This window comes from Scomber japonicus, chromosome 18 (assembly GCF_027409825.1).
Source record: "Scomber japonicus isolate fScoJap1 chromosome 18, fScoJap1.pri, whole genome shotgun sequence".
Lineage (NCBI taxonomy): Eukaryota > Metazoa > Chordata > Actinopteri > Scombriformes > Scombridae > Scomber > Scomber japonicus.
The window spans coordinates 19,876,546-19,937,493 of NC_070595.1; the positions used below are offsets into that span (position 1 = coordinate 19,876,546).

General features: G+C 40.8%; 3 protein-coding genes across 7 annotated transcripts; 2 read left to right on the forward strand and 1 right to left on the reverse strand.

Moving 5' to 3' along the window:
* Window positions 1-12,420: 12,420 nt before the first annotated feature.
* wnt9b (wingless-type MMTV integration site family, member 9B) lies at window positions 12,421-17,303 on the forward strand. Its single transcript, XM_053338657.1, has 4 exons — window positions 12,421-12,506; window positions 13,142-13,395; window positions 15,164-15,429; window positions 16,842-17,303. Exons 1-4 carry the CDS (start codon window positions 12,421-12,423, stop codon window positions 17,301-17,303), a joined length of 1,068 nt encoding a protein of 355 aa, XP_053194632.1.
* Window positions 17,304-27,585: 10,282 nt separating this feature from the next.
* On the forward strand, window positions 27,586-31,465 carry gosr2 (golgi SNAP receptor complex member 2). Its single transcript, XM_053338193.1, has 6 exons — window positions 27,586-27,746; window positions 27,917-27,981; window positions 28,902-29,010; window positions 29,476-29,608; window positions 29,850-29,990; window positions 30,502-31,465. Exons 1-6 carry the CDS (start codon window positions 27,718-27,720, stop codon window positions 30,661-30,663), a joined length of 639 nt encoding a protein of 212 aa, XP_053194168.1. The 5' UTR covers window positions 27,586-27,717; the 3' UTR covers window positions 30,664-31,465.
* A 315-nt stretch (window positions 31,466-31,780) lies between these two features.
* On the reverse strand, window positions 31,781-60,554 carry gpatch8 (G patch domain containing 8). 5 transcript variants are annotated; one of them, XM_053339111.1, is made up of 11 exons: window positions 60,420-60,457; window positions 54,954-55,031; window positions 53,991-54,026; window positions 50,336-50,354; window positions 46,952-47,024; window positions 41,714-41,755; window positions 39,177-39,244; window positions 37,843-37,929; window positions 37,564-37,707; window positions 37,328-37,458; window positions 31,781-36,860 (listed from the first exon to the last, which is right to left on the reverse strand). In XM_053339111.1, the coding sequence occupies exons 7-11, from the start codon at window positions 39,201-39,203 to the stop codon at window positions 33,017-33,019; spliced, it is 4,233 nt and encodes a 1,410-aa protein (XP_053195086.1). In that variant the 5' UTR covers window positions 39,204-39,244; window positions 41,714-41,755; window positions 46,952-47,024; window positions 50,336-50,354; window positions 53,991-54,026; window positions 54,954-55,031; window positions 60,420-60,457; the 3' UTR covers window positions 31,781-33,016. The 5 variants fall into 5 exon arrangements, with proteins under 5 accessions (XP_053195086.1, XP_053195084.1, XP_053195082.1 ...); XM_053339109.1 differs by lacking the exon at window positions 41,714-41,755 and having other exon boundaries at window positions 60,420-60,458; XM_053339107.1 differs by lacking the exons at window positions 41,714-41,755; window positions 50,336-50,354; window positions 53,991-54,026 and having other exon boundaries at window positions 60,420-60,554.
* Window positions 60,555-60,948: the final 394 nt, after the last annotated feature.

A 60,948-nucleotide genomic window follows, 5' to 3' on the forward strand; every position in this document is an offset into this window, starting at 1 on the left:
CGGCATGAATAAATATGTTTAAGGGTTGGTGTTTAAAACATTCAGAAGGACTTGTGGCTACCTCCCAACCTCCGACCCGTCCCGTAGGCGGAACAGCGTGTTTTAAGTGTCTGCAGTTCCGATCCTCATCCCCATGTTGGCTGACACAGACAAGTCACCCTCAAACATGCTGAAAACCATATTGATGTTTGGTTTGCAGTTAGTCATCCCTAATGTTTATGTGGCTTTGAGGATGTTCCTCACGTTGCCGGTGACAAACTGCGAGGACACAGCTTAAACTTCACATTAATCCAAATAATTATTGTTACCCACGCCTTAGATTATTGTTATCATGATTATTAATGATACAAACAACAACAACGACGACAGTAATAAGCTGCCGGAACTATGTAGCCGTCAGTTGTTTCCACTCTCGTTAGTGGTCTCCCCGTGTTAGCCGAAGCTAACAATACACCGGCATTCTCCAGTTCAACTTCAAACCTGGGGCTACATCGCCTGACCAAATAACACATTAAAAAGTACATGTAGCGATATTAAACACTAGCATTTTCACTTACTTTCTAGTTCGTTTTCCAATTCGTAGTCCTGTTGTTGTTGTTTCTTCTTCCGGTGTTTCGGCAAAAACAGTCCCCGGTAATCCACTTCCGTTGTGGCTTTTTTTATTTGCATCGGTTTTTTTTAATTATATGCTGCGGTATTTTTTTTGTTTGCTGCGGTGTTTCTTTTATTTGCAGCGGCGTTTGTTTTTATTTGCAGCGGCGTTTGTTTTTATTTGCAGCGGTTTTTTTGTTTGCTGCGGTGTGTCTTTTTATTTGCAGCGTTTCTTTTATTTGCAGCAGCGTTTCTTTTTATTTGCAGCAGCGTTTGTTTTTGTTTGCAGCATTACTTTTATTTGCAGCTATGGCGGGTCTCGGCCACCGTAAGAGACCATGAGGCTGCAGGTTAGACATCCAGGGTACAGGTCCCATATAAAATGTCTTCACGGAAAAAAAAAGTTGAAGTTTACTAAGATTTTTTTTCATGATCTGCTGTTTCCCCCATTACCTTTTTATTATGGATGAAATTAAAGGGAATGTCTGTCGGCAAGAAACACTTTTTAAACACATTCATATTTAACATAATTAAACCTTATTTCCATTCAGTCACATGTGAGGCTGACAATTCCTGAGTGTCAGGTTTGATATATGTTATTACATAACATTTAGCCTAATAACTTGTTTCTAGAGATCAAAAGACACTCTAATCATATGCTGGGTTATTATTCACAATTAGAATATCAATAAATACAGATGCAAATAATGAATAAATAATATAAACACACTCTGTCAGAAATGGTTCATGTGCCCCTGAGCAGGACACAGCACACAGTATACAGAATGCAGGTTTTTATTTATGTGCAGGTGTTTGTCAAACAAGTAACAAGCTACATAGAGAAAACAGCTGCTCTGTCAGTGATAACTGAGCTCCTTTATTAGTATTAGCACAGTGCACATGTGTGCAGACACAGACCATCAAAAGTCGCTACAGCTGTTAAAGCCAACTGACAGCTGATCCAGCTTTGATCAACTGCTGCCATCATCAGAAACGTCACTTCACATGACTCTTTGGAGGAAAGGATGTCTCATTTCTCTAAATACATATTTACTTGTTTCCTCTCTCCTTGCATGGTGTGCTTGCATCTCTCCATTCATCCTCGGTTGGAGGGATTAAGATGCAAGGAAAGGATGCAAGGAAGTGGGTCCTCTTCCACGATGCCTGCCATGTTGCATCATTTCTACAGTAGCCCAGAACAGACAAACCAAACACTGGTAATAGAGAGGGCCTTTTATGTTTTTTGTGAGTTTTTCAGCCGCTGTAGGTTGTCCTACATGCTTGGAAGGGCAGAAGTGACCTGCACAGTTTCCAAAATTCTGAATCATCATCCTAAAATATAATTTGTTCGAAAACCATACCAGTATTGCTCGAAGTCATGTGTCTCATTTAAGATTACAATATCATTTCTAGATGAAATACTGGAGAAGTCACACAGCTCCATATAAAAGATCAAAGTAACCAAATTGTCCACAATTCGTATTGGTGCACATTACTTAACGACTATTTGCACACAAAACATGCATCAGATCGCTACAAAAAGTCATAGCACACTTGGGCAGTCCATGACATACTTTGATTGGTGTAACATGTTGTGTGCTGAACTATTGGTGGAAGAATAAAAATAAAAGGAAGTAGAAAAGAAACCTGTCTGCAGCCTGTAAAACTGCAAATTATGACCACTTCAAGTTACACCCACTTCCTTCTTAAAAGTATGTAAGACCCCCTGAGGGCACCCTGGCTGTCATTTGTTTCTTTCATCTGTTCAAATCTAACTTGATTAACTACTATAAAGACAAAAAGATGATACGTTTTATGAGCATTTAAAATGCAGATGAAGAGTATAACTCATTATTGATAGATCAAAACAACCTGTGATTTTAAAAATTGCAAATAATAGTTTATCACAACATTAAATTGATATATTTCATCTTTTTTTCACTCTGTTTATGTGTATTGGTGGTAATTATTCATTGAGTCATTAAACAAAGGGAAGCAGTTGTGCCCAGATCACCAGCTGCTTAAAAGAGATGTGATGAGTGCATGATTGATCAGTGTAAATCTTGCTGTGCTTTTTTTTTAATCACCTGAAATTCTTCTCAGCAGGTTCAAAAAGAGAAAGGCTATTCAGAGCAGTGTGGATTGAGTTTCCCCACCACAGAAAAACATAATGAATTAATGTACAATTCTGTCATTGTCAATACTGGTAATATTAAAAATGTATGACAACCATGCTCTTCTTGCTATATTATCAAAATTATGCAGACAAGCTCAGTAGAATTAGGTAATGTAATCAACTAGCTTCAGAGAACGCAATAAAAATATTCAGTTTGGACCCATTTTTTAAAATTACTTGACAACCCATCAAAAGTATCAGCTTTATTCTCCTGGAAAGCTTTTCAACTTCTTGAACTGATTTCCCTTTAAATGGAAACTTCAATATTTGTCCCCATTTTCATACCTTTTTAGGCTATACACTTTAAAAACGGGAAAATATTCTTATGATTGTTCCCATACAATCTGCCATCTTGGCGACAGCATCTCGTTTTGACATCTCATGGTTCTGCATGACTTGGACAACTTCAAGTTACGCCCCTTCACTTAATGCCCATCTCTTGCAGTCGGCAGACAAACCTGTCAGGCCGAAAAGCAAAGGCAAAAGTCAAAGCACACCATAAACGGCCACAAAGTGGTGTAGTGCAATCAGTCTCTCATGTTAATATGTAGAGCCGATAGATTGGGGTAGATTGGGGGCACCTGTGTACCAAGTATCAGCACTGTAATGTTAATAGAAATGCTGATTTTACAGGCTCACTCGGGGCCCAGGTGTGGACATGTGATCCAATTTTTGTTGAAATTAGTCTTTGCATAGAGGAGTGAGAGCCTTTCTATTCCCGGAAACCCCACCCACTCCAATTTGGCAACCAATTGTCAGAAAATGGTAAAAGTGATTGAAGAACAAATGTGACTGTTGCACCTTGATAGAATTTCAATACTATTCATATTCCAGCAATGCAATGCAATCAATTTCATTTTTTCTTCAGAAATTCCACTTTCTAGTTAGACATTTCCTTTCCTTTATCAAATGAATAATTCAACCAGTAAACTGCACTTTATTCATTCATACTATTCATACTGTGAATGTGTGTGTGTTTTCATGTTTTAATGACTTTTCTGATGGGCCAAAGACTATTTTCCACTTATGTGGACAAGAAAAGTCTGCTGTATAAATCATAATGTCACTCCCACTGTCCCTATATGTGTGTTTTGTTAACTTGGTTAATTCATTGATTTGTTCATTTGATTCCCCTTGACCTTTTCTGCCACACAGCCCATATGGACTTACAAAACACTAGACAAAAACCAGGATTACCACATGAGAAATCATAATGTACAGTTCCACAAATACAAGAGAGTACATTTCAAAACATTCAGTATATATGACCGACATATCTTGTTATGATAGGTGTAGGTTTTAATGGTTATACTGACTGCATTCATAGGCTTCCGGCTCAATGTCATGCTCAAGGACAAATCCACATGTTGACAAGAGGAGTCGAGGATCAAAACACTAACCTTGTTATTAGAGTAGGGTGGTCTGCTCACCAAAATTGGATCAAAATAATTCTTGTTCAATTCTTGTTCAAACGTCAATGAAAAGATGAAGTGAAGAAGTATCTACAGAATCTAATGAAATAATACAGTGAATAATACGTGCATATGCAAACCACCACCACATTTTTTGGAACTGCCCAAGATTACAACCATAAAAATAAATATCCAGAGAATTATGCAGCATATTCTTGAACAACAGATTCCACGGACATGTAAGACTCTTTATCTCAGTGATCTACCAGAAGGAATAACAGGGAATGATAGATATCTTTTAAAAATACTGACCACAGCAGCAAAAAAAGTAATCACTCGTAAATGGTTACAAACCGACCCACCTATGGTCAACAGTTGGCTAGGGATTGTAAAAGAGATCCATGAGATGGAAAGATTGACTTTTTTACTTAGACTGAGAAAAGACTTGTATAACGCAAGATGGATGAAATGGACAATGTTTTTGTTGGAGTAGGGAAGGTGTTTGGGGATTGCCGGTAAACTATTTAAAAGAGTGTTTAAATATGTAATTTGCTTTTTGCATGATATATGAGCTACAAATTAAATAATACTGTGTTGAAACCCCTGTCCAAAACTCATACATATTGTGAAGATGTAGAGGATGTCAAGTGCCTGGCCATGATGTTTCATTTTATGTACTGTGATGTTTGTTGTTTGTGATTTTCTGTCAAAATCTAATAAAAATTTAAGAAAAGATGAAGTGAAAAATAAAAAGTTAGTACAATTTATTTGACATGCGATACATTTCATGGCACAAACAACCATTACTGCATTTACTACAAGGCTTCACTCATAGTAAATAATCTGGCTTGTTCTTGTTTCATGTACAGCAGCAGACATCTTTCTTCGATTACCAGACTAAAGATTAAGCTCTAATATGGAATCAAAGAGTTCTCAGCCTCAGTCAGCGTTAGTTCAGTACCAATCAACTGGACAAATCGTGTGTTTCCATGGTGATGTGAAAGGCTAGAAATGATTTGTCTTTTATAGAAAGTATAGTGTAGTCATTGGTGAACTCTGTTTCCCTTGGTGAGTGTGGGTGTGTGGACAGGATATAAAATACCAGCCCAGACACAGACACACCGCTGAGCACCTTCTGTGACTTCTGCTCGCCAAGAAATGCAAGTGACCATTAATGTTACACATACATGGTCTGAGCACATAAATATGAAATGGTCTGATGGAAAGAAACATTTACAAGTCAGTGAACTTAATCACCGCAATACACAGTAAAGACAACCTTTTATAGCTTGTTTCTGTTGTTTGCCATTGCTCAACATTCACACCAAGAAAAGGTAAAACTGATATGGAATACTAGATGATGGGTATTTTAATACTCCTTCAATTACTCCCCCTACCCTTTACATTTCACTACCAATACCCTTTGGTTGATTTTCAAAGGTTGAACATTGACACAGCTAGTCGACAACAAACAATGGTGCAGTGCCTCTGCTCCCCTGGGATGGAGATCAGGGGGAATTATTACAAACGGATGCTAAAAAGTCATCATGTTGGGGTGAATGAAGGAGTTAATGTGCTGTGAAACTAATACATCCAGGTGAGGCTTCCAATCATAGGCCAAGTACAGCTCAGAGTGTGATTCTACATATCTTATTCGACTTATTTCAGCCTAATTTGATAGCCTGTGAGACTGAGGTAGAGTATGGCAGGGAAGATGGGATGAACTTGAGGGCAGATAGCAAATGTGTCAAGCCAGTGAAGGTGATCAGATCAAGTCATCAAGCGTCTTGTAATTCCAATATAAAGGGCAACCAGCAGCTACTGCAAGGTGAGGGATGATGCGTCTACAAGGATGTGACCAGACACTAGTTCATTACTTGAGTATTGGCTTTCCAGTGCTAAGCTGCTGGTAGATTAAAGACAGTCTTAGCAAACGAAAAGTATAACCATATTCCCAGATCTCTGCACCTTTCTAACCCAGCGCGTGCACTCCAGGCTAAATGAAAACCTGTATGAGAGTCCATGTCTCCTGTTCTCCCTTCTCCATGTCTACTCAGTTTTGCTCTATAAATACATAAGGTGCTGTTTCCAAGGTAACAACTCTATGGAGAATTGGCCATCTGAAATCTAGATGGAGTGAGAAAGGAGGGTGAACAGTGGCCTGCAGGCTCTCCGATTGTCACGAAAATACCCTCATCTTCAGCACGTCACCATCTGTCCATTTCTGTCCTTCAGTTACACCCCTGGAACCATCAGTCAGCTATACTTGGGGCCTGTGACAGGGAGGCATGTCTACAGATGATGCCCATAAGTGTTAAGATATGTGTTTGGTGTCTGATCCGTAGCTGAGTGAATAATTTGTATATCAGTGTTGTCTTCTAACTCTTGGCCCCAATTACAAGAGGACTCATGTTTAAGTGCTATTGTGTAAAGCACTGGAGATCACTGCAGTGTACTTTGGAGCCATGAAAAAATTACTTATTAGCAGATTTGATCAGACATGTTCCCATACTGCAAATAATCAACTCGTTAGTGTTATTTTATAACATCTGTATTGACATTATGTGTATTTATGAAGAACTATTTAAACAGGTTTGTGGTGTAGAGACAAATGTATCCGCCAAATACGTTTCCACAGGTGTCAAGAACACAAAATACCATACGAACACTTCTAGTGAGCACTTAACCTCAACACGATTAGGATAAGGTTTAGGTATCATGATGGTTTCTTTCTTGTGACATCTTAAAAGTGTTTGTTTAGGTTGTTCCTTCAGTGTTTCACTAGGGCTCCTGGGACTCTGTTATTGACACAAATGACTAAGCTCTTTGACTATGCAATAAGAAATGTAAAGTTAATAGCAGCATCTTTAATCAGAGGCTCTGGTTTAAAGGTCCCCTGAACCCTTGGGCTCTTTATAAGACACGTTTGGTAATCCAACTGACTTTACAAGGAGTAACTTCAATTGAGTGCATTTTAGATTTATGGCTGTTTTCTGCCCTCCAGTGGTCATAGTGAGGAACTGCAACACTTTATTTACCTCCTGACAAACAGGAACAGTGTTATCATTATAATCGTTGTTGAATTGATTCTTAATGTGATTAAAAACAGTAATATCAGCATTGGGTTATTGAATTATAAAATGCTAATACTACCTGTGAGTATGTTCAAAAGAAATAGATCAAATAAATGATATATATTTCTGTACCCTTTTACTTATTTAAATTCTGTTTTCATTTATTCATGATTTTCAAGATTTTACTTCATCATATTTAGTTTTAACTTCAATATATGATTGTTAAGCAAGTATCTTAACACATCTGCTATTTAGGTGTCCAAGCAAAGCAGGTTCACACACTGACCTGTTGGTAACATCAGTGCTCAATGTCCTAATGATCAGATTCTTCATATAGCTTATCAATCCATCCTGCTTTTCCATATTCTACTTCTGTTTTGTTATCTAGTGTATTCTGTACACACATCTATTGGATGTGTGTGTGTACCAAGAGAGGGATCCCTCCTCTGTTGCTCTTCCTGAGCTTTCTTCACTTTTTTTCATCATTAAATGTTGTTTAGTGGGGGGATACTTTTTCCTTAATGAAATCAAGGGACTAAGGATAAACCCTTCTGAGGCAATTATTTTGATTTGCGATATGGAGATATACACATAAAACTGCCTTAAATTCCACATAGAGTCTTTGTCAATGTGTTTGCAGTAGGCCTAAAGGGAGCGTTGGGCAAAAGGGTGTGAAAATATCTACTGATTCAGTCTGTTTTTAGTTCATCACAGTCTTCAGATATGTTGGCATCTTTAAACTATAATACTGCAATTTAAAATCAAAGAAACTAAATCATAATTAGTCCATCAGTCATAATATTTCTTCCATATATCACACTGGAAAAAAAGGAGGAGAGAAATATTAGTAAACTGGCAGATTATTTTTACATAATCATTTAAAAGCATCATGCGATACTACTGCAGCTTTAATAAACATACATGTTGATTGTCAGGGAAGGTTCCCAGATAGTTGTTGGGAACCGTTTTGTTGAACAAACATCATGTGGCTTGTAAATATAACCCCCACAGGACAGATCTGGGTTGTTATCCTGTTGATTGACAGGTTACACATTGAGGACGATGTGACAGATGGGAGTCTGTACATTTTACAGAGCAGGAAAACAAGATCCACAGGGCGACACACATTTTTGACAGCTGTCATGTCTTCTATAACATCAAAAACATAAAAACATATGTGAAGTTTTGACAGAAACTGGCTGATATGATCCACATGGAGAATGTAAACATGCCAATAGGTTAAAAAAATAAATGAATGATTCATATTTTTAATTCAGTACACCAGCACACTAGCCTGGCCAATGCCAAGACTCTACCGCAATGTTGCTGGAAAGAGAGCATGGGTTTACCCAGGCTACCAGCACACTGTGATCAAAGCCTTTTCCTGAATTCATAATGCATACACTTCCATCATTGTCATGTTCTTTATTTGGCTTTTATTTGATATTAAATGTTAATATTACATTTACTAAATAAACCATCTGAATTTCATCAATTATATTTTAATAAAGATGCCAGTAAAGTAGATGTACAATAGAGATCCCTTTATTTATTTATTGGCATCTACAGTGGAAACACCACAAGGCCTGATGTACTGAGGAGGCATCAATAGTGCTGATTCATACAGTAAGCCAGAGCAAACACCTCCAATTCAAACTCTACTGTCCATTCTATTCCTACGCAGACAATTTTATTAACAGCATGTCCTCTGGAAAACCCGGGGGGGGGGGGGGTTAGGGTCACGCTCTGCAGCAGGTGAATCCAAAACTGTACCAAACACACAATGAACCCTTTCTGACTCCAAACAATTGCTCCTGCACACCTGGCAATGTCTGCCCATGCTAAAGTAAACCAGGTCATATGTCAATCAACAGTATCATAAAATAACTTACTAAAATAAAAAAAACCTAACCCTAACCCAGAAAAATAAAAAAAATACACACAAGAGAAAATAAGATAATATAAGAGTGGGCAATTTTTAAAAAACTCATATATCAAAATGCCTCTTCTGCACATCATGATGGATCTTTTAATCCACTAAATGCAAAAACATGAACATACATCATTGTCATAAGAGTGATAATTGCCAGACGTGGGAATGAATATAAACATTTAATGAATAAATTATTCAACAATGTGGTGTCTTTGCTACAGGAACAGATGCTGAATCTGATTACATTTGGATCGTCAACATGACCTACAATGAATCAACTTCTGAGATTAAGAGAACTTTTAAATGTTTTTATAGTTTATGTTGTTTTTCCCCTAAACATGATGCAGGTTACACACACACACACACACACACACACACACACACACACACACACACACATTCATAGAGGCATGCACAAAACACATGACTCAACATCCTGTGTCACTCCTTTTTCTGTGGAAACAAGTGCCTTTTGCCTCATTCAAACACACAATGCAAGGGAGCACTGGCCAAAGGTTCAATGTTTCCAAGGAAGGAAATTGAGACAAGTAGAAGAGAGAGCGAGGCCACAAACAGTGCAGTCTCCTATTACACTGCAGACAGAGATGACAGACATGATGGTCCAGACCCTTATATAGTTGACCTCACCAGTCACACTGATGCACTGATTGCAGGACCAGCTTGTCTGTAACCTCAGCAGCATTCATGGCACCAAGCAGGTCCTGAAAGAATAGAAAAATGAATACATGAAAAAAGGAAAAAGTTACTTGAATTTCACAATCAGCTACTAACATTCCCTCTTAAGCATCACATTGAGGCCATGCTGAGGCACCCTGCAATTACCAAGACAAAGGAAAGGCAGCTGTTAAGAAGAGCTATACCAGCCATTTTTCCACATTTGTCATTCTACGTTTCTTAAACATTATAAATAGCTGATAAGTGATTCACCTGAAATTAATCAGTTTACCAGTTTACTTATGCTAAGAAGAACTCATTATTTAACAGCCAAGCTGACCTGCACTGATTTCAAAGCCCAATGGCTCCTGGTTTTTAAATCTAGATATCTCTAAAAGGAATCCACTGAAAGATCTCAGACTACACTTAGGGTCACATGGGATTAAACATTTATTGATATACTCAGGGGCCAGTCCTATCAAGGCATTAAAGTGGTTAAATCTGAAAATTGATTCTAAAACAAGGTAGCCAGTGTAATGAAGCTAAATTTAGGGTTCTATGTATTCTTTTATTAGAATTAGTGAGGAGTCTGGCAGTGGCGTTTTGAATTAATTAGAGCCTGTAAATATTGTGTTTGCTCAAGCATGAGTAGACTGAGTTACAGGAGTCTAAATGGGATGTAATGAATGCAATTACCAGGTTCTTGGGTGACAGAAAGTACGAGATCTTGGAAATTCTGCATAACTGGATTGGACAATTATTTTAACACGCTGTTTGAAAATGAGATTATTATCAAAAGTGACACCAAGAATTCTGCACCTACAGGTGACACTGGTGGAGAATGAACCAAGTAAGTTGTGATGAGATGTGATAATGTGTGGTGTCTGGGCATATGATAATGACATCAGATGTGTCTGTATTCAGTTGAAGAAAATTATTAAACAGCCAGATATTAACTTAATTTAGATATGCCTGCAGAGTAATAAATTGTTTCTGGTGGGGTCGAAAGAGAAATAAAGCTATGTGTCATCTGCGGCTTATGTGTCCTATTGGTAACATATAAATGGAGAAAAACAGGGGGCCATGGACTGACTCAATTAAAATTGAACAACTTGCATTATCAAAGGCTGTGGTGAGATCTAAAAGGATTAAAATAGCTTAATGGCCAGAGTCAGATGCTAAAAGAAGATCATTGAGCACTTTTAGGAGTGTAGTCTCTTTCGTGTCCTGTTGATGGGCTGATGGCTGCCTTTCTAATCAGTGTGACCAGAGCTTTCTGTATTCCTGCATTGTGCTAGTGCATCACTGTAGTATTATGTCACTCAAGTAAGCAAGCTGTGTCACTAACAATTTTGGATGATCTATTATTAAAACAAAATGTTTGTCCTCATGACGACATACAGATAGATATATTTTTAAAAGTCAATATGCCATTTAATACACTTTCTAATGGAATGTGTTGAAAATACTGACCTGACATCTGTGATTGTTTTGGCAATTGATTTGTAACTGCAGACTTTGACCTGAGGCACACAGCTGCTTTTTTGGCCTCATTTAACTCACACTGACAACTATGGTGTCTAATTCACTTAGCATCCCATTAGCTTTGGCTCACTGGTCTTTGGTAATCAAAGTCATCCAATCATGTTACCATATTGAATCCACTAGATGGGGCTCCATCCATGGTTGTTTTTTTGTCAGAAGGACCTGTGTAGTTTGGAGGAACTTAGACTGTGTAGTTTGATTGGAAGAACAGGCTATGGGACCTTTAATAATATACTGTATGTTTGCATCCTTTAATTTCAGAATTCACGGATCATTTCTTTCTCATCCATTGGGGACTCTTGAATCCTGGCTGCTGTGCTTTAATTAGCTTATATTTGTGGATTTATGGTGGCTAATGGCAATGATTATAATGTAATAACTTATATGTCTAAAGAAAAAAGAAAAAGAAAAAAAAGGAAAATCATCTTTTTGCTTTCTCTTCTCCAGTCAGGGTAATTGGGGGTTTGGGGTAATAGTAATTTATGTGAAAATAAAATATGAGTGGCAAATTTGAAAGGATAGTTAAGTTATTTGGAGTTGAGACAGACTGACCACAAATAAAAACCTTTGACATCAAAGAAACCAATATGTTTAATTCCAAGTGTCCCTGCCCATAAAAAAATGGGCTGGATTTTTGAGGTTTTGATTCCAGTTCATAACTAGGATGACTGGAGAACTGAACTTCCAAGTGGTGGTACTCAGCTGTATTCGAGATTTATATGTTACAGCAGGTAAAGCCCGTCATTTTGCAGCTCTGTCCACCTGGGTGGCGTTTCAGTGGGAGGGAACATACAGTAACAATATTGAGAAAATCCAATGAGGATGCGGCAAGATGATGTGCCCCCCCTCCTCCCCCTCCCCCCAAAAAGCCCTGCCTCTCAGCGGACCATTGAGCCTGGCGCACAGGATAGAAAGTCTGTGTGTGGGGCCCCTTAAAGAGGTGCGCCGACCAGACGGCACAGACTTTCTCCGTTGAAGAATCAGCGAGATGAAGAGCAGCGCCAACCCGGCACCATGCGCTCCAGGCTCCCACGGACCGCCTGCCTATTGCGACTCATTGCACTCTGCATCCTTCTCTCGCACACTGCAGCTTATTTTGGGTCAGACGACTTCCTTTTTACTTCTTCCCCTCTCATTAACTGATTGCTTTTGTTGTTTTAAACGTTAGAAGAGATCATAACAATGACCTTTACATCCTTAGCCAAATTACGCACGCGTAATCATGCACAAACTATTGAGCTAAATTTTTATTGTATTGTTTAAAACCTCTACAGTTTTTATATGTGTGTTTGCTACTTTGTGGGAATAAATCAAAAATAGCATTTTAAGATGCGGCCCAACAAAATTAGTATTAATTATATGGCTACTGTGACGCATTTTCGTGGATTTCTGGAATTACCCTTTATTAATTCCTGTATAAGCATTTCCATTTTTTTTAAACCTACAATAGAACATCAGGAAAACTAAAACAATATTACTTTTTCTATTAAGGTTACCATCTAAGAGATTTCAGTTGGGCAGGACTGCAGCGTAAAGTAACTACAACACGCTAATGAAGTCGCATCTTTTCATTTTGTCTAATAATAATATATTTCTCAAGAGTTGGCAAGATATTTCACCATAATAGTGTAGGTGTATACTGTATTGTTATTTTTTTTTCCAAATTTAGAAAATGCATGACACTTGATAAGACTTGACAATCCCTTATGTGTTTATTGTCTCTTTCCACTTCAAGGCTGACAGGTCGGGAACCCTTGGTGTTCTTACCAGGTCCATTTTCCAATGAAGCTCCTACAGGGAAGGCCCATCTGAAGCAGTGCGAGCAGATGACTCTGACCAGGCGGCAGAAGAGACTATGTCGCAGGGAACCTGGTCTGGCCGAGACGCTGCGTGAATCGGTGCGCCTCAGTCTGCTGGAGTGTCGATATCAGTTCAGGAATGAGCGCTGGAACTGCAGTCTGGATGGCCGCGGAAGCCTCCTGAAAAGAGGTAAACCCGCTATAGATGTAGCCATTAATTGATCCGTCATCAAAAGTGATATTAGTGAACAATCTCGGTGTCTTGCTCAGGAGCATTTCAAGAGGACGCACGGCCACTGGTATTACATTTGAGACTCTCCATTTATGCACAATCTCCTTTCTTCAAGAGAGACAGGTCTAGCCTGATGTTTATACCCCCATCACTTACTAAGTGTTATGCAGTATGTTTTATATAAAAGCATCTGATCTGCTGATACACATCTGCCTGCATGGCACTAATGCTGATGGCAACATCTGTTAATCCGGGTTTTTTTTTAATGTTAGAAATATTGTGAAAGGAGAATAATTGGATGAGCAAACTGTTTATCTAAAGTTGAGTGGTTACAAGAGTTGTGAGCTGAGTAATCAAACATGAAAAGTAAAATATTTATATTGATAGTTCTTATTAATGGTTTGACTCTTAAACCACGTGTAAACATGGTCTCACACAGGAATGTAATGGCATTTGAACATCTAAAGTTATCAGTGTCTATTTACGTGACAATTTTTATATAAAGTAATGTTATAAATTATAGAAAATTGGATCAAATGGATATCAATTGATATATTATGTGAATCTCTAAAAGATCAAAATGTAAATGAAATACTTATCTTTTTAACACATTTTTGTTTGCACTGGTCGTTGCTGCCTTAGAATGATTACAGTCAGGCTCAAATTTGTCCACAATTTTCTTATTGTGTCACTGATCCTACAATATTATAAATGAGCTCCAACTACTCACAAACAGCACTTAACAGTTTCAAGTGTTTAGCCATGCTGCCTTTGGAAAGTTCACTACTTTAAGTCAATTTGTCAAAGTGAGTTCTGTCTTGTATTTTCTTTTAAGTAATTCTCATGTACTTTAGCAATTGTAATAGCAAAGTATTGTCAGGATGACACCAGGTTTTCTGTAACTTAATATGCTCTACACAGTCCCGTGGCTTGATACAACTCTTGAGAAAATTTTCCTCAAGTAGCCTTCATGAATGTTTTTCCACGACCTGATAAAATCATTTATTAGCTACACTTTGGAAAAAAAAGCTGTGCCTACTAAATCACCATATTGCATATAGCTCAAGTCCAGTGCAGGTCTAGCTGTGCACAGAAAATCCTTTAGGATCAACCAAACCTTATGCATATGGATATCAGTGTGTTGGAGAACATGAACAGGTCAGCACAGAGGTAATGAGGGTGTAGAAAGCCAAGAAATGCGGTGCGGTGGAAAGCGCTCAAGCCCTGTGGTTATTTTTATCTCGGGAAAGCGCCCATTCCCAGAGGAAAAGGGTGGCGTGATTACCCACTTTCATCTGGGAAAATCCTTCCTAGTCAAAATAATAATTAATTGGATCAAAATATACCCTGGTGACGGCTCTGGGTAAAGCAAATAACAGTGCGTAACCATAAGGAAGGGTCAGAAGATGATTTATGACATAACAAAACGTGCAGAATAATGCTGAGGTTGTAGTAAACCATGACAACGTGGTGAACTCTTTGTAAACATTTTGGCTTAAAGGTTTACTTAATAGCGCAAAAGACATTTTGATGATTGCAATCTATGAATTAATCCCATGACCTTCACACTGTTCGTACAGTGTAAATGATACCACGATTAGCTTATGGATTCAAAGCTCTATAAATTGAGCTCTTCAAACTTTTCTCAGATAAAATGGACTGACACATTTTAATTTTCTTTTACACAATGTTCTACTTCCTCTGATGTCTTTTACATCTATCCCAGCATTCAAGGAGACCGCCTTCCTACTGGCAGTGTCCTCTGCGGCATTGACTCATGCCCTCGCCAAAGCATGCAGCTCAGGTCGAATGGAGAGATGCACATGTGACGATTCCCCTGGCATCCAGCATCGAGAAGCGTGGCAATGGGGGGTCTGTGGCGACAACCTGAAATATAGCACCAAGTTCCTGAAGAAGTTTCTCGGCCAAAAGAGGGTCAGCAAGGACCTGAGGGCTCAAGTCGACACCCACAACATCAACGTTGGAATTCGGGTGAGTTGCCTTCCCAAGTACATGGCGTCAAAAACTTTGCCTACACCTGAGCCACACTTGGCTCAATTAGTTGGGCTGCAATTTTACATGACAATTATACCTCTGACACGCTCCTGCGCCATCAGAGGATACAGCATTGTAATCTTCACCTGCATATTTTTCACGCTGCCAGCCAGACAAACGCCCCCATATTTGCTGCAGTCGTTGGCCTTGGTGGATAATACAGCAGTGGGTGAGGCAGGGAGACAAGACGGCTGTGGGATCGTTGGAGCCAGGTGTTCTCAGGCATGATAAAGCTTGCTGTGCGGGCCTACAGAAAATTAAAGGTCTCATGTCGGAGAGAACGATTATAACCGTGGCCTCTTTTTAATATACGAGCGAGCATTTTTTTCCACTTACTAAATCACTGTGCTCTTCATAAATCCCCCTAATGTTCATAACCACCACCGTGTAGCTCTGAAATAGCAGGCCCCAGGGTCTTAACCCTGCAGCTCACACCTAAGGAAGGGCCAGAGCTGGTGGAGACTGGGGGAGCAGAAAGAAAGAAAGAAAAAAACACTACAGGAAGAACTTAGGGCAACTGTCTTATCTCATCTTCACTGAGTTAAATGTTTTCCTCACTTTACACTGATGTGGCCGAGAAGAGACCAGGAGCCGTCTTAACAAAAACATGAAGTGGCTGGAGTCACCCCATCTCTCAGTAATAGTACTCTGAAGCCCCGAGGGGTTCATACCTGCAAAGGGAGGAACTGAGCAGAACTTTTCAACCCAGAAGTACCCTCTGGCCCGCCCCTCCCTCTCAGACTAACCCCTGTGCTATCTGACCTGTCTCTGGCCCCCACCAAGACAAAAGCTCTTAGGTTGAGTGATCGTGCTCTCATCGCTGACCATCAACCACAGTGAACTATTAACCTAAATCAGATTCAATATCACAAACTGCTTCTGCATTTTTGGCACTTCTTGCACAGAAATTCTAATCAATGTTTTCCATGAGCAGGCATGTACAAAGAACAGGGTGGAGAGATTCCACTGTCTGCACTGTTTGTCACTTATGCCTCAGGCTTTAGGAAAGAGAGACAGGAGCGAGGCAGACAGAGCTAGTTTCAACACATTGAGACCAAAAAAAAAAAAAAAAAAAGAATCTGCCAGAGCTGTCCAAATGAGCAATGTAAGGTAAATGAAATACGACATGCTGAACGGTTCCCCCTCAATCCATTATGTTAGAATTTTGACTGAGGTGAGCTAAAGGTATATTAACTGCAGACCACCATCCCTAACCCCTACCCACCCTGCAGGAAACTGGCTAACTCTGTACAGATAGACCTCCCAGATAAGAGGCCAGGTAATGAATCAAACTGAGAGAACTGACATCTCCCTTTTTCCCTCCCATGCTTTCTTTTCTCCCATCGCAGGCAGTGAAGAGTGGTCTGAAAACAACCTGCAAGTGCCACGGTGTCTCCGGTTCTTGTGCCGTACGGACTTGCTGGAAACAGCTGTCTCCATTCCATGACACCGGGCGGCTGCTTAAGTTCCGGTATGACACCGCAGTGCGAGTGCTGAGTGTCACAAACACAGCCACCGGAGAGACAGAGCTGGCTGGACCCCGTCGTCATGGCCAGAGCCTTCGTACTACTGACCTGGTCTACCTGGAGGACTCCCCCAGCTTCTGCAGGCCCTCCCGATACTCTCCGGGTACAGGCGGCCGCTCATGTGCCAAAGACACCAGCTGTCAAAGTCTGTGCTGCGGGCGTGGTTACAACACAGCCATGCGCCTCACCAGCCTGTCCTGCCACTGCCAGGTACGCTGGTGTTGCCACGTGGAGTGTCAGACGTGTGTCAGAGAAGAGGAGGTGTACACCTGCAAAAACGCATAAGCAGAGGACAGAAATGATGTAGTGTGTGAAGACTTGCAAAATCATCATGGCTGAACTTTAATCTCCTTATAGACACTGAGACACTGAGGGATCTCACATCAAGTCTTTACAGATTCTGAGTTGCATGTTATTTTTGACAGGAATATAGAATTATAACATTATAATATCGCTGGTTATTTGCTAATCATCACCGATTTGATATGCAGCAGCTTAGGTGAGCTACTATGCTTTTTTTCTCACTGGATGCACTGAAATCCCACTCTTCTGGGAAGGAGGGAAATGAGCTCTTAAAACAGGTACTGGACTGGACATCACCAGCAGTACGACGCCGTCTGCAGGAGTCCTCTGACAGTGACTTTGTTGTATTGTAATTGTGTTTGCCCCTTCCACTTTTTTTTAATTATTTTTACTATTTATTGTATCATTAAATTGTTGTCTGTTGTACTGCTGCTTTTTACTTTAACCCTCCTGTAACCGAGTGGTGCCACTAAGGCTAAAAACAGCCTTAAAAGGAATCAACCTGTCTGTCTTTCTGTCTGCTGTGTTGCATTTTCTGCTGTGGAGAATGTTTTATGAGTAAAAAGCACTTACATTGCTCTTGCTACATAATACATAGTGTGTAATTAATCATAGAAATTAGACAAAAGTGTTCAATGTATATTTAAATGTCTAAATAGAATCACTGGAAGCCTCAAGGGGTGGTTGATGCCACTAATATACAATGTAACTACATGCATTACAGGATAATTGTGTAAAGAAACAAGCTGGGTTTCAGTTGCTCTTATGGAAATGTCTATGGAAATGTCTACATGTAGTCTAATGTGTGCTTAGCAGAACAAAGGGAAACACTCGGGGTAATAGTGGGGGAAACACCAAACACCGTCTGCAAAAAAGAATGAAGAAAACGCTAATTTCTAAACATACCAGCCCCCTTTTTTTTTCTTTTTTTTCTATTTATAGAGGCACACACATACTATGCTACACTTTCAAGTTTAAAATTGCCCTCACTGAATTATTTGGTCTTCAAAGTCTAATTTAGCCACATCTTTGTTCTAAAGGCCTTTGAAGTGGGCTAATCATGTTCCTTATTTTCCCCCAAATTGCTAATCAAAGAAAATCACAGTGTTTACTGCCTTATCCTCATACCCAAGACCACTCTCTGCATCCAAGTGTGCAGGTCAAAAGTGCACACTGGACCTAAAAGCTTTATTTTATTGGCCAGTTTGTGTTTTGTCTGAGTGATTCTGAACTGTATATATGATATGAATATAACTCATGTCAGGGCTCCAGGCGTATGACAATGTGGAATCATAATTTTCTACCTCACTTCATCTTTTGGCAAATAACAGCAAGATTTATGACCTGTGCGGAGTTATTCTCTCTGTAGATACATGTATTTTCCTCTGCATTTGTTTTAAAAACAAGATCATATTTTAGATTTTTGTACAGTCCTTGCGAATTTGGTAATATATCTCTATATCTCAAAAGTAAATTTTTTTTTAAAAGTCTTGCTGCATTATATTCTTATTTAAAACAAATAAGATGAATAAATGGACATACATTTGTAAGAGCTATGTGTTTGTTGTGTCTTGTTCAGTTGCTGCAGGCGGTCGCCCTCAGCCGTGCTTTCGCAATTCACACACACGCACGCACACACTCCGCACGCACACACTCCACACGCAAGAGGAAAGCAAGTGCTGTACACCTGCCTGAAACTCTGCAACCTACACCTATCGAGTTTAAAAAAAAACACTTCCTGATGATACTGCCATGCCCTCTTTTTCATCTGAGAGCATTGTGGTCTCACTGCATCACCCTCAACCGCCCAGTTAAAATGCAGGGGGGGGGGGGGAGACATGCGTACAGGTGTTTTGCCTCTGGCCAGCACACCAGCCACGATGACAATCATAATGATGACGATGACAAAGATGATGACTCAGAAGAATGCTGCCTACAAACATAAACAGAGCGCTTGACCCCCGATTCACCATTAGAAAGTTACACTTAGCTGCCCCAGAATGACGATGAGAGCAGTTTACGTGCCATTATCCATGAATCATAACTTTCCACTTATTTGCAAGGCATCAGTGAACCTACAGCACACAGAGGACTATTGTATGAGGTATTTATAGAGTGTGCTACAGTTCTTTTGATGTTGCTCTCTAATTACGATGATTACACATTATTATTCCTTATTAGAACATCAACTTGAGACCCCAAGCATTGCAGTGAATTAAAAGACAATTTTAAAATTACATTGCATTGTTGGAGAAAATTATCTCTCAGAGTAATGAAATACTGCATGTCTTGGGGGCGAATGTTTTTTTATGTAACTTTTAGAAAAAAACGTGCAAAAAAACACGGTCGTGCCTCGATGACAACACTTAAAGATGGATAAATGTCACTCACTAATCTGAGCCATATGACGAAGGGTAAGGGGAAAGGGTTATACTCACGTCAAAGAGTAAATTGCAAAAAAAAGAATAGATATGAAACTTGAACCACACTTCTTTCTTTCTACAATCATTTTGAAATCAAATATTGTCAATTCAATTCAGACAACATTTTTTGAAGGGTTTTAAATCCATAAAATGCCGTTATCATCACTAAAAAGGTTTTTCCAGACTGTTTTTATCTATCTAATAACATAATACATGTATTTTATTGATAGGAAATAAATTCCCCTGAAAACTTCAGTTCAACAATACATAAATGCATCAACTTTGTTTCTGATGACCGAGGTCAAACAAGTTCATATGGCATGACTACTGACTCACCATATTAACTCAGCATATTATAATATTGTGGATCAATATTTAACTTTATTCAACATGGATGCTGTATTTACAAAAGTTATGTCTTTCTCAGTAGAGCTTTGTGATAAGGAACTAGACAGAGGAGTGTGTCACAGGGAGCAGGGTGGACCGGGGTTGAGATATTGTGGGACATAAAGGAAAAAGATGAGGATGGAGGGATGAGAAGGGATAGTTTTTGGCCCCAGGAGGCCTATCCCCTGCTGCTGCTGTTGTTGTTTTATAATGAACTCCTAAAGCCTTCATTTCCCTCACTACCCAGAGTGGAGGGGGTGCAGCTATGGGGGCTGCTGAGTCCACAGCCGGATTCGCACGCACAAGCCCCGAGGGTGGCTGCTTTGAGCAGGGTGGGGGGTTGGATGGAGCAGGGGTGCAATATGCAAGCTCCTGTGTGTGTGTGTGTGTGTGTGTGTGTGTGTGTGTGTGTGTGTGTGTTTGAAACAGCCCTGACAGCAGACAGGTGAAGGCAGAGAGAAAGGTTTTTGCATATGTGTGTGCATACTTGCTGTGTGTGCACACCTGTGGTCACTTCAGCGGGAGTGATATGTGAGCGTGTGTTTGTAGTCAGGTTTTCCTGTGCGGGTGTGGGCTACAGTCGGCCTGCTATATGCTGGAGCTGCTGGAGCTTCTGTCTGTCACTCCGAGACACTGAATGACACAGATAATGTAGGGTGACGCTGCTGGTAACACTATCTCTTGTGTCTGCATTGGCCTGGTTCAGGTAGAGGTTACTATGCCGGGCCGGGTTTAGGCAGTGCTCTGTCCTCTGATAGATGAAGATGAATTGGCATACTGGGGCTAGGGCATTTTCAAGATATGTATTATATTTGCGTTGCTTACAGAAAAGATATTATCCATAGCAACTTACATAGCTTTCAGGTTTATACATCACTCATTTGTGTAAGAACAGTAGATGTTAACTGAAGCGTAGAAGGTTTGGTTGATACTTAGCTCAAGGACACAAAGCGCAGTGCCGTCCTGTAATCGGAACCTCTGAGCCCCAGGTCAAACATCTAAACTCTACAAGACTTCCGCCTCTGAGGACAGGGTACTTAGATAGCATCAGTGCTGGCCCTAATCCTCACACCCTGACAATCTGACAGGGGAAGGAGAATTAAATGATGAAGATGATGAGGATAGAAAATGGATTTGGTGCAGAAAAAGCGGGACAAAAAAGAGAGAGAGAGAGAGACAGAGAGTTGTGAATACAGCATGGGGTAGGAATTTGGAATGTGAAATGAGTAATGCAATTGCTCAACCCACAACAAGAACATGCACTGCCTAGAGCTATGACAAGGCTGAGTGCATACCTCTATGGGGGGGCCTAACTCCGAGGCTGGGGTGGACTGGGACAGTGGCTGAGTTCCTCACAGTGTGGGATGAGGTGCATGGGTGTAGAGACAGTGTATACATGTGTGATGGTCAATTGAGCAGGCAGCAGAGTTGAAATGATGGATATTCACCTGAGGAAAGAAAAGGAACAGATTAGAATAGACATTTGTGGAGCGCTTTGGTAGCTGAGTGGTTACCACCCATGCTGTGTAATCGCAACGTCCCTGGTTCGACTCCGGCAAGGGAACTTTGTTGCATGTCATTCCCCCTTCTCTCTCTGCCTGTTTCCTGTTGAACTCTATGCTAGCTACTTTCAAAAAAAGGCACAAAGCCCAAAAAACATAATTAAAAGAATAGACATTTCTTATTATATGAACATTAAACTGGCAAAAAAAGAGAGATTAAAACTGAGCAAAACAACTGCCTGTACAATGACGCCTGTACAATGACACCTGTACCATCAACCAAAGTTTTGTCTTTCAAACCTGGAGAAGAAGGGATGTGGAGATTCCCCCATGAGGCACAGAGCCTTCATCCTCACCTGAAAGCTATTCATTTAATCAATTCGATTGACAGACAATGAATCAGCAATTACTTTGATAATCAATCAACTGGCAAAGTTTTTTTTTAAGCATAATGCCAAAAATTCTCTGCTTCTCACCTCCAAAACATGAATATTTTCTGTGTCTTCTATGACGTTTATCTGAAAATATTTGGGTTTTGGAATTGTTGTTGCAGGTCGATTATGTGAGCTTAGATTCTAATATTTTATGGACCAAGAAATGAATCATCAGATGAATCAAAAAAATAAGAGTTACTTCCCAAAGACATCCCTGTTTGGCTCTGTGGCATTCTTCTTAGTATACTGGTCATGGTGATAACACTCATCAGCTTCCATTGTTAAGCATTAGTGTGCAAAATGAATATATTTCGACAAATATATTAAACAAACAAAGGTGAAGCAAAGACAAAAACAGCAGACTGTGAAAAGAGGACTTAGTTTGCAGAAGGATGCTTGAGAATGTGTCCAACAGTTGGCAGCAAGACAAAGCATAACACAGCAGATAGGGCAGCGCTATGCTTATAAATTCATTTCACACAGAACCGATGCCCTGCAAAATGTTGGTGTCTCCCTTGACCAGTCCACAGTAAGCATCCCCTCTACCCCACTGGAGAACTCCTGGGGGAGGCTGTTCCCATGAGCACTGGTGCAGCCGCTGTGATATGACATGATAAGACCTTGCGCACCTTCATAACTGACTCCCTCGGCTCAATATATAGCACTGCTCTGCATTTCGTTCAGCTGCACAGACTCATACACACACACACACACACACACACACACCCTGACCTCCATTACAAGCGAAACAAAACTTTCCCAGATCAACAATGTCCAAGAAAGAAAAACACAGATAAAAAAGAAGAGCCTAGTGTTCTCTCAACAAGCAACATCTCCATAAAAAAAGAGTCTGGAATGTAGTCTGTAATTATTTGTAATATCTGCAGCTACACAATTATACTGTCTATTGGCTGTATTTCAGTATGTGCTCATACTTATTAAACCATCCCTGTCATTAAAAGATTCAGATACACAATCATGTACAATCAAAATCTATTATCTTTTGAGCTCTAAGAACCACACACTTTTACCTAACTGACACGTACGATTTGATCATGAGAATGTGGTCGAGAGTGAGTGCATGACTGTGGGTAGGAAGCTGTCAGTCTGTGTAATAGGCCAGGCAGGGGAAGCCCGGCGTAGTGCTCCGTGCCATGTTGTTGTTTTTATTCCCATCTGTGCTGAGCTGTCCTCGAACCGCAGGGGTGGACAGCATCTCTCATCCGGAGAGGTCTAGGTGTCACAGGTGGTATGGCCACAGGGCTGTGTCTATTTGAGTGTGTATGAGTGTGGTTCACAGCTGTATGATCAATCTATGCTGTTTGCGGGAAAAACAATAAAGCTTATCACTTTCTCTTATTCAGAAAAGGCAGTCCTCTCTCCTTTCTGCACTCCAGAGGGTAGAAAATAAGGTCAAAGGACCCCTTTCCCAGCAGAATCCACTGAGACACTGGGAGCTTATGAGTTTCTCCTGTCGTCTTTGACAGGCCCTCCTTTGCTTTCATTCAGCATCTCATCACTGCTTCAAAGTCTAGTGGATCATCTCCCTCGGGGGGAGTGAGAAGATCAGCCTGCCGTCAAAAAATGACTGGTATCCAAAAATTGTTGACCCAAGGCAATTTTGCTCCTCATAATTGGCTTCTTCACTGACTGTCTGTCTTGGGCAATAATTGTAGAGTTATGATGTGTTATATTGCCTGGCAAAGATTATTAAGTATATTGTATAGAAGTGACTCAATAACACATCATTTTCCCTTGGCGAACAAAACAGTGGCATATGGGTGGGGTGTAGGGGTAATCACACTGAGTACACTGAGCACTCTCTTCCTTTAACAATAACTCTGCTGCCGTGTTGTCTAACCAAGACAAGGAGACTGATCCAGCGCAACATTTTGCCCCCAAAAGAGCAAAGCCTGGCACCAGGAAATAGCATTCTTTGATGATCCGGTGCTGAATCCACACGCGCACACACACAGACACACATTTACTCAACATACACACTTTGCTTAAATTCTGTGTTCATATAAATCCTAACCATAACCCTAACACTCTCTGCACCATTTTTTCAGGTTCAACAATGATTTTTTTTAAAAGTTCGGACACAAAGCTAAGGAGTTACAGAGCTGCATCCCTGTTGGTCAATTACTTGTGGAGTAACAGGTTGAAAAGTGAAAAGTTCAGCAGTGAAATTGGAAGAGAAGAGAAATTCTGATCAGTGAAAGAAAAATTGAGAGGTTTTTTTATTTTTTAATAAAAGTGTTAAATAGTGTTATTCTAAGTTTTCTTTGGGGTTTTTTCTCTGGTTTCAAATTATTTTAATGACATTCAATTATTTTAATTTGACTCTTGAGACATTTGTTCAATTACTATGAAACAAATCTGATCCCATTGCTGATGCTGTGTAATGTTAAAATTGCAGTGATAGAAAATACGTAGTCAAGCAGTTAATATATAACTAAAATACGTATTTCTTAGCTAGTCTACAGAAGCCCTGAGAGGCACATGGAAGAAAAAAAATCTGGTGATCGATTTTCCATTTTTGGACCTAAATTGTTTTCTATTCTGTGTTTATGATTTAATAAGGTGGAGAAAAGTTGCTTTTTTCATCTGTGAAATTAAGTGAAAAAACTGATTTCGTAGTTTTTTAGAAGTGCACTACAGCCTCTTGTGGCTTAAATGTGAATTACAAAAAACAAACTAAAAATTTTGTTTCACCTGTTTTCACAGTCCTAAACACAGGAGAGAAAACAATTCATATCAGACTTTGAAAATTGATAACCAGAATTTTTCCATTACTTGCCTCTTGGGCCTTCCATACTAGTAAAAAAAAATCTTCAAAAATACCCTATCTCAAAATCCTGGATTCACACCAAAACTAATTACTTGAGTCATGCCCTAGCTTAGCTGTCAAAAAGCTTTTAATATATACTGATAACTAACTAACAAACACTACAAAAAAAACAAGGCCTAAGAAAAACAGCTTCCTTGTTGGAAATAATAACTAAGCGCAACTTTACACTTTGAATGTGCATTAGGGTATGGTAGTCAAACCACACGTGACATCCCGGTCAGTCGGAGTGGCGTGATCATGCCCCACACCTGGAGTCTGAATTCCAGTTTGTGCCCGTGGTGCTCAGGTGTGGAGGAAAACCAGTAAGCTCATCTCATCCTTTCCTCGGGGCTGAAAGATAAAGGACAGAAAGAGAGAACCCCATGACCTTGAGAGAAAGGTAAATGTGCCTCATGTAACTGCTCAGAGATGGTTGGGGGTGGGAGAGGGGCCTTATTTCTCCCTTTTCTCTACTTCTTCTCTACTCTGAGCAACAGGTTAAAGCTGTGCACATCCAACCACTGCCCTGGGGATATGTTATGACAACCAAAAACGGTGAACAGCAAGAGCAAGAAGTGGCATGAACAGATCTCAAGGTTTCTGACATGTGAGGATGGGTAAAAAAAAGACCTGTGTTGAGAAGTGTCTAGCCTGAAGATACAGCCATCAACTCAAGTACCATCAGGCAGCCATGGAAAACTGTCTGGGCCGACTGTTGATTGCTGGGCTGAATGAGATAAACAAATACAGCTATCATTGACAAACAGGAGCTTGTAACACCTCATTGCACAAGTTAGGCAAAGGATGCTTGACTTATCTTTGCTTGCTCCTGTGCTCCTTGATTCCTTGATTTCCAAATTAGTAGACGGTGATTGAAGGTTGGAGCAAGGTGACTGAGATGTGGGTTTGTTGAGGTGACAGGCATCGCCGCAGGACGAATTTCCTCCCACCAAATCACCAAGGAACTATTGTGAAATTTTCACCGCCTGTTCTGGGAAATCCAATCATGGCATTTTCACATACTCCTCTGTGACAGTCAGTCTGTGACGGGCAACTTCACAAACAACCTGTCTGCTTCCTCAGACATCTTCTCCACGGTGATCTGTGACTATGTAAAGTTTGATATCATTAGTTTTGGTGTCTCTGTCTGCAGGCAATGAGGAAGCCTCTGGATAGACAGACAGGAATATTCTGACACATATCTGTGGAAAAAGAGGATAGCCTAATTAGACCAGAGTTCAGGGTGAGCTGACAAAAGCTAGCCCCAGGACATGTTTCACAGAGTTTCTGCTGTCACATGTCTACATGTCATCAGAGGTTGACTTAGTAGGGGAAAGGATCTCTGCTATCACACCTGTCAGCTATTACTTTTAAGGGAATATCAAATATAATGCAACATGTAGCCTACAGCTTAGAGCTACATTTGGGAAGTTTATGGAGGATTTGAACAACCATACAGTGTATATGTGACACTGAATTTGACATCTTACTTAATAACAGGCTACTAATAATACATTTTATTTGTAGCCTACTGCACTACTACTCACTTTTCTCAGTTAATCTCAAAATGCTACATACAGACTTGAAAATAATAAGATAAAATGAGATAAGATGTATTTTTATTGATCCCCCTTAAGAGAAATTGACACAGTAATACACAGCAATCTGCAATATATACATGTGCAATGTGCATAAATTCCTGAGATTATATTCATTTGTGCAATGTTCTTGGAATTTACATCATAAGGTACAATGTTCCTGGAATTTACATCATAAGGTACAATGTTCTTGGGATTTACATAGTAGGGTTCAATGTTCTTTGGATTTACATAGTAAGGTGCAATGTTCCTGGGATTTACATAATAAGAACAGCATCAGTCTTTTTTAGTGGAAGTGGGAGATACTGAAGGACAATGGCACTGACACTAGGTGGTGTTTTTTCAGCATTTTGTGTAAAGCAAAATATCATTAACTGAGATAAGATAAGATAAGATAAGATAAGATTCTTATTAGTCCCAAGATGGGGAATTTTACATTACTGCATCAGCAAAGTGGACAGTAAAAAAAGAGTATCAATAAACAAAAGAACAATAAGTACAAAAGCAATAAAAACAATAGTAGTAAAAAAATATTAAAAATAAAAATATTCGTAACGTTACAAGAGTAATATTGGTGTTGAGTTTGATATTGTTATTGCACAGATACATATTGCACAGTCGAATTGAAATTGATGCACTGTGTATAGAATAGAATAGAATAGAATAGAAGTTTATTGTCCACCATGCTGGAAAATTGTCACAAATAACAGACATACAATAGAAAAACATAGAATCTATGAACTGCATTAAATCATACTTAAAATACATAAAACATATACATCATAGGTATATTGGTGCGTATTGATCATTAGGAAGTGTTTCAAATATTTAATTGCATTTAGAATAAAAGACTTCTTATAAATATTCCTGGTTGCAATGGTTTTAACTATGGGTAATAGAACAGAAGCTTTACCTCACAGAAATGTCATAGAAATGCCCATTCCCGAAGCAAAAAAAAGTACAGATCTGCAGTATCAAAAAAAAAAAAAAAAAATCGAGGCGGAGTGAGCGCTCTTCTATTTTCCCCCCTCTCTGTGATGACGCGACGGAGCTTCCGCTTTACTATTTCCGTACACAAAAACTCGGCTGATGACGTGTACACTCTCCACTACCGTCAGCTAGCTGGCTAGCCTAGCTACCTGTCAGAGTAAAGGTGTTAAAATAAAGCCACGTTTTAAATTTAAATAAAGAAGAAGCAGTGTTTCATCAGAACGGTGGCAACATGGAGACGCTTTACCACCAGACAAACAAGTGAGTGTGTCTGTCGCCTCTTCTTATCTTGCTAATCAGTGAAATCAAACTAGCCATTGAACTTCAGTCGCAGCTGTAGTGAACTAAAATGAACATATTAAGTCATTCAGTGTTTCCACGGTTGTTTTTTGAGTATGACAAATCATTCATAATCTCACTGTATGTTTTAGACAAATCCAGGAGGTGCAGTGTCTCATGGGCAACCTGGAGAAGACAGACCGTCAGTCAGTACACTGTAAGTAATGAGCTGGACCCTCTGCTCTGTATGTGACTGCTGTTATTGTAATAGTACATCCGTACTTAGTGATTATCCTTTGAATGGCTTCTTAATTTCTATTCAGTGCAGGCTCTTTTTGTTGTGGCTGCCATTCACCAATCTCTGGTGTACAAATAGGGGGTGGAGGTGGAGGGGTGTTGGGACTTGATCAGCTCTGGGCCAAGCTGGTGCCAGGACAGGAAGCAGCAGGGGTGGATACAGTGACCGAAGTTGGGAGGGCTTCTTCGAGATAATGGTGGGAGCCAGGCTGCACACAAGCTCCCCCTCCCCTTCCCAAATTATGACATCAACTTGTATTTTAACCAAGTGGTGCTCAAAGTGCAGTCCAAATACCCCTAAGGTTCCAGGGGGTCCCATCAAAAAAGGGGAATCATTTATTTACACTATATTTACAACCATAAGTAATAATAATAATAATAATAACAATAATGACAGTGTATGACTATTTTAGCCATGGGTTTCATACACTTTCTGTAATAAAACGTCTAAAAGTAAAAATCTTATGAGATGGGGGTCCATGACCTAATTTGTGTCAGTTTAGGGGTCCTTGGTGTGAAAAAGTTTGAGACCCAAGGGAGAACATGCTAAGCCTACACAGTTACTAATGAGAAATGGTCATTCCACTGATATATGCCATTGTAATGGATCTTAACACAACCATGTGTTTGTGTACTATCACTCTTTGATAAACAGGCACCTGCATAATGAATGAAAATAAAAATAATAAATGTATGATTTACCTTCAACAAATGTACATTTTTGACAAGTCGTGGCAGCTTCCTTTTGGATCTAAGTATTAGAAAATATGATGTATCTTCTGCTTATAATTATAATAATGTCTTTTTTTTCTCTTTTTTTTCTTCTTCCCAATATACAAGTGTTAGAGAATGAACTGCAAGCCAGAATCGACCAGATCTTCAATCATTTAGAGCGCCTTGAGATCCTGGCCAGCAAGGAACCACCAAACCGCCGCCAGAACGCCAAATTGTGAGTTTTGCGTCAATTGATGGTGACCCTAAAGCCCCAGAGCTGGCAGATCGAGTGATATCTCATAAAGGCATGAGGAGGGTGTAGGAGATGAGACAGGCATCCCTGTCCTGCCCTGTGGCGACGTGGCTCTATGAAAACATTTCCTCAGAAGCCCCGTCATCACCAGCATTCCTGCTGCATTGGGCAAAGACTCATTTCTGAGCTGGGTAAACAGGCCTAAGGGGACACAATACACCCTGTCCCACAGCACTCCTCTGATCTTAGTAAATCTCTAGTGGGGCCTGAGTGAAGCTCAGGAGAGGGGGAGACTGTGCCCTCAAGTTGATTCTTCTTCATTCCAGTTGCATTAGAGATTTGAGGAAAAAAAGAAATTTTCTCATCATTCAGAACAATTATGAACAGCAAGAATTATATGATAAAGTGCAATGTCAGACTTTATATCACTATCATGTATTCCCTCAGGCGAGTGGACCAACTCAAGTATGATGTTCAACACATCCGGACTGCCCTGCAAAATTTCCAGCACCGACGCTACGCCAGCGAGGCACAGGACAGAGAGAGGGAGGAACTCATGAGCCGTACCTTCACAACCAATGCAAGTCAAATGTACCTTAAAGCAGGGTGGAGAATAAACATCAGCAACCTGATTATAGCTACCAAGCTCAGGTTATAGTTAATGAAGCTGGTAATCACTTTATTAAGTATGAATCCAGCACTCTGACCTTTTTGCTCAGACACTTTGACAGCTCGTCTCCAGTCTTATAGTAACATATTACATTAAAACATAACATGTTAGTCTCAAACTGAATGAAAAAGTGTCTGTTCTTGTTCAATAGGATGCAGATACCTCCATCCCCATAGATGAGACTCTTCAGTTAAACTCCAACTTGCACAACGCACACAGAGGCATGGACGACCTCCTGGGCAGCGGCAGTAGCATCCTCAACGGCCTCAGAGATCAAAGATCTACGCTGAAGGTTTGTGCTTATGACTTTATTCAGAAGCTAGAATCACACAAACAATCTGTAGCACTTCTAAAAAGAAAGTTTTCTAGTGATGGGAAAGGACGATCTCTGGACACTTTCAGGTTAAAATTCATACTCCCTGACCCAGTTTCTGGTGTCCACATTGATCACAATAGTCTTATTGTTAGTGCGTATATGCTCGGCCGGAGAGTGAGTCTTTGTTTCCAGGGAGGAGATGGTCTTCCTGGTTTTGCTTCAGGCCTCCTCTTATCAGGGTGTGTCTGTTGATCAGCACTGACAGCCTGGTTGTCTAGCCATGAGAAAACTTCTGACGGAACAGCACGTCAAGGAGGGTGTTGGCACTCAACGTCTCCCAAAATCAGACGAATTAGTGTCGATAATTACAATGCGGTCATGCGATGTCTAGATTTTCCCAAACATTTTGTGTATTTGTGGCTGTTAAAGCCTAATCTAATACATGTGATTACTGATTTTCACATGGCTGTGTTTCCACTCTGCACAGGGGACCCATAAGAAGATGCTGGACGTGGCCAACATGCTAGGGCTGTCCAACACGGTGATGAGACTCATAGAAAGGCGAGCCACCCAAGATAAGTTCATCATGATTGGAGGCATGCTGCTGACCTGTGTCTTCATGTTCTTGGTAATCAGATACCTGGGCTGACCTCCAACCATCTACAACAGCAGTTTTTTGATCAGTCGTGGACATTTTCTGCAGCATCATCCCTCATGATATGAAAACTGGCAGAACTGAAAATTTAAGTGTTTTTAAAAATTGAATTGTGCCATTATACTTTTTCAACATTAAAATCTTTGTGGCACCTGCAAAATTGTGAGGTTGAAGACCTTAATTACATCCAGTATTTAATTTCATCTGAAACTCCAAGAGTGCAATGAACTTTCTCATGAGTCTGCTGCTTTCAACAGATTCCTTTTTCTTTTTTTTTTAAATCAAAACCACTCTGAAACTGTAAATCACTCTGACTTTACCCACATGGCTTTCTAAAAATACATCAACAACTTGCTTTTACCTCCTGTGAAGAGCTGTTTATGTTCCATAATCTGTCAGTAATGTTGTTGTCGTCACTCTGTCTTGCTAAGCATGGTTCATAGAGAAATAGATGCTAGTGGACTTCATAATGCTCCATGTTTCATTACATTTAAATTGACCATTTCTCCCTGGAGAGTCCCCTGTGTGTTATGCTGTATGTGTATCTAACGCTATACACCAGAGACAACTGAGGTGGCAACGAGGATCTTTGTTTAGAAAATAGAAACAAAACCATGGAAGTTATTTTGTAATTGTTGAATATACTTTCTCTTGGATTCATGTTTGGGTCTAGTCTCACTGTGTGAGTGATTTAATTCTCTTAGAAGAATAAAAACATGTTTAATTTCTTAGATATAACTTCATCTAATGACTCCACTGGTATCTAACAGGAATATATTAAAACTGATTTTTGTCATCTTGTTTCAGTCTTCTTTCACTGTAACCAGGATTACTGGTCATTTTTAATTTATGCACTTCAAGGCTTCTGCATTCCCTTTTAATGTGCCTTGTGTGGATTGCAGCTTTCATATGTCTATTCAAGGCAACTAGGACACCACCTAGTGTTTCAAGTGTGATACTAATCTTTATGCTATAAGTATTCCTATTCTCTGACCCAAATGAGTAATGGGAGTGTGACCCTAAAAAGTGAGTGGTGTTTTCATTCCTTTGTGGTTCAAAGATCAATTGTTTGTTAATTTCATCAACTCTAAATATTACAGAAAAACACAGATGAACTCAAGATTTTATTGGCCGAAACAGAGTAAGTTTTCAAAAAATACAGAGTTGCTACTGTTTGACAGATCACATCCTTTACCATCCCAGCCTGTCTCAGCAGGGGGAAATTAGAAACAACCTCCCTAAAATACATACAAGTTTCCACCTTCAATTGACCTTGTCATCCTGCTTTATCAATAGCAGTCTAAAACCTCTAGAATGTTAATTGGTTCATCTACAGCAGTTTTATTTACAAAATTACACAAAAGCAAAACACAGCCCTTCTCCTGAAGAGCATTTTGGAAAATAATTTAAAAACATAAAAATACAATTATTGGAGTATACTACAATCTTATTGTTACATGATGCAAAAAGCACCATCTTGATGTAGAGATTTCAGTGCAATTCATTCAGGTGTACCCTCAGCACAGGGAACATGAGCTTTGCCTCAGAGCTTTAGGGATGTTAAAACCCCTACATCACATTTCCCCTCTCTTAAGAAAGGGGGTCCTTATGTGACAACGTCATACCGATTTGGACACCATAGCTGTAATTTTAATATGGTCATCATTGGTGGGATTCTTCACATTACACACTGATATATGTACACGTTACTGCATTACAAATTATTGAGACCAAGGATCCAAGAGAGCAAGTAGTCATATGAGAATATAAACAGAGTATCAGTAATTATGAAATAGTTTGTCTCTGAAGGTTACATTACAGAAGCGTAGAATGTTTGTCTCTAGAACAATACCTTCCTCCAACTCCTCTTCCTCCTTTCCTAACATGATTCTGCCTATAGCTTCAGCCATTACATCTCCTTTTGGCTGCCAAAATGAGCAGAAACTGAAAATTATATTTTTATATGGAAAACAAAAAACTCCAGTGGTTTCTCTGACTTGTCATTCAGAAAAAAAATGGATGCTGTTATTATACACCAAGATAGACCATAACCCAGTGTCTTTAAATCTACACCCTGCCTTAAAAATTCAGGGCAAAACATGAAAGAAAACCCCTCACATGAGCCAGAAGAAAATGCTAGTGTCAATTTTGAACCCAACACAGGCAGCACCACTTTGTGGTTACAACTTGCTGCACTGTGGAGTAATATGGTGGTGTGTTGACCTGTCACACCGCCTGCATGTTGTTCCAAAGACTTCATCTAAAACCCTGAATCAAGCCAGTTCAGGTTAAGTCTTTCCTCCAGTGGTTTGGTACTGTGAATTTACTCCTTCGCTTGCGTCATTACTCAAGAGCCATGGTTAGGTGGGTGCTGGAGGTCCTGCCCTGAGAAGATTGGGTGTAGAAGAGGGTGGAGCTGGAGAGCTGCTGCTGCAGCAGCCTGTGAGTGACGGGGTGTGAAAAGAGTGGGGTAGAGGGCTGTATGTGGGACATGGTGAAGAGCTAAGGGTGTGTGGTGAAGTGCAGATGCTGGGATTATATGAATAGGCTGACCAGAGAGGAAGGCTGTGTGGTGGGCAGGAATCAGCCCAGCATGTCCCAGTGAGTGTCCCAGAGAATGACCAAGGGAGTGGCCTAAAGGAGAAAGGGAGATGGGGGTAAGGTGGTGTTGGGGAATGTGGTGTACCTGGGCCAACTGTGCATGGGCAGGGTGTGGGTGGTGTGGATGTGCAGCAGGGTGGATGCCCATTGCTGCAGCAGTGGCAGCATGGTGCTGCAGAAGGGCGTGTTGCACTGTGGTGATTGACGTGCCAGAGTTTACGGACACCGTGGGCTGCTGAATATGGATCTGTTGCAGGGCTGGGGGAGGGGGAGCTGGGGCCATGTTGGCAGCGGCTGCAGCGGCAGCTGCTGCTGCAGCAGCGGAGGGAAATGTCTTGACCTGCTTGGCCAAAAGCTGCTGCTGGATGTGCTGCTGTGCAGCCTGTTGCAGCTTGCTGTACTTCTCCATCTCCTCTGGTGTGAATGTAATGGGCTGACTCTCCAAAGGAGCCAATCCATCCTCCTCTGCCTCCATGCCATCTTCCTCTAAGTTGGGTGGTGGGTAACCAGGATAGGCATGCATTTGAGGCTGCTGCTGCATTTCTGGCATGAGGGATTCCATCATGGGGTTCTGAGAAGGATCCTGTCCTGATTCTCCCTGATACTGCTGCATCAACATGGAGGGCTCCTGTTCAAACAATGGCCGGGGTTCTGGGTGCACTGGGGTTTCTGTAGCAGGGTGCTGTGTCTCCTCTTGAACAACTGTACTCTGTGGGGTCTCCTCAACTTTTTGGACTGGTGGAGCTGGAGGTGGTGGTGGAGGAGGGAACTCCCTTATTGGCTCCACCAGAATGACCTCTGCCTCAGCCTCAGAGCCCTTCCCTGCTCCTGATTTCTCACCCTCATCAGGTCTGGTTAGGGGAATCACTGGTAGCTTCTTTCCTGCCTGTAGCTTACCAAAGAGGGGCAGCAGGGCTTTGTTTCCCAGGGTTGGGGGTAGTTTAGGACCAAAGTATCCCTGTGGTGGATCCTTAATTTTAATCCCAGATTTTGTTCCTGTGGTAGAATCATCAGAGCTTTTTTTAGACTGAACCTTCTCCAGCAGCTGGCGTGCAGTAAGGGTGTTTTTCTGTTCCCCTGCATCTCGGGACCCCCCTGCCCTCAGACCCTGCGAGCTGGATGAATGGGTGTTACGATTAAGGCATCGTGATGAACGTGGAGACTGTGAGCGATAGATGCGAGAGCGGTTGAAGTCTCTGCGGTGTGAGTCACTGTCCGCTCGACTCCTGGCGCCTCGTCGGTGAGGGGAACCTTTGGTGGAGCTAGAGGAGCGGCTGGCAGAGCTGTGGCTACGACTGTAGCTGCGCCTCCATGATCTTGCGCTGGTGCTGCGGCTCCAGCTACTTGAGCTTCTTGAACTGCTTCGGTGGTGCCGTCGGTGCCTCTTCCTGCGGCTGTAGCTGCGTGAACGTGAACGGGAGTCTTCTGAGGAAGAAGAGGAGTACTGATGTCTCCTGGATCGTCTCCGCCCTCGGCTACCCCTCCGGTCATACTCTGAGTCTGACGAGCGTTTGGAGTGCCTCCGTCTGCGACCCTCTGTGCTGTAGTCGCTGTAGCTATCTGAGTAGCTGTGGCGACTGTATGCACTGCTGCCTGCTGAGGAGCGCTCAGAGCTGCTGGAGTAAGAGTGACTTCGTGAGGTTTTACTACGATGGTGCCGACGACGACTGCTACCCCGTCTTTCCCCTCGTCTTGATGAGCGGCTGCAGGACCGCCTTGATTCCTCACTATGGTGGCGGCGCTGCTCCCGAGGACTTGACCTGTGATGACGTGAGCGCTGTGTAGTAGAGCCCCCTTCTTCTTCACTATCACTGCTAGGAGGTCTTCCAGGACCAGGACTCTTTTGGGCTGAGGTGGAGCAGGAGGCACTTTGAGGTGCACTGGAGTCAGTCTTTTGTCGCTTGGTGCCACTGTGCTCCTCTGAGGAGTTGGCTTTATCCGTGCCTTTTCCCGTGCCTCCTTCCTCTACTCCAGACTTTGAAGGCACTTCCTTAGTAGCACGTTTCCTCTTCCCCATTTCTACTCCTGTATTTCCGGCAGTTCCTCCCACTCCAGGTGTCAGCTGAACAGAAGAGGCAACAGTTTTATCTTCTGACTTTGGTTTCGCTTTCTCTTTGTCACCACCGGTTGCCTCATCTTGATCTGGAGCCTTGTTTTTGCTCTTCTTCCGTTTGTGTTTTTTCTTTTTTTTGGGCTTGTCTTGCGTTAACTCAGACTCTCCTTCTGCATCTTCTCCTGCACCTTTTTCTTTTCCTTTGCGTTTTGAGTGCTTCGAAGACTTCTTATGCTTCTTCTTTTTCTTTTTTTTCTTGGCACTGCTGCTGCCAGTTGCAAGTTTTTGCTCATCGCCTTCGGATTGGCCGGACTCCCCCTTTGTCGCTGGTTTGTCCTTATCAGTGCTGGTCCCAGGTTTAGTAGTTGTATCTACTTTAGTTGTTGAAGCAGCTATTTCTTGTCCCTTGTCATCAGACTCTTCAGAAGGCTTAGAGGTCTTGACTAATTTTCCACCACGTGCTCCTTTGTTACGGGACAGCTTGAAGTCAAAGTAGAGGGGATTACAGCTGTAAGACAGGGATGGCTGAGCTTTTGTAAATTCGAGGAGTTCAGAGGGCCACTGCAGGGTGGTGCTCTCATCTTTGCTCAGAACAGGGAAGAAGGGACCTGTGGGAATTTTAGGGCCCAAGTTGGGATCTGGGGTGTCCTGTGTGCTCTCTCCTTTTTGTGTAGGAGAAGTAGGTTCAGTGGAAGCCGTGTCTGCTGCGCATGTTGAGACCTCCTCCGTCTTCACTTTAGGTGATGGAGGAGCTGGCTCTGGGTCAGGGGTCAAAGTGACTATTTCTTGTTCTTTTTCTGTCTTACACTCTGTAACGCTGGACTCCGTCTGTTCGGCAGTCTCTTCAACCTTTTTCTCCTCCTGTGCTTCTTCCTCATCTTCCTCTTCTTTAGTCGGACACTGATCAGTTGCCCTCATGAACAGCAAAAACTGGAAGTGAGGTTTTACCCGGCAGTGTGCTGGAGGTATATAGTGATAGTATTCAGGCTCCTGCCCCGCATAGCCTTCCTCCTTTTTCATCATCATCTTCAGTTTGTTGAGGGTGGAGGCTAAAGAAGCTCCATCATCAGGCTGTTGCACCTCTTCTGTCCCTGCCACACTACTACCCTCTCCTACTTCACCTTCAGCTGATCCTCCTTTGGGGCTGTCAGTGCTACAGACAGATGTCTCCTCTTGTCCTCCAGGCTTTTCTCCTTCCTGACCCTCCTCTTCCTCCATAGCTTCCTCGCCATGATCAGCAAACACTGCAGCTGCTGTCTCCAGCTTTACAGGCGCTTTTTTGGCAAAAGAGAAGGACACACTGACTTTGGATGCGCCACTAGAGGTTGGAGAGGAGGAGGAGTTATTTTTCCCCAGAGAGAAGCTAATAGTTGGGCCAGGCTTTGGGGAGGCTTGCTCTGTTTTATCTGCCAGTGAGGCTTCCAGGACACTGTCCGTCAATGCAGGGTTTTCAGGCGTCATGTTATCGCTGTCTTCTGTCTTCTCTCCATCCACAGCCACTGTGGTAGTTTTGAACATGGGCCCACTTCCTGGAGTACTGAAACACAAAAGAACAATAATAATGTGATGTGGGATAAATGTTTCCAAATGAAGAAATACCAAACATAATTGCCAGAATAATTACAGAAATTGCATGCTTCTTGTTGTTGTTTTTTTTAAACAACAAAAACGGTATTTGCTGGTTTCTAATAGTCTTCAGTATCATAATTCAGCTTTGTCAACAAAAAAAGCATTTAATGATATTGAGGTTTTTATAGTGGTGTGGTCTTCCTTTATATTTTGGAATAATATCCTCCAGAGAAGACTACAATTTAAATTCAGTGTTTTGATGTACTGTGAAAGTTAAAATAATATGAAATTTATATTTTGTTTTAGTATGTGGGATTTGTTTGGCCACAACAGTTGTACAATGATCATTCAAAGCACAACTGTAATGTAATTGTACTACCAATAGCTACATGTTGAATCCTACCAGCAGAGGGCACTCTAAGAAAAAAATCTTACCAGTCCTGCTGTTTTCTCTGCTCAGCCAACTCATGCAATCTGCGCAGCATCTTTTCTTGTTTCTTTCCACCTTTCCGGGAACGGGATGACACATTACGAGCAAACTCTCTCTGCTTGAGCTCCTTAAGCCTCTGCATTACACAAAAGAAACAATGCGTATCAGGATCTCTGCTCTCAGAGAAAATAAAGAACAACAGATCACCATAAAGGATGCAAAAATTAATAGTAAGCAGTACCTGCTTGTGAGCATGGTCGTAAGAGTTTATGTGGTTGTCAAACTCCTGATGTTTGGTGTACTGTTTGTCACATAGCTCACAATAGAAATTGGCTCTCAGGTCTTCCAGTGCCTTTGCGATGGCTTTCTCCTTTTCCACCTGGTCCTGTTGTTAATGTTAAATACACAAGGGAATGAGTGAATTAATCTTGGATTGCGTTACCTTCCACTTTGAAATGGGTATGTAATATCAGCCTTACTATTATAGGTTACAAAACAATACAAGGCTGAAGGGTCTTACCTTGTATTTTTGCCGCAGTTCTTCTGTATCCTCCTTCTCCACTTCAAGCACTCTTCTCTTCTCTGTGGCATCTTCTGCATAATCAAGCTAAGAGGACAACACAAGAGTTAACACTCATGTAGCATGTGATTAGCTAGGTGTGAAATGAGCATTTGAATATGAAGACCAGATGCGTGACAGAAGCCAAGTGTGTATGAATACCAATGAAACCACAGGTAAACTTTAAATAATGTAGAGCAATAATGCCAAAAGCAAATAAATACAAAACACAAAGTCTTTCAGAAAAGCAAAACACATGAGTGAATGGCAGCATCCCAAATTCAGCTTATGTGCCAACTACATTTGGAGCATCTGCATCTTTAATGAGGCTGCCAGTGTTACTGTATCATAACCTATTACCAGTTTCAAGGTCCATCTCAAATGTGTCTGATGGGATCTGAGGTCAGGCCTCTGAATGCAGCAAAGATCTATAACAGACATCTTGACAAACAACCTCTGCTTGGAATCTGCTTTGTACAGAGGACCCCTGTTATGTTTAAGCTGTCACAGAAGGGATTAGCCCAGGATGTAGCAGTGAGATTTCCTTTCGGTGAAGCCAAAGGGTCTAACACGGGCCATAAATTGACCTCCGCTGACAGGATTTTGCAGTTGGCACTACTCTTTCAGGCAGGTATTGCTCTCCTGGCATTTTCATCTGTCAGACTGCCAGTTTGTGAAGCATGATTGATAACTTCAGTGAATGCTTTCACTGCCCCACGATTCAACGCTGCTGAGCTTTAAACGACTCCAGTTGAATCTTGGCACAGCGCGTGGTGCTCTTAGGATCGTGTTTGTAGTTTCTGCCATGGAAATAGATTTAAAGATTCTTCCTGAGGCTGTCTGAAAGCTTTACCACTCTGTAATCCTGCTCTGTAAGTTAGTATAGCCAAGTGGCCTGCTGAAACTCCTGGTTGTTTCCACTGTTGTCATTAACAGCACTCTCACTTCTCTAGTGCAACTCCAGTGGGGCAGAAATTTGACTAACTTACAGTGCCATGCTCAAAGCCTATAAGCTCTCCAGCATTGTTTTTAATACATGGGCGTGTTACGACATAATGTATTATTATTCATTACGTATACCTCTCCACAATTGTTGCCAATAAAGATTTCAAAGAAAGTTTGCAGTGAAATAAAGTTTAAAGATGATTAGATTACAGTGGTGAGAGCTAAATCAAGAAATGGAATTGGTCCAATATCAAAACAAGTGAAGAGCAGGTTTTTATTTACTGCTGGACACACAGTGTGCTGGGCTGCTGAAAACAAACACATTTAAAAAAATAAAATAAACATCTTACCTCCATCTCCATTCGTCCCATTCCCATGACATCATATTTGAGGATGATGGGCACAGGGTCGGTGCGTCCTAAGGGAAAAGAGACAGAGAGATGACAAGGTGAGTATTTGAAACTGGGAGGGAGGGCCAGCTCGGAGACAGCCTGCTTTTAGAGCATAGGGTGCTGGGGTTAGAGAAATTTGCCTTTAAGTGCAAAGAGACCAGAAAGCTACAGTGAACCAAACACCAGCTATTCTCACAGCTTACTGCAGCCATCAAGTTCAGATTTATCTAGCCTTCCTGTCACATTTTGACCAGGCTGCTGATTTGAATTTTGAAGAAGTCGAATTGGTTGCACCTATCATAACCTGATTGATTAAATGAAGTCAAGGGCATCAGGGTCATTAGTGTGTCTTACTTGAGAAAGTTCACTAGAATAAAAACTGATTCCAAATATAAACACATTTTAATGTAGCTGTACTATCAAAACCAACCACCCCTCCTCTACCCATTCTTTGCTGCAGTCCTGTTAAACCAGAATGCCAAGTTTATCAAGGACGCTACAGCTTGAGGGACTGCGTGTAGTGTGTGTGTGTATGTGTGTGTAGGGAGTTGCAACAGGCCTGCGCAGCTGCTGCCACTACTCACTGAGAGATACTGCGACACTCTCCATGAGAAGAACAAAGCCTCCCAATATTATCTCAGGCCCATTGCATCATCTGTTTTCTGAACTGTCCGCAGGCTGGCTGACCCTTGCAAGCCCCTTTTTCACTGTCCTTTAGGTCCAAATCTGCTCCCTTGTCCCAGGCCCCTTTCCTCATCATGACTGCAGCTAAAAGATTATTTTCTTCCGTCTACTTAACTATGTTATGTAAGCTGTGAAAAGAGCTAGATCAGAAGGAAATTAACTGTAGAAAAATAAACAAACCAAAGACAACCAAAAACAAAACAGAATGAAACATTAAAAAAAAAAAAAAAAGATATAAAATATATAAAAAATCAAAACTACTTTGGAGATTGACACAGAATTGCTTAATCCACTCATAATCAGCCAAACAAAGCAGAGAGAAAGACAGTAAAATTAAAAAAGGACACAAGCACTGAACTACAGCAGAGTGACGTCACAGGCCAGGTATCGCCATGGTGACAGTGCAAGGGATGGGGATACTTACCTGGTAAAACATGGGTATGGGTAGGAGGAGAAGGGAGGACAGACAGACAGATAGACAGGGGAATCTCAAAACAAAAAAAAACAAAAAAAGAGGCATAAAAAGAATTTGGACTAGTCTGCTGCTCCTGTTGCCAGCCAGATACAATAATCGATCTTACTGATAGTGATTATCAATTCAGTTTGGTTTCAGTTTTTTCCTCACACGTAATCATGTTAGTTTTTTTTTTTTTTTTCATTGAATCAATTTTACATGTATACCATTGGGCATATGGAATAGCTACAGGCACTGGGCTTGGAAATGTACAATCCCAGCGTCATTGCTGTGAGACTTTAAAATTAAGAACTCCAAATTAAGGGGTTTTCTCTTGCAGGCAAAACAACCCAGAATTTTAATACATTTACACTGTCTTGCAAAAGTAATACTTTGAGGCCAAAAAGAGCCTAAAGACAACATGTATAATGTATTTAACACTAATGCATTTTGAAGGCTTTTGGCTTTTCTTAAAATATGAATTGAATAATTTAAAACTGTAGGCGGAGCTACTTCCTGACACATTCTTAACTTCCTGTGCAGAGGAGGGTAAGAATATGATTTATGTAAATATCTGAGTCATTCCTGTTATTTTCTTGAGCAATTTAGTCATCACAGCCCAATGACATATTAATTCTGAAATCATAGATGCATGGGCATTGTAACATATAATGGCCTGCCTGGACTCCCAGTCCCACTGCAGTGTCTGTCAGCTGGGTGGGCTTTTAAATGAAAACGTGACTCTGACTGCTTTAATGTTACAGGCCTAAAAATCCACAGAGGAAATGAGGGCAGAGGACTGATTTTTGTGATATCTCGATCACAAGACTACCGACTGATAAACGTGTGTGTGTGTGTGTGTGTGTGTGTGTGTGTGTGTGTGTGTGCACATGCGCTTTTGCCTGACAAGCGGTAGAGAAGTGACACCAAAACAGCATTGGTCTGTTTAGCACTGCAGTGGTCTGTCTGAATGGAGTCACAAGCCAGGCCCAGAATTAAAAAAGATTAATGAACAATTACAATCATCCCAAACCTATCACCAATCTTTTAAAAAAACACAGTGACAATACTTCCACATTACCCATTCCAGTGGAAAAGAAAGGGACCAGACAAAAACAATGTGCATCTAAAATCACAGGGTGTGAATCACAAGGTTTAAAAAAACTGAAAACAAACAAAATGACAATGTTCTAAGAGTAATACATATGCATGATAATATACAAGCAGCAGAATGAGGACTAATACAGGGAGAATTGAAAGCCTATGTAGCATTGGTGCTCTGATGACAGGAAAATGAAAATGGGAGAAATTAAAAAACAAAATAAACAATTCAATTGGGGGATAAAATAACATTTACCACTAAGTTTACCATCAGCACAACATGGGCAGGATCAAATCGCTGTAAAAAAGAAACACCAATTGGTTAAGCAGGAAGATTGAGGCACATAGAGAAGGGGGGTTGGGGTTGGGAGTGTGGTTGTGGGGTTTTAGGGTGGGGGGGGGGTTTCATTACCAGAGGGGCTTCAGTGTGTCACCCTCCCACCCCTGCCCCTCCCCATCCCCCTCATCCCTTCACTCAGGGCTAGGTGCTTACAGGGATTTCCTCTCACCACTCTCTCCCAACCACTCGTCCCAGTCCCCAGGTTCCTAGTCTGGATTCATCTTTAAAATCTCTCAACCAGGATATGCCCCAAGGGTACCAGACTACCACCCCTAACCAAGTATGCCAAAAGTCCTGTATCCCTGTGTAAGTAATAATAACCCAGCGCTCTGTCACTTTCACCTTAGCAGAGCAGGAAAGAAATTTGAAACCCCATAAGTACTTTTTGGAGGAGCTGTACTGGGTGAGGGAATGATGTTAAAAACTGCTGAGTCTGAAGGTCAACTGTGATAGGTCAAGAGAAAAAAAAAAGCTTGCCGTCTTAAAAAAAAGCTGCTTAAGGTCATAAATCAAAAGTAACATCTACTTTTGAAGTGTCTGTTACAGTGTTTTTTCTGTTGTTGTTTTTTTTTAACATATGGTCAAATATTTAGACTGAGATGATAGATGCTTCTAGGGACAACCACCATTTTCCCCCTTTGAGCTTTTTGCCTCGCTGACGCTTGTCAGCCCAGTTAGCAAGTCTCCCTGAGATTCTTTCATTTCCTCACTAGCCTACAGCCAGAAAGCTCGTTTTGGGATGTGCTTAACCCCCGGAACGGTGAACACATGACACACATAAAATGTACCTGAGGAAACAGCCAGCAAGGCTTTGAGCAGTGCTTAGAGTGGGTTCTGCATTGCTTATGGAACAGCAATTTAACCAAAGTACACTTAAAAATGTGAACTGTGCACCCGACCCGAGTGTTACATTTCACTCACATCATGTGAAACCACTTTCAGTGTATTTACCTCCAACACTGCTTAAAGCCAGGTGAGTGTGACAGTTTGAGGCAGGCAGGAGTGCACCTCTGGGACAAAACATGCTGTGCAGGAGGGGCAAAGAAAGAGGGGGAGGATGGGAGCGTGTAACCATGGGGACATAGACATTCGGGGGTGTAGAGGGGTGGTGAGGTTTTCCCTGTAAGTTGACTCTATGGCCCGGTAAGTAACAGACATACACACACGCACACACACACACACACTTATCTCAGTCCCACATAATGACCACACTCACATATACACAAGTTTCACAGGTTTGGAGGTTGAAACAGGCAAACAAGCAGAGGGGAAAACTTGTCTACTCTGCAAGCCATTCAAAGTCTGAGCCGTGGTTACAGCCAATCAGGTACCCGACAGCAGCCACGGAAACTCAAAGAGGAAAAAAAATCTAAAATACGTGGAGATGATGATTCTAAGGGATGTGATGGAATCACGGCTTCCTAAAATCTACCTTGATTTCAAATGGATTTTTGTACTTTGTTCAAATCGAAGCACTTACTCTTGAGCAGATTGAAATAAAGGTTTAGTGATTATGAAGCGAAGAGGAGGAAGCTGACAGAGGCCATTAGCCTACAGTACACTGTAAAAGGGGTGTTACATTGAGGTCAACTGCCGAGTGGGAGAAAGAAAACACACCCACACACACACATACTGACATACAGAGGGGATCCAACAAACCTTACCTAAAAAGGGGCAAAAAGGACAAAAGAAGAATAAGAACAAAGTCAATACAGTGAAAAACTTAAAAAGGGGACACAATGCTTTCACTTCAAAATTCAAAAACCTTCTCTTCTGTCAGGTAGGACAGGAAAGGAGAGTAAGATTGTAATGATTATCCAGCAGACTTCCCATGTGATGCAATGGTGCAATTGTGTTGCCAGTCTACTCCTTAGCGCATCAGCTAATTTGAACGCAGATAGCGGGCTCAAACACAGGCCGATTAATTCCTACAACAACAACAACTGGACACACTTTGCCGCAGTCTCATCTGCCCACAAAGCAGGATGCTTACATAACCACACATCAGTGATGCCAGCGGCAAAAACAAGAGCACAGTCAGCCCCTGCAACTTGTTCTCCACACAAAGCACACATCCTTATCACGGTAAATAGATTGCTATTCAGCTGTTCAAGGCCAGATGGAAATAAACAATGACAGACACTGAATGCTAAGCTCAAAAATTGCTGCTATGTCGTTCGACTTCATACACTTGACAGCTTGCCCAGAATGAAGTAGCAGCCACACGGTCCATCTGAGAATACTTATTAGACAACGCAGTGAATGAAGGCCATATATGTACATGCACAGGAGGCGTAAGGGCGGCAAAGACAAAGCTCCACAGTCAGTCAGGAGATCAGCATGTCTCTGGAAGCTAACCAATGCACACAATGTACATTTTAATGTGTAAATGTCAGACCACAATACATCACAGATCATTGTAAAGAGTTAACTAAAGATAACAGTGATTTACTGTCTGCCTGTAGAGACCAAACTGGGGCTAAAAAATCTGAAAATGACATGTATATATGTGAAAAAAATAACTTCCAGCCACATGAGGGCTTTCAGGATGTTTTTGAAAAGTTCTCCAAACATACTAAAAAAGACCAAACAGTAAGAGCTACATTTCTTGTTCCTCCCCTTCTCTTTTGGTAGGTAAACAACATTTAACATCACAGCCAACATCCAGTAAAGCGAGGACAAACACAGCCTGGTTTAACAGGTTAAAACCTCCTTTCTGTCACCATTCAGGGCCTCAATTATAAATGCTGAGCACAATTTTAGTTTTCATGTAGTTTTTCATAGTTTGTGACTGTGCTGTCAGGTGCAAAGAGAGCACACATTCATATACAGCTTGTGTAAGTTAGAGAAACACTTATATGCTGGAGTAAAAATAAATTGTACTTTAGATACCGAGTGTATGGTCTCCTCAGTCATGTATGTGTTTATATAAAGTAGATACAGTGAGCTTCAAGTGTCCCCACTAGTCCATACACTAGGCCATCAGCCTCTCAAACTTTCTTCTGTTTTTAATACTGCTGCTGTTCTCCACAGCAACAAAAACCTACATCAATATTCATGACGTCTTTTGGCATCGACCATTTATGGTTAACTGTGGGAGTGAAATGGGTGGGACATGAGATTCGGCCATGTGTTCACATTTCCAGAATTGACTGTGATTTATATAAAGGGAAAAATATGTGCATTTGTGCGTGCGCACAGGTTTATAAATCTTTTTTTTTCTTGGCACACACCACATTGATTTGAGATTCACATTCCCAGAACAGTCAACACGAGGAATGCGTGGACTTGGCGGCAAGTAATTTCAATAATCTAACTATGATGCCTACAAATTGAGTTAAGCAGCACAAGTCTGGACACAAATACTTTGGTATCTTATGATTTACACTCTAAATCTAAGTGACTCACTTCCTTAACTAGCTGTGTAAGTCTAAACTTGTCTATAGTTTGTGGGTGGGTCAATTCCTCAAGATGAGTGGTGCCCCTTGTTAAAGATGCTGACACCAAACATGACTGTTACAACTGAGGTTACCGAGAGGCAATTTCCCTTGAGCAAGAGTTGCAGTTGTGCAACAGAGAGAAATGAAGTAACGACTGATGAGAAATGTGGAAATTAAAATGGTGGTGTTAAAATGGTACAGACCCAGAGGATAGAAAGGAACATGGCGGATGAGTAAACTAGACTAAATGCCAGACGTTATGTGGAAAAACAAGCTCCATTCTCTGCAGACTGCAAAGGCCTAATTGGCCTGCCAGTGATGACATCATTCATGAACAATGATATACATCATCCTCTTGGAGAGAGTTACAGGGAAGGGTGAGGCTATGAAATGAGAGTTAACAAAGTCAGATAGACAAAAAAAAAAAAAAAGGAGAAACTGATTAAGAGAGGAAAGAGGGTGAGGAGACAGGATGGGGCTCGGTAAAAACATGCCAGGGCTCTGCACCACTGCCTCTGAGCCTATGAGCACAGCAAGTTGAACTGATAAAGTGGTGACGTTAGCCAAGACTGACCCACATGCTCAGCTCTGCTCAGCCTGCTCCCTCTTGCAGCAAGTCAATATCAACTAAGCCGGTCAGTTACGGTTGTCTTTAGGTAGTAAACCTCCGTAATGCAGCTTTATAGCCAAAAGCTTTCTACATCTTAAATAATTGATGTGCAAAGCTTCCCATAGTGCAGCTTACAAAATACTCAAAAATAAAATCAGAAAAGTTAGAGTCCACACAGAACACACTACAGAAAATCTTGTACAAAAATCGTACAAAAAATGAATCTCAAAGGAGTCAGATCAGCATTGAGATTCTCATAAAAGCTTGGGACACAATCCTAGCATCTCAAACAGAGACTCTCTGGCCTAGCTTGGTTCTGGATTTGGTCCAATTTCATTGCCAGAGGGACTTGCTCTGTAATTGCTATTACAACTGGCCCAGACAAGACCCAGGACCGGTCTTGTATTTTGCTTAATTCAAGTGCTGTATGTTCAAGCAAAGAGGCCGCCATGTTGGACTGAGTTTAAGCAAACACTGGCACAAAAGGAGAATCAATTTTCCCACCTCTCAAAAGAGCAGCAGCATATATTCCTGTAACCAAGATGCAGCAACGTGAGATGTTTTTAACCCGGGATTTTGCTCAAGATTTTTTAGAAGGTGAGAAACCTATGTACAATTAAGACGACAAACAAACTGGCACAACAGCAATCTTTAAATTCATAACTACTTTTTTTCAAAGCTGGTTAGCTGTAACAACTGGATGTAAACTAAACTTAGCTGTGTCCAACTGAACAGTTATGGGGGGAAAATTCCACTTTAATATCAATTGCTGTAAACTAAATACATGGGAAGACATCTCCCAACCTCCCAGTGTTCCTGCCTCAGTCTTAATCTATCACAAAGCCTTTTTTCCCTCCATCTTCAAGTTTGAAGGAACAGCAGTTTGTGAGTGACAGGAATAAATGGAATCATGTTTAATCCATTTTTACCCAGAAACAGACATAAAGAGAAGAGAGAGAGATAGAGGATGTGGAGAGGAAAGAAAACTAAATTTGCTGGTACCAAAAAAACCTGGAAATTTGAGGGGAAAGAAAATAACAGGAGACAGTGGCCAGTGCCACCAGCATACATTGATTGTAAGTGTACAGAGGAGTGTGTCCTTACCCTGCATGGTTTTGCCAAGCCCTTGCCCCAACTTCCAGCCATGTTTCTGAAGCAGCCGGTGCCCAATGTTATCCTAGCAGAGAGAACAGAGGAGAAAAAAACCAAAAATATTCCAATAATAAGAGGAGCTTTTCCCCGTGGGCATGGGTAAAAAACAAACAAACAAACAAACAAACAAAACAAATAAACAAACAAACAAACAAACAAAATAAAAACAAAAACACTCAGATCACACTATCATCATCAGCACAACCACCACCACCATCACCATCATCATCATTATTGTCATCCACATCACCTATAGCGTGTAACATCAGTGTCTTCCAGCACAAGGAGTGGTAAGGGGGCAGTTTGGGGGGTTTGGGGGGTTTGGGAGGGAGGAGAGGGTTGGAGACTGAGAGGACGGGTATATTTTCAACTATGAGGAATACATGAGGCTATGTGTAGTCTGTAAACTATAGGATACCCTCCTAAAGTAGGAGTGCAGTTAAAAGAAAGAAATTTGGAATAAGCATTTCTATATTTGTATAATTTGTTTTTTTAGATGACTAAGATAACACATCAAGTCACATCTACTAACTGAGAAGTTGAGAGGAGGAGGAGGAGGAGGAAGGAGGAGAGGGCAATATATGTATCACACTCATACATATATGAACCGCTACAGAGCAAGATCTTAGTACACAAAGAAAAAAGTGACACAGAACAGGTATGGAAATCTTGCATTAAACAAAAACGAAGACCAAGAAACTCCAAGCTTGCTGTGATTCCGTAACCATGACAAGGGGAGGCACCATGAAACATATGCAGCTGTCACATAAAAAAATAAAAAAAAATATATATATAGCGAGAGGAAGAGACAGAAAGTGGAACTAGTGGGCCTTGGATTACCATTACAAGGCCCAGGGGTGGACAGAATATGCACGTGTGAGGGAATATGTGGGTGTGCAGGTGAAGAGAGGAGAGACATTGTGTGCATGTAGCCCCATTAGATATACTAGAAATAGCTGTTGTGCGTGTTCTTGAGACACTTCTAGCATCTCTGATCTGGTCCCAACCACGTTCACACTTTTGATTTTAAACCATTAATAGAAAAAAAGAAAAATAATGCATGTGTTAGTATGCCTCTAATTTGATAATTCTCATAGATATCATTAGTATTAATTAGCTAGAAAATATACTTTACAGTCTAGATGGCTTTTACCAAAATGCAAGATAGTGATGAACTAGTATAAACGTATTTATTAGAAAATTTCACAGTGTTTTCACAGACTAAAATTGTGCAATTGCAGAGAGGCCATCTACTTTAAAGTATAATTTCTCTGCTTTTTTTTCTTTTTAATACTGATGATTGCTATGACCAAACTATGCAAACACTGTTCAACAAACAACGTGGACAAGATCAGGCAAATGATAGTGAACCAAAGAGGCTCTATCGAGAGAGATAGAGAGAGATAGAGGGAGAGAGAGAGAGAGAGAGAGAGAGAGAACACACGCACAACAGGAATTCCTAACACACTGTGAGGCCAAATGTGCATGTCTGAGACCGAAATATCACTATTATGGGTCAGCAAGAAAACAAAAAAACATTAAGTGAAATGCAAGACCATCCCACCACTACACACTACAGTACATCCTCAAGCACAAATAAACAGGAAACAATGAGATTTCTTAATAAGCAGTGATTTTTTTTTTCTCTTGTGATTATGACTATTCCAAGCTTGTCTAACATTCACCAGAGTGCTGCATTCTATCAAAAAGAAAACATACAAACCAAACAAAAAAAAGGATATTTATAAAAAAAAAATCACAAAGAGATTGACATCAACTTTCACAAACAGAAGGTGAAGAGGTTGAGAAAAAAAACAGGAAAAAAACTGCATGCAGCTTTTTGTTAAAGAGCTTTAACAAAAAGAGTCGTCGGTGTTAGTAGCGCACTGTGAATGGTACACATACAGAGGGGTGGGGCGGGCTGAGGGGGAGGTGGTGGAGGAGGGCGGGTTAACACAACTCCAACTGTGTTAGTGTCAGGTGGATCAGGCACAGAGAAGAAGGTGATGGCTCAACAGGGCTCAATTCGGGTTTTTTGTTTTTGTTTTTTTTTTTAAAAAGGAGGAGGTCAAGACAAGGGGGCAGAATAGAGCAGGCTGAGCCATGGTGTGGATGAGTGTCTAGGGGTGGTGGAGGTGAGCTGGGCTTGTATGGGTTAGTGCATGTGAAGGGGAGTGGTAGTCACACACACAGCACACACTGCATCTCCGCCCACGAGGTCTCAATTGGCTTAACATTTGGCTTAATCTTTTTCTCAGCCACTGTTGGTATTTCAGAGCAAACTGTTGCCTTCTTTTTCTCCCCTATTGATTATTTCCAAAAGAAGTAAAAAATAAATTGCAAAAGCAGTTAAAAGCCACCATGACTAGAATAAAACAAACTTGCTGGTGTTTGCCTGCAATACCCAAGAGAGAGGCTAAACTGCTCTACTTCCTGTTTCCGTCAGAGTTTGATATTGGCTCCTCCATTTCATAGATGTGTGAGCTGTTCTCGCTCTGTGTGACTGTCAGATCCCTTCCGCTGTGGGATGAGATAAGACAGGAATCTCTGCTGGGCCTCTCACACGTTGGGAAGAGAACTGGAGACAGCTTGCTCATATCAACTCACAAGTAGGACATTTAAGGCTACATTAACATGCCATCAGTGCGTATAACGTGTTCCTGCCTGGCAGTTCCTGGACGTGTCCGAAGATAGACACTGAATTTGAGGCTGTGTGTCTTTTCTCCTGCTTGGTGGACAACATGTCCCCTGACAGGGAAACACTGCAGAATTTGCTGCAGTGAAACACCTCCCCTCCCACCGACACTGGGCATGCTTCTGTCCCTTACTGCAGTATTATGGTGCAACAACACTACACGTGAACATTTATATTGATTTGGGGGAGATTAGCTTATAACTGAGGCTTGGAGCAAGAGGGAAAACAAAATGCACTGTAAGCTAGTTGACTCTTGCTCAGGCTCTACACAATTCCTGTTAAAAGTCAGAAGTCCCACTGGGGACTAGACAATGAAATCTAACAAATATAAGCCTACATACCTTAAATCAAGTGTGTTTCTTCTCATATTTCCTCCATATTTTCTCTCAGATATAAAAACAAAAACAACAAAAAAAAAAACACAGGAAGGGCAGGTTGGATGAGGCACCAGTCGCAACTGCTGACGCTAATAAAAGATTAGTTCAAAATGGGCTCAGCAAAGGTTAGAGGGCGGAGATGAGGTGCAGACTGCGTGTTAACAACAGATGAGTGCACCAAAAGAATAGACAGACAGACGGATGAAAGCAAAGACGGCGAGTCCAACAGCAGTGCAAGTGGAGTGAAGGCATTTCCATACGAACCTGGCTTTAAAATACTGGGCTGTCAAAAAAACAGTCACACGTGACACAACGTAAGAAACCGGCCAAACGCTTTCAACTGCAATTCTGCTAGCTTTCTCTAAGTTCTTTAAAAAATGCAAATCTCTCTCTCTGCTTTTTAAACAAACATAATACTGTATACAAAACAGAAAAAAGGTAGGCATGTCAATAAATCCACCAACTGACTGTTAATACAGGAGAAAGAAAAATAGAAAATGTTATCCAAACAAAAGAGATCTACTAAAAGAGGGGGGGAAGGGGGTTCTTTTTTTTTTAAGTGTGCATTGTGCTGTCATTGGCACAGTGCATGGCAAAAGATATGGGTAAGGGAAGTGATATGCAGGGGCCCCCACCTAGAGGCCTCAGAGTATCAAGGAGTCTATGCAGTTATTTATATGTGTGCAATATGGGTATGTTTGCGTGTCCGTGCCGACTCATCATTTCATCTCTCCAGAGGATGTAACAGGGAACAGGCCTACTAATCCATATAAGTGACTAAATTAAATTATTGTAATAAAATATTCGAATGATTGTTCTCCACAATAGATCTGAGATTTTTTGCACATTCTGAAAAGAAAACTGAGACCCTAAGGGATTTTACAACAACAAAAAAAAAAAAGGTGGGCTGCTGGAGATAGTCATCATCCTCTCTCGTGACGCTTGTTGACTGTCTTTTGGCGAGTGCTGCTGGTGGAAAAACTCTGCTGTTTGTTGCTCTTCGTTAACTCTTCCAGCTCCACATGTTTGGTGCTCTGTAAATTCCTGGCCTGTCTTGACTACTTGAGGGTGTGACTAAATGAAAACAACTGTCTTAGTGCTTTAGTTAAGAGTAAAAACTACTAAACAGAAAGATCCCACTAAACAGTAAACGGAGGTTAGTGTAGATGTGTCAAAGTGATTATAATGGGGTTAAAGATTTGATTAGCTTTACGTGATGGAGGGAGGAGAAAAAAAAAATATCACAAAAACAGCAGAGTCCAATTAATAAGTTGCAAGTATAGTAAGTTAACATACACACTTACCTCATAATTCATCAACTGGAAGTCTAGCAAAGTTAAGTAGAGACCGTAACATTTGCTGTCACATTTGAGTTTGAGATAAAGTTGAAGGAAGTCAGCAAAAAAAAAGTGTCGACCAAATAGTTATTTTGGAGTCGGGATATTGTTTTTGTTTTTTTTCTTTGAGGGCCTCAGCAATGAGCCTGAACTCATCACCCCTGTTGCTCACCGAGAAAGGACTAGTGCTAAAAGGGAGACCCTGCATTTGTTGTTAAAAATGAAAGAAAGTGTTGGTGTTTGACCTTTTCGTTGTTCATCTTTCCACCTTAATGGGTGATAGAAGCCAGTTTACAGGGACAAAACAGCCGTGTCAAATAAGGTCCGACTATAACACAAAAGCAGAATTGACAGTTTGTGTGTTCAAGATTCAGTTAGCGTTAATTTGTTTATACTTAGCCAGTTCACTTTGTGTACCCAAACTCCTAATGGGCCTCAGTGATTGTATTAGAGATCATTACGGATGACTAAGTTGGATAAAAAAAATGTTTAAAAAAAACAAACAAACTTTTTACTGAGAAATGACTTATGTGGCCTTTCTACATGTGTGTATTAGATCAGCAGCATCTATGTGTTTTCTGTGGCTCTGAGGCTGCCCGCTGCATATCGCTCTGGGACGGGGTCAGGTAAGGGGAGGAGGAAGGAGGGGGTGGTTTGAGGATTTGGAAAAGGGACGGTGGGGAGACGTGGGAGGAATGATTCTGGGAGGAAAACTGTAGTAGTGATTAGGACAGAATGTTTGAGAGGAAATAAGTACTGAATGCTACCAAGTTAACACATGCAATGCAAAAACAATGTTAGAGAGAAAGAGCAAAAGATCAAAAGGGGGGAAAGACAGAAAGAGAAAAAAGATCCCAAAAAAGTACCACAGACCTCTAGCTGCCTATAGATCACACACAATAAGTGGCAGGGGAGGGGCTCCGAGAAGCTGGGCCGAAGCATTCACTGACAGCGCCGAGATTTAACACTTGTGGACAATGGCACAAATCCTAAAGACCTGCATACCCAAAAACAAGGTAATATAGTGTATGCCAGGTCAAGTATTCATTTAAGTGTACATATATAATAAATATTTTAGGCTAAGCAGGTAGTACATTTGTGTTGTAAAATTATAGCTTATGTAACAACAGGTGTCCACTGAGATGAAAAAAAAAAGTCTAGTTGCTTTTTTGGGAACATCAGCATTGGTGACCAAGTGACTGACGGTTGACGGCCCCGCTAATGTGGCCATTTTTTCACGAATGTGTGACGAACTGTTTGATGCTGCAGCGAAGCCCTCAGCGCCCCTCCACAAATAATAGCGCAGGAGCAAAAGAGCCACTCAAGCCAGGTGAGCAGGCCACCTCTCTCCCTTTCTTTTCTCCTTGTCACCTCCCACACACAACAGGATGTTTGTGTGCCTGTGACAAAGTGCATTATAGCTAAATATTGTCCAGAATGTAAACTTTATGTGAATCTTGGTTCACTAGATTCTGATTTTGAAAACACATGGTTCAGGCTACAAATAAGAAAAACAGATGTAAATGGTACCTTCACTTTCCAGAAGGGCATGAGTATTAACAATGACTGAATTTACTCCTGCTGCTGCCTAAAAAAACCCTCAAAATGTTAACTCAGTAAATTGGAAAAATAGCCTACAGCTTTTTCATTGATGTAACAAGGAGGTGACCTTTTTTAAAGTACCCTGCATGTTTAAGCTCATTGAATCTGTCCTCCAGAAAATGCAGCAAAGAGCCATTATGCTTGATGTTTAGTTAATTGTTATTAATTCGTTATTATTTTATTTATAATACTAAGAATTCACTTGTTTTTACTCATAAGACCAATATCTGCAAAAAATAGTCATGTTAATTGTTTAAATAAAGCTTTTATAAAAGTAAAAAAGCATGTTTTGCTTTAATGATTGATGAATTCTTGCTTATTAACATAGCTTATGACTAATAAAGAAGTTGCATGCCTGCTAGATAAGCATGAATGTTATATCTATTTCAGACCGGAAAAACAAAAACTCCATTATTATTTTGACATATACTTGGTTGCAGGTGCTACCTTACTGGCTCGCAAAGCACATCCGTAATGTTGAGGGGAGATGGCCTGTGACACTGCAGAGGTAAGAGGAGTTTGGGCCTGCTCACCACAATGCTTCAGAGACAGAAGAAGGGATGTAGAGAGTGGGAAAGACAGAAAGGAGAGAGCTGCCTGCGCTATTATCTATGTGCCTCTTCAGCGAAAAATGCAGTCCCAGTTGCACAAGCACCATGCCAGCACAGAATGACAGAGGGTACTGTACACCGAATCACTGTGTAGTAGGGAGGGAGCGAGATAGAAATAGATAGAGATAGAGATAGAGATAGAGATAGATAGAGAGAGAGAGAGAGAGAGAAAATAGATGTAAGAGTGTAACAGTAGTGAAACAGAAAGAGAGAGAGACAGAGACAGAGACAGAGAGAGAGAGAGAGAGAGAGAGAGACAGAGAGAGAGAGAGAGAGAGAGAGAGAGAGAGAGAGAGAGAAAGACAGTCAGAGAAGCGTTACAAGGACCCTAAAGATAGGAGTAAGAAAGCAGAGCGTGCAAATACAAACCGGGTCATTGCTGCTTAGCTAATAGGGGCCAATTCGCTGCAGGAGAGAAATGTCGAACACCCCAAGTTGTGTACAATAAGATAACTGTCCTATAGACACAAACATAAATTCTAAGCTACATACACACACACTCACTCAAACACAAATGTAGCCATTCACATCATCTAATGTGCACTCTCTTGTTTGCTAAAAGGGAGTGGAATAAGCACTGCCAATATCTAATAAATATAATTTGAAGCACCGACTCTGATATTACTGTATATAAATGTAAACTCTACCTGATCAAGCTGTTTTTTTACCTCCGCATCTGCTCTGCAACATGAGTCTATTGTGCTTTTATTTTGAATCAAAGAGTAGTTGAATAGGTAGATCTCAGAAATCTAACAGCGCTACAAGGCTCAGTATAACAAAACCTCACTCAAAGCAGCTTTTTATCCAACAGCCAGAGCAAAAAATCTGGTCTTTACAAAATATGTTATTCGCTTCTGAATGATTTTAAAATGAACAAACAGCTAGAGTATTTAGAAAGCAGCCATTTAAGACAGTGCTTTATCCACTCCATGCTTTCTGTGTCATCTCATCTCATAGTGCATAGATGACAAACAATGACTAATGGGAGACTGATAGAAAAAAAATCAAACATTTATCTGTAAGCTCTATGTAAAAACAGGAAGATCTAGCATATATACAATTACATTTTTTTAACTGTCATACAGGAAATGGAATAGGCAGAGGACATGAGAAATGGGAAGGGACTTTAAAAAGGGGGGTATTAATGGACACGAGACGTGATTCTACAGGTTAGGCTGCAAAAATGTAATCAAGAAAACAATGGATGCATCTACATGGACGAGAATGAATGGAGTAAAAAGAACTTCTTTTTTTTTTTTTTAATTTCTCCCTGGACCAATCATCCACTCTCACAGCTGGTCCAATGGTGTGGGATGATGGATGCAGCCTTACCGATTCGATGGGCTTGTCCAGGGACGCCTGCTCCAGCTCCAACTGTCCATCTTCATACTGGTCAAAGTGATTCCCGCCCTGAGTGACACAGATTTAAAAAGCTTATTTTAGAAATATATAACAAGGAAACAGTCTGGCTGTCTGATTGGTAGAAATCAGAGAGAGAGAGAGAGGGATAGAGATAGAGAGAGGGAGAGGGAGAGGGAGAGAGAGAGAGAGACTTCAGATGCCAAATACCATCAAAATCAAGAGTTTATTCTCATCTGAGGTTTTTTTTTCTAAACAATGAGACAGCACTGTGCAAGATGGCGTGCTTACTACCTGTCAATCACACATCGAATAATCGTAAATCACAGAAACTGAATAGTAGGACTGGAAAAATAACGTAGAGGTTACCCACAGCACAGTTTAATCAAAAGGCCAAAATCAGGTCAGCATGTCAACCAGTGCAAAGTAGGTGAAGTGCTTTGCAAGAAGTGATTTTGTTTTTTGTCCAATTCATCCTTGAGTAGATTTTTTATGACCAAAATGATCCCAAAATATGCTTACTTGATAGTAATTAAATGGAAAATTACGGTAAAACATAAACAAACCATATACTGTTAAGTGTAAGTACTGGAGCCCGACCATTATATTGGTCAGCCGATATTGGCCTATCACAGATATACCGGTATCTGCAAATATGTTGTCTGATGTGAGCAGCAGCATTTTATGTATACGTGAATCTTTTTCTTAATTCAAATTTAAAATATGCACATGTTTTTTTGTTATGTCTATTTTATTCATAGCTAATTATAATTATTGAATTCCCAGCTGTGTTTACTGTCATTTTATGCAATAAAGTTTATTGTTAAACTGTAATATATCAATATCAATTACATACAGGGCTGTACGCTTACTTTTTCAAGTGGTAGCACTGGTGCTAGCAAGTTAAAAATTTTAGTAGCACAAAGAAAAATTCAGTAGCACACCCGGGTGGACCGTTAAGATGTTTATTGTTGTTATTTGATATCAGAAATGATTTGTTAAAAAGCAATAAGAACAGGTTCTTTAACAGTACAATCACCATGGATTTTTAAGGCTTTTAAACCCCTCAGTACACACCTTATACGCTTTTATCAGTCAGGTATTAACATTTTCTCACAGTTTCTCTTGTTAAAACACTCAAATATATATATATATATATATATATTTGTATATACTACAGTGTATACAAATATACAGTAAACGATGCAATTCATCATATAAATGATTATGATGGCTTTTAGAAATAACGAATTCACTTTTAACGATCAACCTAAGAGGTTGGACACATTAGAAATTATTAATAGTGACTCGCGCTTATCTCACATTTCCTCTCAATGCGCCTCTGTGTCCTGGCGCTGCTCCGCTGGAGCGTCTTTTTCCGCTAAAAAAATTACATTAAAAAAATGACACAAAAATGACCGCGGAAGGTGAACTGCGTTATAGCGAGGGTCCACTGTATGTAGTTCTTAAATATTTGAAATGACATGCACAGTATACACTTAGAACTACAACTCCCATTGAGCAGTTCTACCAACACAAATACTACTTTTTTTATACTACAGTACTTTTCTCAGTGCATGATGCCTGCCTGCGCAGCTCATTCGCACATGTGCGAGTGTTTACATATTTCTCTTCGCACAGGATGATTTTTATTCGCAAATGCGACGAAAACTGTCGCACTGTACAGCCCTGACATACCATATTTGTCACAAGTATTTGGTAACTACATTAAAGGGATCAATGCAAAAAAAAGTATGTTTATGTATATATTCTTTATATATAAAATTACCAGCTTAAATGGAATTTTTTACTACTTAATATCAGTATTGGCATCGACCCCAGAAATCCAGTATCGGTCGGGCCCTTGTAAACACACAGGCTTCATGCACCAGAGGAAAAAGTTACACACAGCAGGTTCATGCTGTGATGAGGAATTTGAGACCGTGTCATTTCTAGTTGTTGCCCATTTCATTTTCCATTATTCAATTCAATCTGTGGTTATTAATATCACATATACATTTTAGTAACCCAATGCTTAAGTATATATAAATATCTCGACAGGGTTGATTTCTGTCTCTTCCTATCGTGCCAAATTTATTTCAAGCAGAGTCACAACAGCATTTAATGAGGTAAGACCATTTTCTTTTCCTGCTACAAATTGAGCATTTAATGTTTGACGTCCCAATGCCGTGTTTGGGACAGACAGTGAGTGATGAGTGCTTCCCCCGACCAAAAGCAGTGTTTATAGTGCGGTTTCTGCTCTGAGACAGATGGCTTCCTCTCTTTAGCAGCAGAGGATAGATGAAGGTCATGTTTGTGAGTCTTTTGTCTCCTGACCTTCACATCGTATTGTATTATTTAGTAGTTGATTGCACCTAAGAAATAGACAACTGTAATGTAATGATACAACACATTAGGTTTAATTTTCCCTGTCCAGTCGACTTAAGGACTGGGGCTAACAGATGGATATTTACTTTGCCTATCTATATTGAGGACTTAGACACTAGAATAACAATGTCTATAGCATTTTCTGATTATTTTGTGTGACAGTGAAGCAATCATTTCTGTAAAAACACACTGCTAACATGGGCTGGGTCATGCAGGAGGCTATACCCGCCACTCTCTCTCTCTTCTGGTTTTGCAAAGATAAGCAACTGCTCAAACCAGCACACAATAACGAGGTGATTTGATGCCACATTGGCAGTCATTAATTCAGATGAAACAAGACCCTGCATCAGCATGAGTGAGTCCCGGGGATTATGAAAAAGGGCGACGCTGTGGAAGAGGAAAGGATTTATTTATGAATAAAATCGATGCCTCCCTGCTCTATCCACTCCCCCCCCTCCCCGACCACTTAATGTGCCACCAGCTCAGCCCCCGCCCATCTCAACTGACTTCTTACTTTCATTGCTGCTTGCTTCCTCATCGCTCCTACTGTGGTCCACAACACAATGACAATGTTACGTGGACATGATCTTCGCTCTGTCCTCCGATTTGCATAACACGGGTAAATTTCCCTTTGTTGGACAAACATAAAATTGACGCTTCTCTTTTCAACACTGCACATACAGAAACGAGAGGACTACTGCTGGCAAACTCTGTGAGCCCTTATAAATTGCCTGATTTGTTTCTGAATGTACAGATTATCTGCACTGTAAAGCTACCGACAACAATGTAAATCAATAGAGCAAATGGGGCTGGTGGATTGGTTGTACTTTAGATTATTAGGTGGACCATCTGTGGGTGTTTCCTGCGCTAAGTTGCCTGGCAGCAGGCTTCAGTTCATGGAGTCAGGGAGAAACTTTCTGAATACTGAGCATATGAATGCCTTCATTGCAGATCTCACACACAGAGATCCACTGTGCTGAGCTGGAGCTCCTCTCAACAGACTCATTCAGACCACACAGCCATTCACCTCTAGCTAACAAAATAGCAGAATACCGAGTTCCCACTGGACACCAACACACACAAGACAAAACATAAGCAACTTCACAAGCTGTCCTTTACGTGTGTTGGAATGCATTGCACGTTAAGTTAATATATGCTTGATATACTGATACACTTGATTATAACTTTCATCACAAGACTGTTGCAGAAAATAGTTAACTTCTGCTTTTTAGTACATTAAAATACCCAAACAAATCCACACAAATTAGAAAAACTAGACATGTTCTTATGTGGGGCATCAAGTTTTGTCACAATACACATTTACTATCTTGTCAATTCCAATAATGTCTGTTGTCAAATATTAATAGTACACCACATCATCATTAATGGGACAATCCATGTGTGAAAAGATTTCATGCTTTAAAAAATTATAGGTAAATAAAATCTGAGCCTGAGCTGGGAGGAAAAACTGCCCCTTTATAATCCCCAACCTCTTGGCATGAGAGTCAGGATTGTTTTGCTAAATAAACACTGCTCATTGTTAGTTTCTGACAAACGGAGTTGCTTTCAAATCAACGTATGCGGCAGAGTGACACTTGGGGTTCAAGATCCCGCAGTGGCATTCATGCACCCCTCAAGTGTCTAAGTGTCCTTGATCAGGACATTGAATACAAATTAAACATATGGTTGATGAAATTGTTGTCTGGGATTAGACACGTATGGCTACAGTCATAGCAAACACTAGTCCAATGAGTGTGATGTTCTCAAATGAAAACCTGTTAGATGACTTTAAATAATAAAAAGAGGGACATTTACAATGCATGGCTGATTTTTTTGCAAAGCAGAGAGTGTATCATGAAATCTCGGGGCTACAGACGTAACAACTATGTTGAATGACAACATGTTCATGGTCACACACACACACACACACACACACACACACACAAAAACAAAAAGAGTAACAAAGCACAAGCATGGATTACACTAATTCTGTAGTCTAACCAGTAATGCTGGGTTTGTTTGGCTTTTACTAGGTGCGGTCTCAAAGCATAGGCAAGGTAAAACTAACAGCTCATATGTAGCTCTGTCGCTAATCTAATATATACAACCTGAAACATGTAACAAACATAGTGTAAACAATGTGTGGTAACAGGTTGTAATATATAAATTCACAAAACTACAGCAAAATAAGGCCTGCCTTACTGCCAATCTCACTGTTGTCATCCTACATTGTTTCCCCTGAAGATGACATCTCTAAAAACAAAATCAAGGTGGAGTAAATAAACCTGACAACATCACAACAACATAAACTACACTGAAATAGAGTCACATTTTTACTAAATAGAAAATTGAAACACATACACAAGTCACAGATGGTTTGATTAGGAGAAAAAAACACTAGTTTAATAAACATGAGACATGTCGACTAATAGTGTAAAAATCTATCTATACACTTGCACGCTCTCCGAGTCACTTAGCAGATGTTAAATTCATGTAATGCCATTATTTGGACCGACAGATAGACGACTGTAACTAGGTTATTTTGCAATGTGCTACGGAGCGGGGATAAATATGTTATACATGTCTAAATGACACAGCTATTGCTTGCTAATGCTACAATCGCCCAATGAAGGCAGCTTAGACCAGTTAGCTCCCTGCTAGCTTTGCTATCTTTCGTTAGCATATGTCGATAAATAACCAAGGTCACTAACTAGCTAGTTGTTGTTGAGTATCTAGTGTGCAGCAGCATGGTTAGCTGAGTTAATGTAGCATGCACAGACTGTGTCGCAGCCCATAACCCCTGATAGATGTCGCAGTCAAACGCAGAGACGTAAATTAAGGGAAATTAAATGCAGAAGAGCCGCAGTGCTTTAGCGTTAGCATGGCTAGCTTGCAGTGCTAGCGAGCGATGTCTACACCAACACGCACGATGCGATTTTGCAAAATGCGTTTTCTGTACGAGATATTTTAAGACGCATTTAAGTGCTAAAATGTCTGAACGTGCTCAAAAATCAATTGCAAATCTTCCACCGTGTAGCTAGCACGCATTACCTGGAAATCACGATCTTCGTTGAACCTAGAAAATCTGTCGGCCATTTTCTACGAACACAGCAGCAGCTTCTCTGCTCACTCCGTCTGAGTCCGACAGCAGCGCGCTGTGCGGAGGAGGATGTGCACTTCACAAACCATCCACTCTGTGAACTGACCTTTCAGCTGTTACACGGTTAGCCATGCAGACAATTTAATGAGGCCATTAAAAAAAACAAAAAAAAGACGAATGCTCATAATTAATTTGTATGTCCAGAGATAATTTATACTTACACATATCTGACTTTACACAAAGATTTGTGCAATAAAGATGATAATTAATGGAGACCCTCAAGGGGGCTTATTCAAGGCACTCTCCAGTGTGAGAGTTACATTAATCAAAGGAAAAAATAGAAAACTAAGATTGTTAAAAGGAAGGTCAAAAGAGAGACTAAGAGATACAGATAAATTTACATATAGCCTATGCTGTACAGTTGCACAAAGAAATCTTAAATTAGGTTATGTGGATTGTTTACAAAGATAATCCATAAGG

Excerpts from the sequence above, each read along its gene's own strand:
- wnt9b (XM_053338657.1), top strand. The coding sequence starts at position 12,421 with ATGCGCTCCAGGCTCCCACGGACCGCCTGCCTATTGCGACTCATTGCA. Across the intron at positions 12,507-13,141 it reads CACACTGCAGCTTATTTTGG|GCTGACAGGTCGGGAACCCT; the intron begins GTCAGACGACTT and ends TTCCACTTCAAG. Across the intron at positions 13,396-15,163 it reads CGGAAGCCTCCTGAAAAGAG|CATTCAAGGAGACCGCCTTC; the intron begins GTAAACCCGCTA and ends CATCTATCCCAG.
- gosr2 (XM_053338193.1), top strand. The coding sequence starts at position 27,718 with ATGGAGACGCTTTACCACCAGACAAACAA. Across the intron at positions 29,011-29,475 it reads CGCCGCCAGAACGCCAAATT|GCGAGTGGACCAACTCAAGT; the intron begins GTGAGTTTTGCG and ends GTATTCCCTCAG. Across the intron at positions 29,609-29,849 it reads GCCGTACCTTCACAACCAAT|GATGCAGATACCTCCATCCC; the intron begins GCAAGTCAAATG and ends CTTGTTCAATAG.
- gpatch8 (XM_053339107.1), bottom strand. The coding sequence starts at position 60,464 with ATGGCCGACAGATTTTCTAGGTTCAACGAAGATCGTGATTTCCAG. Across the intron at positions 37,930-39,176 it reads TGGGACGAATGGAGATGGAG|CTTGATTATGCAGAAGATGC; the intron begins GTAAGATGTTTA and ends TTGTCCTCTTAG. Across the intron at positions 37,708-37,842 it reads AACTGCGGCAAAAATACAAG|GACCAGGTGGAAAAGGAGAA; the intron begins GTAAGACCCTTC and ends CATTAACAACAG.